This window comes from Rhodnius prolixus, unplaced genomic scaffold (assembly GCF_049639745.1).
Source record: "Rhodnius prolixus isolate KJV_2025 unplaced genomic scaffold, Rpr scaffold_26, whole genome shotgun sequence".
Taxonomy (NCBI): Eukaryota; Metazoa; Arthropoda; class Insecta; order Hemiptera; family Reduviidae; genus Rhodnius; species Rhodnius prolixus.
The window spans coordinates 1,269,110-1,341,198 of NW_027411596.1; the positions used below are offsets into that span (position 1 = coordinate 1,269,110).

A 72,089-nucleotide genomic window follows, 5' to 3' on the forward strand; every position below is an offset into this window, starting at 1 on the left:
TAAATGGTGTTTCACACATTATCAGACTCTAAATGGAGAGTCGGCTGAGGAAAAACTAAATGAACATTCCAGATTCTGCACTGAACACCAGGTTGCAAGAATCGAGATGCCTGTGGAAAAGCCCTACCTTCAATTGGAACATATGGAGCGAGTGCTGCTGGTGCCGTACGTCATTTATGCAGATTTTGAGGCAATATTACAACCTGTGATTGGGTGTGATCCTAATCCTCAAGATACGTATACAAACATTTATAGTAAACATATTCCTATGAGTTTTTGTATTTATGTGAAGGAATCTGCGCAAGTGTGTGACGTACCCTCATCATTACCCAAAAAACCATACATCTATAGAGGTGGAAATGATGCAGCACATTTTGTTGAATGTTTAAAGAGAATAGCTGAAGAGATATTAAGATTCTATTCACTTCCAAATACTGCCATGGTTATAAGTGAAGAAGAGGAATTGTCTTTTCAAAACGCACACACCTGTCACCTATGCAATCAGCAAATAGAGGAAGGGCAAACAAAGGTGAGGGATCATTGTCATATAACTTGTAAATATAGAGGTGCTGCGCATGATTATTGCAATTTAAGGATTAAAAATCCCACTTTTATACCCGTCCTGCTGCATAATTTAAGCGGTTATGATAGTCACTTTATTGTTAAAGAGTTGGGCTTTGACGAGGAGACTATTGACTTGATACCAAGTAGTAGTGAAAAGTATATTTCCTTCTCTAAAAGTATCAACAGTGGTAGAATAAAACTGCGATTTTTGGACACTTTCCGCTTCATGCTATCCAGTCTAGATTCTCTAGTGAGAAATCTCTCAGAGTTGGAAGAAGTGAATAGATTTTTCCCCTCAAAACATGCAGATTTACTGACTAGAAAAGGTATATTTCCCTATGAATACATAACCGATTGGAACAAACTTGAAGAGACCTCACTTCCGCCTGAAGAATATTTCTGTAGCAGGCTTAATCAAAGTGGCATTAGCCAAGAGGATTATGAACATGCAGTTAATGTGTGGAATACATTCCAGTTTAAATTTTTGGGACAATATGCAAATCATTACCTTCTCCTAGACACTCTTCAATTATGTTCTGTGTTTGAAAATTTTCGCACAATTACGTTGAAAAATCACAAACTGGACCCATGTCATTACTATACAGCTCCTGGATTAACATTTGATGCAATGCTAAAATTTACAAACGTTCGTCTACAACTGTTGACCGACTACGATTTGATACTGCTACTTGTGAGAGGGATCAGAGGTGGTATGTGTCAGGTATCACATAGGTACGCTCGCGCCAACAACCATTACATGACTGATTATGATGCGAATAAGGAGAGTACATTTATATCTTACCAAGACTGTACGAATTTGTATGGAAAAGCTATGACAATGTCTCTACCTTACGGAGGATTTCAATGGGCGCCCCCAGAGACTTTCTCCTTAGAGTCTACACACGATGATGATGATGTTTGATATATCCTGGACGTTGATCTGGAATATCCAAGCCAACTACACAAGTTACACAACGATCTACCCTTTCTACCAGAAACTATTACAATTAATAAATACAAGAAGCTAGTTCCACATTTAGGTACGCGTAAAAATTATGTTGTTCATCACGTTACTCTACGACAAGCGTTAGAGCATGGTTTGAAATTGGTGAAAATTAATCGTGTACTAAAGTTTAATCAATCTAAATGGTCAAGTCCGTATGTGGAATTTAATGCCGAGCTTAGAAAGGTGGCTAGAAATGATTTTGAAAGACTTTTTCAAATTGATGAATAATGCAATTTTTGGTAAATCAATGGAGAACATACGTAAACGGGTGAACATTCAATTGGTTTCTAGTGCGAGGAAAATTGAACGTTTAGTAGCTAGACCAGATTTCATTGATCGTACAATAATTGGTGAGAACTTGGCCGCAATTCACATTGCTAAAAAGTGTATTGTATTCAACAAACCAATTTATGTGGGAATGAGCATTTTATACCTATCAAAAACTGTAATGTATAATTATCACTATAACATAATGTTACCTAAATACAGTGTAGAGAAATTAAAACTCTGCTATGTCGATACCGACTCTTTCACATACTTCCTAAAAACCCAGGATTTTTATAAAGATATGTCAAGTTTATTAGATTATATGGATACATCTGATTATCCCGCCAACCATCCCTGTTATTCCATCAAAAATAGAAAAGTTATGGGGACATTTAAAGATGAAGTGGCGGGTAAGATAATTAGAGGTTTTGTAAGGCTTAGAGCCAAAATATATTCCATCGATGTAGAGGGGGGAAAAAATATTAAAAAAGTGAAAGGAATTAAAAGTAGTTCTGTGCAATAGACCATATGTTTCCAAGATTATGTAGACTGTTTGTTCTCTAAAAATGAACATAAAACTTTGATGAGTGTAATACAGTCAAAGAAACATGTAGTGCATACTAGTGAAATAAACAAGGTATCTTTATCACCATTTGATGATAAAAGAGAGATCCTTGCAGACAATGTTCAAACATTAGCCATAGGTTATAAGGCATCTATGTAATAATCACCATAATTATTTGTAAAATAAAAAATATTTTATAAGGCATCTATGTAATCACCATAATTATTTGTAAAATAAAATATTTAAAAAAAAAGTGTGTTTTTCTTTCTCCTCCAAAAAAAAAAAAGACAAGTTTTCAAATAATCATTTTTTATTTTTAAAAATATATTTACATATTAAAAAAATATTGACATAAAAAAAAAAATATTATAAACAGGTCTTCTTCCACTCGCAGTCTTGCGAATGGCTGCAGCAGAGGCACATCCTCCTTCTCCCCCTCTTGATGTTGACTTCACTGCCACAAAAGAAGCATGTAACTGTTTTCCTATAGTGATAATATCCGTGGATGGCGAGTAGATTTCCATCCAGTTCACCATCATAATTACTGAAGGTTTTAATTCTTGCATCCATTTGCTCCATGTTCACCTTGTCCAGATTTGCATTTATCCAAAAAGCCAACTGTTTTGCTCGCTTTAGCGAGCAATACTGCGTTCTATAGGAATGAGTATCCTCGCATATTTCAAACAATGTAGTCCCTGGCAGTTTCTGTAAGGACGGACATCCAAATTCGCCCAAGTCTAGAACATCTCTTCCCAGGATATTCCCTAAGTGTTTACACTTGTCGTAGCCTTTTGCGAATATTGCTCTGAAATCTTGGATAACTTGTTGGAGTAATGTAGTAAATTCTTCATATCTCACGTCCCCTTTGGTCCATTCTATGGCATGGAGATTGCTCTCCAGCCATTTGTTTGGGTAGCTTCTGCCCTCTTCCAACTTCTCCTCTGGCGATTTGAGTAGACAATGCGCAATAACTGCGTAATTAAGGAGATCGATAAGGATGATCTCCTTAACTATAAACTTTTTCTTGAAAAGAAAAGCTTGGATATCTATCACAACACCGTTCATTGCTGTAACTGATGAACTGACTGACTGACTCTCTCTGAAAGCAGCCGCATTATATATCCAGCAATACCCCACAAAAAAAAAACTGGTTTTAGATACGTCTGACTAGTCCTTGTAGAGGGGAGTATTCGACCAATGTGTCGTGCAAAATTAATGCGTATGCTGTGGTGTTGGCCTAGAAGGCTTCACTACATTCCATCTCAATTCTTATATCAACAGAGGATGAGCGAATAGCTTCAGATTGACGTGAACAATCAATCACAATAATGGGTGCAAGATCCTTAAACATACATTTGCACAATAGAGGATTGTTTTCTCTTCCATAGTAACTATTTTGGAAATCCTGGTACATGTAATATATGGAACTGTAGTAGTTTTTGTTATAGTTTACATTTAGGTCGTGATAGGGATATGCTTGTGAATTTAAAAATAGTTTCACATTTGTAATGTTGCACTGATCAAAGATTGTAGGATCTGCAGTGAAATTATGTTTCCTGTTTGTTTGAAATCCTACAATAACATAGCGTGGGTTTTCCAAATTTGTGCTAGTTTTCAAAGCCCATGTATGTTTAGTAGATGCAGGTAGGGTTGGATATTCAATAAGGTCCCAAGATATAAATGCCATGGGAATGGTCTTTCCCCTATTGACAACGTTTAGAAACTTTAATTTCTGTTGATCAGACACTTTCACATACGGTACCCTCCACTGGATAGACTTGATCTCTATATTAGCCTTTGTAGTGTTACGATGTAACAGCTTTTCCAAACGGAACCAATTTTGAGGGTATGATTGTAATTATTTCTAGATTTTGTTCAGGTCAGTTAGTTAGAATTAGGTAAAATCGGGGATTAAGAAAATAAATCTAGGAAATTTAATTAAGAGAAATGAAGAAAGTGGATAAAATTATACTTGAAGAGCACATGGCTGTGTGAAGAGGGCAGCGGGGGAAAAAAAAGACAAACGAGGCGAGCAACATATGGGATAGGGACTGATGGGATTTTTTCAAAAAAAAGAATTAATTACGAGTGAAAAATTGGTTGTTGTACGGAGCTGGTTGGAGCCAAAACAAATTGGAGTGAAAAGAAATCACCTTGGCGGGATTTGCCTCTGGGAGAGAAGGATTCATTGAGCGGAGGACCTCTACTTCCCAAAGGGCAGCAGGAAGGAATAGTACCTGACTGGTGGCGAGCTTCCCATAAGAAGACCAGGAAAGAAGGGTAGATTGGAGCAAAACCAGGCCTGGGATTGACTGTAAGTGCAGGCAATGTAATAAGAGTGACCAGTTTTCTGGTTCTATTGAGGACAATTATTTCATTACCTAGTAATCAAGTTTTGTATTTTTCAGTATTAAGCAGGGTTCATGATACTGTATTTTGCTGTAAAAAGACTTTTTTTGTTGTGATCAATAATAATATTTTCATAACCCTGAATCTTTATTTAAACCCCTAGCAACATCTCACATGGACAATAAATTTAATTATTTAATGAAGTAGTGATCTGGTTAGAGTAACGGCCAGCAGGGGCGCACTACACAGATTTGCTAACGGAGAAGCTGTTGCTAGGTAACTAGTTTGTATTCTAAATTTATTTTTATTTTATTTTTTTCCCCTTATTATCCGAGTATTGTTTTAACTTTAATTCTAATCACTAGTATTGTTATTTGTTTATTATTATTCAGCATATTGCCTCTTCCTTGTTTTCTCATTTCTCCTTACCCCCCCGTCTCCACTGAGCTTACCTTCTCCAGCGGTGTTTGTGGTTGTAGTTGTAACAATTTGGCGCCCAACGTGGGGCTCGAGTAAATCAAATAATAAAACAAATTAAGGGATCATTTTGACATTTTTATCTCGGACCGGAAGGGGCTGGAAGATCAAATTGCGGAAATAGTGGAATCTATACAAGAGTTGAGAATTCAGCTGGAGAAGTCAACTGTGGGTACATCAGCAACGGAGCGCTTAGCAGGGTCAGCTTATCCAGAGATAAGGCAAAGGAAGCACGCTAGTATCGTAGCCGATCTGGATCAACTAGCATTAGAAAAGGATTTCCAACCGACTCGAACAGAGGTCAGATGGAGTGTACCACAGAGGGCGTTAACACCAAATACCCTCCCCGAGATGCAAGCTACCGCCTCCACCTCTACTAAGAATGACGTACTTCATGTTTCGAGACGGGACCCGAAATTATACAAGTGGGGCCTGACTTTCTCAGGTGAAGAGACAGGATGCACTTTGGCCAACTTCCTGGAAGATGTCGAAGTACGGATGGTCTCAAGAAACGTATCGCAGGAAGAAGTTTTTCGAGGATTCGACGATTTGTTAGCTGGTACGGCAAAAATATGGTATAGAGCTAAGAGACAAGAATTCTCTTCGTGGCAAGAATTGGTGCGAGGATTGAAAAAAACTTTCCAGGATACTGACTATGACGACCGGCTCATGGATGAAATACGCAGACGAACTCAGGGGTCTGACAAGATGCCATCATTGTTCATAGCCAAGATGATAAGCCTATTTAACCGGCTGAGCATTCCACTGACAGAAGAGCAAAAGCTAAGAATACTAGAGAAGAATATTAAGAGCGACCATCTACCTCACCTCGCACAGGCTACCTATTCATCAGTGGAGGAATTGGAATCAGTTCTTTGCAACCTTGAGATATGGACCCAAAGAGCGGCAAGATATAGAGAGCCGCCAGCTAGAGGTCTACTTGAACCTGCATTGGGTCATCGAACCAGGAAACTGCTACCACCGGTGTCAGCCATTCGCGAATCCGGAACTCAGCTGGAACCGGAAAGAAGAGCAACGACGTATAGGGGTCCGGTCTGTTGGAACTGCGGGCAGACAGGACACTTGGCCAGAGCGTGCCGCTGTCCGAAGACACAATTTTGTGGGAGGTGTGGGCTTCGAAAACTTAGCACACAGGCCTGTACTCGCTGTGGGCCAAACCGGAAGAAAGCGGGAAACGGACCAGAGGGGTCGGCGCAGACCACCGCACCGGCTCCTCAGAACACCGCCCAAGATTAACCAGAGAAGATCCAGAATGGTTGGAGTGGGTGGTGGTGGTCAAGGATATGTTCTGTTACGGGATGTCACATAGATTAAGCCAGCCAAGCCTTGAAGATCGAAGACCTTTTCTTCAAGTGAGATTGTTGGGTATCTCAGTTAGTGGATTACTTGACTCGGGCTCAACGAGGACAGTAATCAACGACAGGTTGTGGAAAAGGTTATCCCCCTTAGGAATCAACCTTCAGCCATCGGATAACCAACAGATAACCCTGGCAAATGGAAGGACTTGCGCTGTAGAAGGCTTTGCAGTGGTGCCTTTCGAACTGAATGGGGCGGTTAAGATTTTGAATGTTTTAGTTGTACCATCTCTGAGTGTGGAATTGATACTTGGAATTGACTTCTGGAGGGAAATGTCACTTGTGGTGGACCTAGCTAAGGCTACCTATAAGTCAGGGGATCCGGCCCTAGCCTGTGTATCTGCAGATACTGGAGTCATCAGCCACGAGAGACTAACGAACAAGCAGAGAGAAGAACTGCAAGCAGTCACCAAGAAGTTCCGAGAAGCGTCACCACCTCATCTGGGCTGTACGGATCGAGTGGAACACATCATCGACACGGGAGATCAACCCACACTGAAACAGCGATACTACCCAGTGTCTCCCTTTATACAAGAGGCCATAAATAAGGAACTTGACGCGATGCTGAAGGATGGGATAGTGGAACCATCAAGTAGCGGTTGGTAATCACCAGTTGTCATGGTAATAAGAAGAAGGATGGGAAGTACCGCTTTTGTGTGGATTATCGGGCAGTGAACAAAGTCACCAAACGAGACGCGTACCCGTTACCGTATGTGTCGGCCATATTGGATCGTTTACGAAACGGGAGGTATCTCTCCTCCTTGGACATCAAGAGCGCATATTGGCAGATCCCTGTGGAGAAGAACAGTAGAGAGCGCACGGCCTTCACCGTACCGCATAGAGGGTTGTTCCAATTTCGCCGCATGCCGTTTGGTCTACATAATGCCCCTGCCACATGGCAAAGACTAATAGATAACGTACTGGGACCCACGCTAGAACCGTACGTCTTCGCCTATTTGGATGACATCATTATCGTCACACCTACTTTTCAGAAGCATCGAGAAGTATTAGCAGATGTTCTCGAGCGTTTAAGAGCGGCTGGCCTGACATTATCATGGGAAAAGTGTCAGTTTTGTAGGAGCGAACTTCGCTACCTAGGATATATTGTAATCGAGGATGGCCTTGGGGTTGACCCAGAGAAGGTGTCCGCTATTTTGAACTTCCCTAGACCTACAACCGCAAAACAGGTAAGGCGGTTTATAGGGTTAGCAAGTTGGTACAGAAGATTTGTGCCCAACTTTTCAACTTTAGTCTCTCCGTTGACGGATTTGCTAAAGAAAAACAAGAAGTTTGTGTGGGAAGACCGACAGGAAAGAGCTCTACAGGAACTTCAAAATCGACTGGTTTCAGCACCGATACTCACCTGCCCCGACTTCGAACGCCCATTTGTCCTTCAGACAGACGCTTCCACTACAGGTCTTGGTGCCATCCTGAGTCAAAATTTCGAAGATGGGGAGAAGGCCATTGCTTATGCCAGCCGAACACTCACAAATGCAGAGAAGAAGTTTTCAGCAACGGAGCTGGAGTGTTAAGCGTGTTGTGGGCAATTAAGAAATTTAGGCCTTATCTGGAGGGCATGAAGTTCACGGTCATCACCGATCACAGTTCCCTGAAGTGGTTAATGACGCTGAAAGATCCCAGTGGCAGGCTAGGAAGGTGGGCCCTGCAATTACAAGAACACGAATTTGAAATCGTTCATTGTGCCGGGAAGCTAAATAAGGCGGCTGATGCACTCTCTAGAGTGAACGAGGGGTTACTCAGTGCCATTACAGACTCTTCTAGGTGTGATGCTTGGTACGAAAAGATGAAAGCCGAAGTAGAAGCATGCCCGGAAAAGTACCCCTTATGGAATCTAGACAGTGGAGTTCTTCGGAAATACGTCAAGGATGCTAAGGATTTGTTAGAATCAGAGGACCCCTGGAAGTTGGTTATCCCAAAATATCAGCGGATGGAGGTCTTAAAGGAATGCCATGATAATCCGACGGCAGGGCACCTAGGGATTTTTAAGACTAAGGAGAGGATAGCGCTGAGATACTATTGGCCAGGCATGACGAGCGATGTGGCACGGTACGTTAGGCGTTGTTCAACCTGCATGGCGAATAAGCCAGAGCAGCAGAAACCTGCTGGGTATTGTGGGGAACAACGCAAAGTGTCGCAGCCATGGGAAGTCGTTACCATGGATATAATGGGTCCACTGCCTAGGAGTTCTCAGCAACATAGGTACATTCTAGTGGTCTGTGACTATTTCACTAAATATGTGCTACTGCACCCACTAAGACAGGCCACCTCTAAGTCTATTACTAAATTTGTGGAGGACCAAGTATTTTTAGTGTTTGGATCGCCTAAGGTCGCTCTAACCGATAATGGGTCCCAGTTCCTGAGTAAGGAATTTACAACCTTATTAGAGAACTACGGGGTAAAGGCAGTTCGGACACCATACTACCATCCGCAAAGCAACCCCACCGAGAGAGTAAACCGTGTCGTTAAGACAGCCATCAGGGCATACGTCAATGATAATCAGAAGCACTGGGATAAGCTGCTGCAGAAAATAGCATTCGCTCTAAGGACTGCGAAACATGAAAGTACGGGGTATACACCCGTGTATTTGAATTTTGGGCGAGAGCCTCTGGGAGAGAAGAATTCATTGAGCGGAGGACCTCTACTTCCCAAAGGGCAGCAGGAAGGAATAGTACCTGACTGGTGGCGAGCTTCCCATAAGAAGACCAGGAAAGAAGGGTAGATTGGAGCAAAACCAGGCCTGGGATTGACTGTAAGTGTAGGCAATGTAATAAGAGTGACCAGTTTTCTGGTTCTATTGAGGACAATTATTTCATTACCTAGTAATCAAGTTTTGTATTTTTCAGTATTAAGCAGGGTTTATGATACTGTATTTTGCTGTAAAAAGACTTTTTTTGTTGTGATCAATAATAATATTTTCATAACCCTGAATCTTTATTTAAACCCCTAGCAACATCTCACATGGACAATAAATTTAATTATTTAATGAAGTAGTGATCTGGTTAGAGTAACGGCCAGCAGGGGCGCACTACACAGATTTGCTAACGGAGAAGCTGTTGCTAGGTAACTAGTTTGTATTCTAAATTTATTTTTATTTTATTTTTTTTCCCCTTATTATCCGAGTATTGTTTTAACTTTAATTCTAATCACTAGTATTGTTATTTGTTTATTATTATTCAGCATATTGCCTCTTCCTTGTTTTCTCATTTCTCCTTACCCCCCGTCTCCACTGAGCTTACCTTCTCCAGCGGTGTTTGTGGTTGTAGAGGGTGGCGTAACAGTAGTCGCATGAGCGGCAAGCATTGAGTCATTATCACTTTTACTTCTATGCAGAATAAGTTCATGTCTACCCTGTAGAATTATTCTATTGTAATCTTCAAAGAAGCCCATGACGGTATCCAGTGGAATGCAACAATCGAAATTTCCCTCTTCGTCAGTTAGATTTACATCTATACTTGGAGGTTTCCATCCTGCAATCTCCAATGTTTCCACCTTGTCTCTGGTAAAAGATACATAACCTTTAAGAGTGGTGGTAATTCCAGGGTTACGGACATGGTCAATCAAAACTCCATTCAACTGATATTTGATTTCATCAAAGAGAAACAAGAAGGCATTTCTCACTAATTTAACATCTTGATCAGCTTCTTTTTTCACCTACCCTTGAATGTAGAGAAAACTCTTTGAAGGAACGGTGAATATGTCCTGTTGTTGAATGGAGATGATGATCTCGTCAGAATTGTTCATTGAACTATTAATGGGCATATGATTATGCCATTGGTAGTCGGTGATGCGATCGTCGAAAACTACTTCATCATTCACGTTTAATATCTCTTCCATTGCGCCGCCACCGCTTTAGATTAGATTAGATTAAATTAGGGTGGCCTCAAGGCCTGCGCCACCGCGACCATTATGGATCTATTGTGGCTCCCCGGCTTTAGAGCTCACCCTCCAGACCGGTCCGTTTAATCAGATTCTTAATTCTGGAGAGTGGCTCCTGGGTAAAGCTCTCAGGCCTTGGTTTTTCCTCCCCGAGAAGTAACATCCTTAGCCATACGAGCCCCTCACACTGACACAACACGTGCAGTGCCGTTTCTTCCTCTTCCTGACAGAACCTACAAAGGCTATCATCTGCCAGGCCCATGCGATGCATGTGCTTTCTGAGCCTGCAGTGGCCCGTTAATAGGCCTACAATTATCCTTATAGCCCCACGGCCTTGACGGATTAATTCTGCGGTCAGCCTCGGCGAATAGCCTCTGATGAACTCCTTCGCCTGTCGTAGCCCAGTGGTGGCAAGCCACCACTCCTGAGCCTTACTCTGCACCCATGCATTGATGGCCGCAGACTTAACACTTTTCGAAACCCCAAAGCAGGGCTCCGGGCCAACGAAGTGTCCCGCAGAGCCTTCCCGGGCCAATAAATCCGCCACTTCGTTCCCCTTGTGTCCTGAATGACCAGGTACCCAAACTAGAAAGACCATATTCTGGTCACTAATTTCCTTCAGGGCACCCAGACAGTCCCAAACCAGCCTTGAATTGACCTGGTCAATATACTAATTGCCCGTAGAGCAGCCTGACTATCCGAGAAAATTATGACCTTAGAGTTAATAATTCTTCGCCCTTTAATCTCGGTAGCACAGAACCTAATTGCAGCTAGCTCAGCCTGAAAAACTGTAGCTAGTTTTCCTAGGCTAACCGAAAAGCTACATTTCGGTTTCGCCCCGTACACTCCCGCTCCTACTCCCTCCTCCAACTTGGAGCCATCTGTGTACCACATTGAATCTCCCACAACTGGGTGTCCACTTTTCCAAGCCTCCCGGTCCCCAATACAGACTTTGAAAGGTTTGTTGAAGTTATATTTGGAAGTCATAAAGTCCGAGGGCAGGCCCAGAATTGGGTCGGCCTCCAGCTCCTCATATAACTCTTGATACGCTCCTCCATGCCTAACGGTAATGGGGGCTTGTCCTGTCATAAGCCTAATAACAACGGCCTTTGCAACGCCTTGAATACATATGTGCAATGGGGGCAAATTTAATAAAACCTCCAAGGCCGCAGTAGGGGAAGTCCTCATGGCCCCAGTGACACTCAGGCAAACCAGCCTTTGAATACCACTGAGTGCTCGGACTCCCCCCACCTGCAAGGTTTTCGCCCACCACGCCACCGCCCCATGTGACACCATGGGTCTAACCACACTTTTATAGATCCAGAGCGTCATCCTAGGGCTTAATCCCCAACTTTTCCCACACAGCCTTTTGCAGCATCCTAAGGAAACCTTAGCCTTGTGGGAAATCATATTTAAGTGTGAATTCCATGTAAGCCTTTTATCGAAGATAACCCCAAGATATTTGGCCTCCATGGACAGGGGGATAGTAACTCCCCTTAGAGTTGGTTGCTCCAATCCACCCAGATTCCTCCTCCTCGTGAAGGGAACAACCCTAGTTTTATGAGGATTGATGGAGAGACCTTCCGCTCTACTCCATCTATCCACAATATTAAGCGCTCTTTGCATGCGCCCTGAGACGTATGAGCGAATCGTCCTTTAACCACTACTGCCAGGTCATCCGCAAAACCTAGACAATAGAAACTCTCCGCCGTCATTTTCGCTAAGAGATCACCCACCAGAATCGTCCACAGAAGGGATGTCAAAACTCCCCCCTGCGGGCAACCCCGCACCACTCTGACCTCTAACGAACAGTTATCCAACGTGGCCATAACAATGCGGCCTAATAGGTTAGACTTAATCCACTGACAGATAGTTGGCGCCAAGCCTCTCCTTGACAGAGCATCAATCAGCGACATAGCCGAGACATTATTAAAAGCCCCTTGTATGTCTAAAAATGCGGCCATCGCAAATTCTTTGTCCTCTTGGGACTTTTGAAGTAGCCTATTAAAATCATCTAATGCAAGATCCACAGACTTGCCTGCCTGATAGGCATATTGACGATCACTAAGGAGTTGAATTCTTAGGATTTCGTCCCGAATATATCTGTCTAAAAGCCTTTCCAATGTTTTAAGCAGAAAGGACGACAGACTAATCGGTCTGAATGACTGCGGTGTTTGGTCCCCTAATCTCCCAAACTTAGGAAGGAACACGACCTTCACCCTTTGCCATACTTCAGGGATGAACCTCCAAGCCAAACAGCCTCTGAGGTTTCTACAAAGGAAGGGCATTAGCACCACCCCTGCCTTTTGTAGAAAGGCTGGGTAAATTCTATCCGGCCCCGGGGATTTAAAGGGCTGGAACCTTGCGATCGCCCACCGCAGCCTATTTGGTTGAACGATGTGCGTCGCAATCTTCCAATCCGCTCTTGAAGGCCTTTTCGGAACCTCCGAGCTGACCTCTTCATAACCCGAGGCTGATAGTCGAGTGGACCCCGGAAAATGAGCACTCAAGAGTAATTCCAGGGTTTCCACCATCGACTTAGTGTAGGTTCCATCATCTTTAGCCATGAAACCTACTCTGCCCGCAGTACCTTCATTCGCCAAGACTCTATGTATTCTGGCGCATTCAGGGGTTTCTTTAATGTCCTCGCAGAATGACCGCCAGGCGCTTCGCTTGGCCTTCCTTATCTCCTTGTTGTACTGCGTCAGAGCTTGTCTATATGAATCCCAGTCCTGGTTATGTTTGGCCTTATTAAACAGCCTTCTCACCTCTTTCCTCCTCTTTTCGAGGTGACTATTCCACCAGACTGTTTTCGACCTTTGTGGTCTGATCTTTTCCGGGCAGTTATCCTGATAGGCCTCTAATATCGCCTCGTTAATATGGACCACTGCCTGTTCGATGCTCTCCGTCCTTCTAACATCAACCTTAAAGCTTGTGAGGGACTCTGTGAGCGCTTGAGTAAATCCCGCCCAGTGGGTTTCTCTAGGGCTTCGCAGCCTCTTGATAGCCAGGGGCGGGACGCATATATCGAATCTGATATGCGTATGATCGGAACAAGACGGCTCGTTCGATACGTGCCAATTAACTACGGTATTTGACATGCAACGCGTGGCTAGAGTTAAATCCAACACCTCCCTCCTAGTTGCAGTCACAAAAGTCAGGACTGATCCTATATTAGACACATGCAGCCCCTCACCAGAAATGAATTCTAAAAGTAATTTACCTCTGGCGTTGTAGTCGGTGCTCCCCCATGCAGTATTGTGTGCGTTGGCGTCACACCCCAGTATCAGCTGCAATCTCTCTTTCCGGCAGTGGGCAACAATGTCGCCTAACAGAGATGGAAGGCAGTCCTCATCACCGGGAAAATAGGCCGAGCAAACCACAAGTTTTCTTGGTCCTCCCTCGGTGATGATATTTAGAAGAGCTGTAACAAAATCTCCAGAGCATAGCTCCGGTATAAGTGTACATCCAATTCCATACTTAAGCACTATACAGGCTCTGGGTCTACTAGCAGACTTGCTGTATAGTGTCTTCCCCAATTTGGGATTAAGAACCCGGACAAACCCCCCATGGTACCATGACTCCTGCAGTAGGGCTAAATCTAAATCAAACCTCCTACACACCACGGCCGAAGCAGCCTTGGCGTGGTGAAGGTTTGCCTGCACCACTTTCAGCACCATGTTAAGCGTCCAAGATGGGCGGGGCGACGTCTCGAGTTCCCGCGGCTCCCCCCGTGTTTCTGGGGCAAGGATCCGCTTCCACTCGGGAGTTCGCCCACGGAAACCTCCATCGCCTCCACCCTCTCTCCTTTGGGATATCCTACTCCCGCCAGTAATTCGGACAGAGCGGCACGGAGGGCCTCCATTTCCCCCTCCAACCCACTCTGCCCCCCCCGGAGTAGATTCTATTACAGGGTCTGTGGCTTCCAACATCAACCCCTCCTCCTCCGTTGATGTTTTGGCCTCTTCCGGGCCCTGATATTTTGAGGACTTCACCCTAAACTTCACCTGTCCCCAGCCGAAGAAAGGAGACATATTCAGCCTCCTCAATTCGTCTAATGAGGCCCTGTCCATGGAGAAGGTCCACACCTGACCGCCCTCCACAGGCTTACAACCCCATACTTTCCAGTTGTCGGTGCATAACTTTTGATTGCCTACCTCCAACCGTTTCAGCACTATATCGGCCTCTACTCTGCTGCCATGCTCATCGGGGATAAATACTACTGCTGTTTCAGGCCTTGGAATATCATCCCCTAGCAACGGCAGCAGCCTGGCTCCATCCCAGGGTCTAAGCTTGTGGACAATGTCCCTAAGCCACTCTGCACTGAACTGGTCAGCACAGATGGCCAAGACAAACCCTGGCCTATACATGCATTTGGCTAATCTAACCAGCATGCACCTCCACCCCCCTGGCCTATTACAGTCCTTTCAGTCAGTTGGTCCCGTTGTTTCCGTCTACTTTGTTTTCTTTGTTGTCGTGTCTGTTGTTGTCGTTGTGTCTGTTGTTGTTGTGTCTGTTGTTGTTGTTGATGTTGTTATTGTGACTGTTGTTGTTGTACCTGTAGTGTCTGTTGTTGTTCTTGTACTGCCCCTCCCGTGTCTTTGTTTTTTGTTTTAATGCCCATTTTGGTCCCACGAGTAGCTAGGGAATTAAAAAGTCCGCCCGGCCAGAGCCCCGCATGGTCGGGTAAGGCTACTTACTACCGGGGGGTCGCCTGGTACCCCGGAGGATCCGTTACTGGCACAAAAACCCCTGTGCCATCCATCCCTCAGCACGGAATCCCTCACCTTGGATTAGGGGGTGTTTTCCAGAGCTGCCCCCGGGGACACCACTCTGGTGGCGAGTGACTTCCACCCTAAGCCACCCGGGATTTTTATCGACATCCATGTCTAGATCCGCCGAGTTTAGTTATCCAGCAGGGCCACCTCTTGCAGGATGTAGTATAACTTAATGCTACGCTCGGACGGTCTTGGTGAACAGAATGTGAAGCCTTAACTATTCACCCTGGCGGAATGGAGGCCCAAAGGCTCCCCCCCTTGGCCCCTCGCCACCGCTTTACCTCCAATCCTATTCTCTGTAGAAATTTGATATTTGCAGGTGTTAACCTCGTCCTGCGAGTAGCAGTACTGTATGGTTTACTCCTAACGCTACCGAGTTCGGTTCAGGCACTGGTAGCGTCAACTTCTCTTAAAGTGTTTGCTTAAAGTGATTTTTATAGATTAAAGTGGTTTCTAGTGTGAGTTTTTATTTGGTTTTTGGTTTATATGTAGCTCACGTAATAAGGTTCAAATGTGGAAAATTTGGAAAAAATTTACCGAGTAGTTTTTAAAATATTAGTGAAAAATCTTTATGTATGATCTAGTTAGTTATAGAATTTAAGTCAAGTGATGTAGTTGGGAGTATATGTTTGTTATTGGAACTTGTTGATATTTTGTTTCTTCAGAATTCAAATAATTATAACAAAGTGTCTGTTTACTTTCAATACTCTTGTAATTTGCGCCCTAGCAACTGGTTTGTATTTGGTACGTTTATTTTTTGCTGCATTACATTTTTATTTTTATTTTTTTTATTTTTTATTTATTTTTTTTTCTTTTCATTAATTAAAAAATAAAAGTAGGAAAATGAGTGAAAGTGAAAAAATTTTGAGTGCTATCTATTCTTTAAAAGATAGCATTAATGATAATAGTAAGAAAATAGATGAAATGAAAAATTTAGTTTCCGAGACAAATAGTAAACTTCATGTAATGGAAAAGGAATTAGAATTTGTTAAAAGAGAAAATGAGCAACTCAAGTTGATTAATCAACAACAAAATGTAAAGATTACGTTATTGGAAAGGGAGGTTAGATGCAAAAATCTTATAATTTATGGTTTTAATTTTCAGTCTGAGAGTAGATTAGAGCGCTTACAGGAATTAGCTAATTTTATAACTGAAAAATTAGTGATATAGAGTGTAATACTGGTGACATTGTGTATTTCCGTACATTAGGTAGAAATACTTCAAACTGTCCCATCTTGATGAAATTTGAGTCAGAAAATAAAAAAAGGGTAATACTACTAAAAAGAATGCTGCTTAATGGTACAAACTGTTACTTAAATGAAGATTTTCCAAAAGAAGTAAGGGACGAAAGAAAAATTTTGTATCAGTGGGTGAAAGAAGACGTTGAAAGAAGTAATACTGCCAAGTTGAGATACAATTATGTCCTTTTAAATGGTAATAAAATTTTTGTCAAAGACATAATAAAGCAAACGTCAACCAGTTCAAGAAAAAATATAAGGAGGCGAGAAAGTGATTCTGACCAGAAAGTGTCTACTGAGGTGGAGGCCTCTCAGACGTCAGCTGTAAGATCTACACAATTGGAACAGTGGCTCAATACACCGGACAGAAAGAAAACTCAACAGATTTTAAAGAAGTCTAAGTTTATTGGTTCCTCTTCTTCTTGTCCGTCCTAGCAATTAAGTAAACATCTAACTACGAATTCTTTTTCTGGTAAGCGTCTACGGCTCGTTTTCTGGAATATGAAAGGTTTTATTAATTTAAGCGATTTGAACTTCCTCGCTAATTCTGAGATTATTTGTTTAGTTGAAACACACTTAATAAGTGATGTCTTATTATCACAGTTTGATGATTACACCTTGATTAACGTATGTGCTGTAAAGGAGAAGCGTTTTGGTCGTGCCTCTGGTGGACTGATGTTGCTAGTGACGAGAAATATGAAGGTTTCAATTTTGGATAAGTGCAATCACTGGATTTTTGTGAACATATCTTCTGGAAGGTTCTCCTTTATTTTAGGAATAGTTTATTTCAGACCCTCACTCGATATAAATGTAGCTCTGGACTTATTAGAATTGACCATCAACAATATCCGTTTTAACTATGCGTCACTCCCAGTATTTATAGCTGGAGATTTTAACAGTAGAGTGGCAGATCTTAATCAAGGTGATGAAAATGTGTTTCATGGAACTTCACTCAGTCATATACGAAGAAATAAGGATGGAATCGGCAATATCAGAGGAGAAACTCGTAACTGATTTCATGGAATTAAATTCAATGGTTTTGATAAATGGTCGTTCTCAGAGTGATAATGAAGGACACTACCTATGTCGCATCAACTGGCACAAGCACAATTGATCTTTTCTGGTGTGATGTATTTCATTTGGATATGATAAGTGATTTAAAAGTACAAAATATTGTTACTAAATCAGATCATTTTCCTATACAGGTGATACTGAATTCATTAGTGTTTGATTCTACCACTGAAAATAGATCAGAAACAGTCCCTAAATTGAACTGGGATTATGATAAGGCAGTATTGTATTGTAATATGATGCAGATGTCGAGTAGAACTTCGATTAATTTTGATGTGTATTCAATTGATTGTATTTATGATAACCTAGTTTCTGCTATATATGAGACTTCATCTGCCTTGTCACTTTATAAGTATAGTTTTGTTGGTTCTTCAAGTAAAAGATTTTTGAATAAACCATGGTATGACGAAGATTGTACTAAACAAAAAAAACGTGTAAAAAGTCTTTTGAAAGAATTCAAAGCATCTAATTATGGTTCCCAATCGAAGGTAAATTATATTAGTGAAAAAAATAGATATGTGCAATTATTAAAGAATAAAAAGAAAATGTATAATAATTCTTTAATAGAAAAGCTAGGTGACTGTAAAAATAGTAAAATATTTTGGAATACTATTAATCAGTATCGGAAAAATAATGTTCAGTCTGTAAGTCTGATTTCTTGTGCAGAATGGGAAGATTTTTATATGAATATTTATCCCCCCAAAATTATATCAAATGTATTGTTTGTTGATGTCAGACATCCTATTTTGGATACAGAAATAAAGAGTGCAGAGTTGTGTAATGTTCTGGCTAATTGTAAGTCTGGTAAAGCACCTGGTAGTGATGGCATTTGTTATGAATTTTATCAATCTTTACCTCAAAATTGGCATCTCTATATTGTTTCAATGTTTAATTCTATTTTTTTCAAAGAGCAGATACCTCGGTCATGGGCTAGTATTATTGGTTTTAATTTGTTCAAAAAAGGAGATAAAACACTATTAACTAACTACCGTTTAATTGCATTAGTAAATTCACTACTAAAAATTTTTACTCAGATAATTTTGAACAGGCTGATTACATGGTCGGATGCTTCTGGCACCATACCTGAGTCGCAGAACGGTTTTCGTCCGAATAGAGGCTGTATAGATAATATTTTTATATTATCGTCAGTAATTCAGTTCAAACTTTCTCGTCCTCGGGGGGAACTGTATTGCGCTTTTATAGATTTTAAAAGAGCATTCGACAGTTTAAATCATGATCTTTTATGGCTTAAATTGTATAACATTGGGATCAGTGGCAAAGTAATCAGAATCATTAAATGTCTATATGAGAATGCTAATCTGCAAATTAGATGCGGTAATAAACTGTCAAATCCTGTGGTGATAACGGAAGGGGTTCTTCAAGGGGAAACCCTCTCCCCCATCCTATTTAATTTTTTTATCAGTGATGTTGAAATGTTTTTTCAAATAAGAGGGCAGTCCGGTATTCCAATAGGTAACAGCTCTGATATCCTAATGTTATTTTATGCAGATGATGCAGTGTTATTTGGTGACTCCTATACAGATATACGTGCAAAACTTGTTTAGAGACATATTGTAAGGAGAATCATCTTAGCGTCAATACTGCCAAGACAAAGATTATTAGATGTGCGAAATCCCATAGTAAAAAACCCAGATGTTTGACTTTTAATGATGTCAGATTGGAGTACGTTTCTTCTTATAACTATTTGGGAACGGTGTTTTCTAACTCTGGAGTGTTTTTGAAAGCTTCCGAAAACGCTCTAGCAAAAGCAAGAACAGCTATTAGTGCAAAAATAGTTAATTGGGAAGCTAGGATTAAACTTCTGGATGCCGTCATTATGGGGACGCTTCTTTATGCAGCTAGTGTCTGGGGACTCAGGTATTCTGTCAGCCTAGAAACTTGTCATCTAAGTTTCTTTAAAAGTTTGCTGGGTCTTCCGCGTGGTATTCCCAATTTTGCGGTCCGTTTAGAAGTAGGAGTTGTACATATTAAGTTCAAACTGTTAAAGTTAGCCCTTAATTGGCTCTATAAATTGAAAGCTATGCCATCCACCAGATACCCTTTTTGTTGCTTCATCAAACTTGTCCAGCAGTATAGTTCTAACAATGTAAGATATAACTGGATTTCACAATTATGTCATATATTTGATTGTATAGATTTTTCGGAACTACTGCAGACGCAGGATCTTAGCCTGTTTAGAAATAAGAAAAAACAAATTTTGAACTTTTATGCCAACTACCTGAAAGAAAAGGACATAGAATGTGTAAATAAATCAAATTTTAGTTTGATATATTCAGCCTTATTCTTTGAGGAGCAACGGCCGCTATTTTATTTTTTATTAAATCTTCCTTTTAAGTTTGTAAAGTTCCTTGCGCAACTTAGATTGAGCTCCAAATTTATAATGAAAATAACAATAGACCACATCAAATATGTTATAAAACCCAGTGAACTGTGTCCTGTTTGTAATAAGCAGCAGCAAGAAGACTTATATCATATTTTGTTTTCTTGTCCAATGTACACTTCTTTTAGAAACCACTATTTACAATTTATGCTAATTGATGCTGGCTCTATGTACTTTGATTATCCTATAACATTTCGTAATTCGGGTGCCTCAGAGATAAAAAACTTGTTCTTCTTTTTTACAGAAGTATTGAAGCTCAGAGCATTTCTGTTAAATAAGTAAAGTAAAGAAAAGATTTATTTCTGTTGTTTAAAAAATTAATTTTTGTTTTTATGTTTGAAATGTTTACTATTTGAATGTATTAGTATTAGTACCCACAGTGCAATGATATTTTTGTTTTATATTCATTTTGAACTTGTATAATTTAAAGTATTTGTAAACCGAACCCTTTATATAGGGCTTCTGCCCTCCTAACAAATAAATTATTATTATTACTCCTAACGCTACCGCTTTTTATACTTTTTCTCCTTTGGTAATCAAAGCCCATTCTGTTTTAAATGTAAACGTATGGTAATCACTTCTTTACGAAAATCCACTATATTGTTATCTTGATCCGTGAGAGTTAGCGTAATATTATCAATTCTCTCTCCAGTGACTGGGAAATAAATGACCGGACTGGGCTCTTGTACTAGCTTATAACCTGGAGGAACTGTAGGAGAAAATTCATATATTGTATGTCCAGGTTCTCCATTTCTATAGGAACCTATGGCCAAATTACAATTAACTGCCACCGTATTTACATTATGTATTCTCACTAGTTCATCAGACTGATGAACCACCATCTTCTCCAACACTCTATGTTTGGTGAATCCGAGTAGCGGACCAATGGAATGTTCCTTGTTGAAATGGATCGGTTGCGAGCACATTAGTTCAACCTTTAACGTGTTCACATTACCTCTGATTTTGATAAAATCTGGAGATTTAATGTTTCTCTTTAGGTAGTCCGCAATAGCGTCAATCTCGTACGCGCCAGTAGGAATTTCAATCACTCTACCACCATCATCCCCATAATGAAATTTATTGTTTACATCTTGAATTATATTCGGTATAGAGTTGTAGGATTGTAGGCTGAGGAGACCGATGCTGTAACCTTCTGATGATAGATCAATGGGAGGAAATATGTCATTACTAAGCACACTGGATGTACCAGTCAGCGTGAAGGTGAACGACATGACTAACCTCTCTACACCAGATTAGGCATTATTATAGAGAAAGTTTAAACATAAATGTCCACAATAAGGCGTATTCCACTCCTGATACCTCTGACGATTGTAGGTAATTTTACAGTTTTTGAAATAGCGTAAAAGCTCTAATGGAGGTCTAAAATTTCCAAATGGATCAAAATAGGTGATTTCATTACCTTTTTTACTATACGCAACCCAATGAGTACCGCTGTTTCTAATTGAATCTAAATTCACAATGGCGCATTCATCCGCTTTAATATCCTTTGGTAGGGTGTCGCGAATATATACACCTCTAAAATGAGGAATGTCTTTGGCAAATTTTAACAAATCTGTATTTGTGAGTGCTCTGTCAGGAGGAGGAAGTAGTCATTCTGCTTTCTTGACTAAACCATAACCAATTTTATAGGGTTTGAGAAAAAATCCACTGCCAACATGCTGCTCTTCCATTTTTCTATTATGTCTTCTCATTTCCTCCAAACGATCTCTCGCCTCTTGAGTATTCTTGACTGCTTCATCTATTGCCGCAGCGCCTCCAGCTAAACTTCCTAGCGCAGAAAGTCCTGCAAATAAAGGCACTAAAAATGGTAGAATACCACCGGTTCTAGGCACTGGTAACACTCTTGGAATTTTCCTTATTTTAGTTTTATTTTTAATGTAACGTTTAGCCTATCTCAGCGCTTTCTTTGAACCATCACTAATGGACGGTGAAGTTATACGAGCTGCATTTATCACATCTTTAACGGAAACACCTTTACGACGTTTCCCACCACCACCGCCCAATTTCACATTAGCTTTCATAACGTTTGTAACAGCCCAGGCTGCTGCTTTCTCGCCCAAAGATGCTTCACTAGCACTTGTTCTTTGCCAAGCCTTTTCCGCAAGTATACGATCAGCCGTATGTCTTACCTCTAGATCCTTATTTTCAGAATACGCAATATCGTGTTCTCTGCAAGCTTCGTCTAAAGGATTGATTCCTCTATCACCTCGTGATAATCTCTTTTTAAGTTTAGTTCCGGGAACACAATAATTATAGCCGGGAATGTGTGCTTCAAATGGTAGTTTGTCAATCACTGAGTTTATAAGTCCTCTCCCGACGGTTTTCTTTCTCATTATGATTAGAGTGTTTGCTACGTGAGCGTTTATATAAGTAGAGCTAGTCATGCGTCTAGAGAAACAAAGTGAACGATTACCAATTTATAATCTACTACCTGATGTTGAGAACTTGGCCAGTCGTCATGGTGTCCTCTTGCCGAATAGTATAAGAGCATTGATCTGTGGAACATCTGGTTCGGGTAAAACCAACCTAATCACCTGTTTAATTCTACATCCAAATGGATTGAAATTTGAAAATATTTACGTATGTAGCAGATCGTTACAACAGGAAAAGTATTTATACTTGGAAGAGGTTTGTAAACGGGTGCCGGAAGTGGGGGTTTCCACAGTAAACGATACTAACCAGGTGCCCACGCCTGAAGAGGCTAAAACAAACTCCATTATTATTTTCGACGACATTGCTATGGATCAGCAGGATGTTATTAGACAGTATTTCAGTATGAGTCGGCACAGATCCATTGATTGTTTCTACTTGACACAGAGTTATGCTCGAATACCAAAACATCTTATACGTGATAATGCCAATTTTATTATGCTATTCAAACAGGATGATTTAAATTTGAGACATGTCTATAGCGATCATATAAGTTCGCCGGATATTTCCTTTGAAAAATTCAAACAAATATGTCATGCCTGTTGGGATGAGCCTCACGGGTTTGTAGCCATTGATAAGACAAGAGATGTAAACAAAGGGTGATTTCGGAAAGGATTAGATACATTTATCTATGTATAGAGTGATTGCAACAACCTCTTCATTAGTACCAGTCATGGACCCTAAACTTACTAAACAACTTATTCAAACTTCTCAAATATTGCGTAATAAATTTAAAAGTATGAAACGTGGTTTGCAGTTAACTCAGGAGAAGTTGGAAACCAGTTTTCGACCTATTACTGCACCGCTTCAGGAATTAGTTAAAAAGAAGAGGAAGAAGGAGGCAATGGTTAAAGTGGAACCTGTTAAGAAAGAGGAGGAGGAGGAAACGCCTCTAAAACATGATTCTCTATTGCTGCAAGAGTTGAAAGCAGAGGAAAGCATTCGTCCTCTACTTAAACCATACCTATATAAATCCATCACTTCTGCTCATACGGCGGCGACGGATTTAGATGATAGGTACGGTATTCGTATATTACCAACCGGTGGAATGGTCATTGGAAATGTAAATGTTACCTTAAATGGAAATGATCTTGTGATAAAAAATAAATTGTTTGAGGGGACACCAGGTTTATATCAGTTATTATTCCTTAAAAAAACCCACATCATATACGGAAAACGATTTACAAGTTTATAAAAATATTCTAGGATTGAGTAATGCTCATAAACAACAGTTTAGTGAGGAAAAACAGATGAGTGGTAGTAAAGGATGGAAGTATAAAAATATAGTTAGACCTCTTTTCCACCCAGGAGGAGGTGCTGAACATAGGTTGTTACCACAGGCTTCGACGCCGCCACCACCATCCAAGCCATATCAATTTAGATCGGTGAAGAAAAAGACAGGTATGGGAATGTGGGAAGTTCAAAGTATCTACAAATATTGGGACGATCCAAACGAGTTAGTCGCAAGATTACAGATTCTGTTTGCCTCTAAACTGGCAGGTCATAGCGGACATGAAAATGAAATAGAATCTATTGTAGAGGAGTTGAGAGAAGCTAATATAATCTACTAAAACTATGGAAATGTCATTAGTTTTGCCTGCACAGGTCACATGTCTACAATAGATAAATTTGGCAGACCGTGGTCGCAGAGTCCATTACACGTTGATAGGAAGGAGGAGGAGGAGTACGTTGACTTTAAACATTAGATTAGATTAGATTAAATTAGAGTGCTCTCAAGGCCTGCGCCACCGCGACCCCTATGGATCTATTGTGGCTCCCCGGCTTTAGAGCTCACCCTCCAGACCCGTCCGTTTAATCAGACTCTTAATTCTGGAGAGTGGCTCCTGGGTAAAGCTCTCAGGCCTTGGTTTTTCCTCCCCGAGAAGTAACATCCTTAGCCATACGAACCCCTCACACTGACACAACACGTGCAGTGCCGTTTCTTCCTCTTTCTGACAGAACCTACAAAGGCTATCATCTGCCAGGCCCATGCGATGCATGTGCTTTCTGAGCCTGCAGTGGCCCGTTAATAGGCCTACAATTATCCTTATAGCCCCAAGGCCTTGACGGATTAATTCTGCGGTCAGCCTCGGCGAATAGCCTCTGATGAACTGGAAAAACGTATGTTATATATGATAGTTTTTTTGTAAATGAAATAAACGAATGTGATGATTTGAAGGGTGATTATGTGGGAGATATATCAAATGTTTTTCCCGGAATACCACGTAACGTTTCCACCGCTTTTAAGGGTATAGATGGTTGTTTATATTTTAAAGCAAACGATCTTTTCTATATATACAATGAATTTCTAGAATCGTCCGTTGGCACTCTAAACAATCCATTATCATTATTCGATATTGAATGTAATGAACGAGATAATATCATAAATGATATACATGGACTTGTCAAGAAATTATGGTATAAGCAGAGTACACAAGTTACCACTGCCACTACCACCACCACTTCTGTGGACGAAATTTATGACAGCCTAAACATTTAATATATATATGTAGGGGTTAAATAATTCCAGTTCAGTTTTGCCACAACATCCACACCATGAGCCACCTAAACTGTAAGAATTTTTTTTCGAGTATTTTTTCGGTTTTATTATATTAATTGTACTTCTCTTTTAGTATCTAGATGCCCAATTATTTACACACACATTGTCAGGACTGGTTCGTTGGCAGACCATATTAGGGAATGTTCAAAGATGAACCCAGAGATTAAGCATTGTCAAGGATGTAAAGTATTTTGGGCACGATCGCAAATACTTTCATTTCATAAATCCAAATGTGTAAAGTATTTATTGTTGAAGAAAATTATAAAAAACAGATGTAAAAGATTAAGAATATAATTTTTTTTTCAATATCTTTTTTTTTTTATTTCCTTGTCCTTGACGGGGTTAGGTAAGAAAAAAAAAAACACATGAATTTCTAATTCTCTTTATTATCCTCTGGATTGTATTCTAGCGTACAAGGCTTATAGATTCTACTTAAATAATTAAACTGATCTTGTAAACAATTATACATTGCCAACAGTTGAAAATATTCATTTCTTAATAGAGATATTTTAGGAGGCTCTAAATTCAAAAATGTATCCATCCATGTAGGTTTGGCCGTAAATGTAATCACCTTATGCACACCCTTCTTCTCCAAAGTCATTGTTGAATATTGCAATCTAATTTCCTCCTCCTCTACCTTTTTTTTCTTGAAAAAATCTTCACATAATCCACGCTTGTCGTAGAAAACACGCCAATCCTCCTGGCTAATATAAATCACCTCAGCCTTATGTCCTTTCAACGCAGCAATAGGAATATCATCTTCAGATAGACCGGAAATGATTCTCTTACTATTACTATTGTTGATGGCAAAACTGGTGCACAATTGAAGTCCATACTCTTTATTAGACATGTTGGTAACTAAAGGTAGATATAATAAAAACTTGAATATATAATCCCCCACCACCACCACCACCGATTTCTTATCTAACTACCGCCGCACCACATTTAAGGTAGGTAGTAAAACTGTAGCCAATACTCTTTGCATAATGTTGTACAATACAGCTGTCCAGTTGGTAAAGGAGTGGGGGTCGCTGAAATCGCTTCGCCAAATAGCATAGCAAGGTGTTTTCTTACCTATATGAATATATAATCCACCGATTTCTTATCTAACTACCGCCACACCTCACGGTCGTAAGATTCAATCTTTAAGATAAAATAAATATATATCCGATATATACACCCCGGTAAAGGAATTAAGAGTAAACAAAACTATAACCGGTGCAATAACCCTACCAACAGCCACTGTCGCCTACATAACCTTGACATTTAAAAACCTGATCTCAATACCACCCGTGCATTAACCCTGCTATGCACGAGCATGTTCCAGCAGTGCGCACACCTGCCGCGACATGTAACTACCAGGACAACCCCCCCTCAAAAGGAATTCACCAGTGCAATAACCCTGAGCCAACAGACACTGTCGCAAAAACCGGATCTCAACACCGGCCCAGTATCCCCCACCACAGAAGACCGCAGCCAGCCTTGACAAAAACCCCGGGCACAAAACTGGAATCCCCTACTGAGAACCGCGCCGACCGCGAAAGATAAGATTCACATCTTTCATAACCTTACACAAGACTACCACTATGGTCAAGGATGGTAAAGCGTCGGCTTTTGGTGCACAGAGTCGTCGGATCGAATACACCAAGAAAAATAATTTTTTATTTCTCACTAGCTCATTTGCCCTGTCGGGGTGGGTGGGGGTGGGGGTAGAGGGTAACTACTTGCACAATGTTGAGGGAGAGGGGTAAGGATAACGTAAACCAGAGGCGGCTGGGGGGCCTGGCTCATTTGCCACTGCGCCAGGATCCCCATTTTATATCTACTCTGCGACGGAGGAGTTGGGGGTTGGGGGTGGGGGTAGAGGGGGACTACCTGCACAATGTTGAGGGAGAGGGGTAAGGATAACGTAAACCAGAGGCGGCTGGGGGGCCTGGCTCATTTGCCACTGCGCCAGGATCCCCACTTTATATCTACGCTGCGATGGAGGAGTTAAGGGTTGGGGGTGAGGGTGGGGGTAGAGGGGGACTACCTGCACAATGTTGTGGGAGAAGGGTAAGGATAACGTAAACCAGAGGCGGCTGGGGGGCCTGGCTCATTTGCCACTGCGCCAGGATCCCCACTTTATATCTACTATAATACCTTAGTGTTACATAAGTTTGTATGTAATGTAATAAAAACATCAATTTCTATTTTAAACCGTTTTGTTTTATCATCCACCAATAACTATTTTGTGTGTGTGTGTTTTTTTTTTTAGAAAATTCCTTTATTTCCATCATGCTCCGCTCATTTGAGCACTACATGAAATTAACAAATAACAGTACAAATTCCAATATGACAACTAACGTTTATATAAACACAAAACCACGGGGATAACATAATATAATTAAAACATGGCTATTGTAGAAAATTAATTTATAAGTAAGATTCGATAAATTAAGCAAACAAAATCATGGCGGACATTCAATACAGTGGCGAAGATAGCTTACTATCTGATTGGCAAATACAATAGGAAATTGTTTTCAATAGTAATTATTATTATTATTATTATTATTATTATTATTTTTTTACCATTATCTACACACTATTGACCCCTATACAAAAACTCGAGCATACTCCTGACATAAAAGTTGAAATGCTGGAAGAATTGCGGCTGAAGCAAAACAGCCTTGTTGGGTGGCCAATTCTCGCCCTGCGTTAAGACATTCTGCATGAGCAGCCGTCTCGCTGACAGGAGGCATTCGCAATCCCATAGCAGGTGATCAACTGTCTGGGCTGAAAAAGAATCGCATCCACAAGACGAATTTTGCAAAATACCGAATCTCAATAAATAATGTGCCATTTTCCCATGCCCAGTAAGAACCTGAGTTAATCCATAACTTATGGCGAAGTGGTCCATTCGAAGTCGAGCCCTCACAGAGGGAATGAAATCTCTTGTGAGTGCACCCGTGGTTGATTCGTTCCAGAATTGCTCCCAGGCTTCTACACTGCGTTGATACGCCCACTGCTTTAGTGCTGTTTTAGGGAACTTATTGTAGGCTATGGTCAGATCGCTATCTTTTGAAGCTGCTTTTGCCATCAGATCAGCAGTCTCGTTACCTATGATACCCACGTGGGCTCTAACCCAAGAAAAAGAAATAGTGCATTTATTCCGCAGCCTACACAGCCTTGTCCTTATCATTTCAACTAGAGGGTTGTGGTTTTTCCTATTCCGCAAAGAGTCCAAGGTGATACGACTGTCGGTAGCAATTCTTACCTTTTCTCCGAAGAAGAAATGGCCCTCAACCCAGTCCAGAGCCAACTGCTCAGCCTGGTTATTTGAACAAAACGCTGCCAGACGAAACCCCTCTTGAACCACCACCTGTCTCAACCTCATCACAATAAACGCGCACCCAACAAAGTCACCATCCTTACTTCCATCTGTAAAGATGTCTGTATCGTATGTCACCTCCAAGTCCATATGAATAGTTGGTATCTCAGCGGGATGCAGCCAATCCTTAAAGCCAACAGGTGCATCCATAACTGCTCCACCCCAGTCCCTGACTGTTCCACCCGATTGAATAGTATCAATAGTTGATAGTTGCTCTATTTGAAAACAAATCGGCATGACTCCAGCAATCACTCCAGCAGCGCTAAATGAAATAGTACGATAGCCCTTAATCAAACGCAGAAGAAACAATCTCTGAACCCTTTTGAGTTTCTGCCTATTTTTCCTAAGTCCTAAGGCAGACCTCCAACTAGGAGCCGCATAGGTAATTAGAGGGAGAAACGCACCCTTGTAGATGACACTCAATGCACGACTACCAAGTCCCCAATGCACCTTAGCCGCTCTTTATAATATATTAAAAAACTGCCAGCTTTTCTCACAAATGAACTGTAAGTGCCGGTCCCAGCATAGCTTTCTATCAAAAATCACTCCCAGGTACTTCAACTGGTCCACCATTTCTAACTGCACGCCATCAAGATACACTGCTATATTTTCAGAATTTATTCTGTCTCTCCTAGACATATGCAGCACCTTAGATTTGTTTTTGTTGAAGGTAATTTTATTGGCTAAAGCCCAATTTTCTATTGTAGTAAGTATTCTGTTGGCATCAACATTGAGTTCCAAGCCAGATTTTCCAGCAACTAGTATTAACAAGTTATCGGCGAATGCTATAACATCACAACGATCAGGAAGCTGAAGACGGAGGAGATCGTCGTACATAATAACCCAGAATCCTGGGCCGCAACATGATCCTTGTGGACATCCTCTGCTTACTACGGCCTCTTTTGATACTGAATTAAGATTTATACTCGCAGATCTTTCAGTAAAATAACTTTTTGAGAGCTGAAACAAATTCTTGGGACATTTCCTCTCTTTCAAACCTTTCAAAATAACTGGCCACCAAGCTGCATCAAACGCTCCCTGAACGTCAAGCGAAATAAGAAGCACTTCCCACTTTATATCGAAATAACCAATTATATATTCATTGACTGCTTTCAGAGCACTAATTGTTGACATTTGTGGCCTGAATCCGTGCTGTTTACTTGAAAGAAAATGATTTGAATTCATATAATGCATGATTCTATCCATCAACAATTTTTCCCGCCACGGGCAGCAAACTAATGGGCCGAAACTTTGATGGTTCTTTTGATTCGCACTTACCAGATTTAGTCAGGATCACTATTCGGGATTTCTTCCAGCACACCGGGAACATTCCGCGCACGAGGCATTCAGTATAAATGCTAGTCATGGCTGTAGGGTATTGGTTATAAACATTAATTAATATTTCGCTTGTTAAGCCATCCCATCCAGGTGCTGCATTCGATCGCATGCTCTCAATAGCCCCCCTCACCTCAGCTCTCGTAAATAAGACATCATCATCTGTCTTAATTCCCTCCTCCACAGTCCGCCTCGTCTCTTTATGAATCGGCAATTCCTGATGAAGGTCGTCCTCGGGTACAAATTTCTTCATAATCACCTCCAAGGATTCATACAAATCAGACGTGAATTCACCATCTGCTTTACGAACTGTTGCTATACAGGTACTTGGATATAATTTACCAGCTGCCGCCTTGTATATAAAATTCCATGGATTATTCACAGAAGTAGCATCACAAAACGCCTTCCAGGAATCAAGTTTTGCATCCTTTATCTTCATCTGATACTGTTTCTTGAGATCATAGTATAACTTTTTCCTTGTCTGTCGAAAAGTTTCATTATTATAAGTACGCTGATAAAGGCGCCTGGAAGCATTAACTCTTTTACGCAAAATGCTGAGTTCATCACTCCACCAACTCACGGTTCTCTTAACAGGTCGGATTCTTTTGCAAATACTCGGGATTGATTTTGTGCAAGAAGTGATAATATTTATAAAAAACAGTTCGACATCCCTTTCAAAATCCTGCGAATGTTTGAAAAACTTTTCCAAGGATTTATCCAGTTGAATCGGGTCTAACACATTACTCTCTACACCCAAGAAATTACAAAATTGTTCGTAAATTTGATTATAAAATTCACTCCAATTAGCTTTTTTTGTATTAAATTTATAATTTGATGGATGAGGCACTGTGGTGTAGGAGTTAGTTAAATTTACTTGAAAAGTCAAGTAGCAGTGATCCGAGCAACTTTCCTCTCGCGGCTGGCACCATTCAGAGACATAAGAGACAAAGTTGATTGTAGAAACAGTCAAATCAATACAACTCGAACCTCTAATGGTTTCAAAAGTTGGTATATCGCTGGGCTCATTCAATATTATTAAAGACCTTGAAGCTAAATATTCTTCTAAGATTTGGCCTCTTTCATTTGTGTTGGTATCAAACCAGGAAGTTGAGCGCGCATTGCTATCCATACCTATCAATAAACGACCACAAGAAGCTCTCAACAGGCCGTCTATTTCCAAAACATCACTACCAATTGGACCATCATATGGTAAGTAAACACTGGCCATCCAAAAATGAAAATTTCCAACAACCAGCTCAACCAAAACCTTATCTTCATTTGAATTTTGTGTATGTAAAATAGCATCAATATTATTATTAATTATTATAACTGCAGCTCTTATTCTGTTATTACCTTTATAATAAATTTTATAATTTAAGGGAAAAGATGAAATTTTATTTGCTACGGTATAAGGCTCTTGTATTATGGAGACATCTATTCTACGGGAACTAATAAAGTTATTAAGCACGTGGTGCGCTCTAATGGATCTTCTTAGATTTATTTGAACAACAGAAATATTAGTTTGTGACATAACGTCGAAAAATAGGCTAATCAGTCAAAAATGGTCACAATAATAATAAATTTAATAATAATGATAATAAGAGTGTTAATAATAATAATAATAACAAAGAAGAGCAAGAAGAGCTTCAAACAAGTGCAGTGGTGGGAATGTGGTAGTGGCGAGAGGGGTAATGCAGTTGGAGAGGGGTGTGGAGCAGTCTGGAGTACGTCAGTGCTGGAGGGAGAGTGAGACAGAGAGCGTCTTAGCTGCGGAAAAGAGCAGAACTAATTGAGCTAATCGGCCGACCCGCTTCTTCTAAACGTTCCACTCTACACCGAGAGACAGAAACCGCTGGCTCGAGCCACGAATTACCAGGAACCATCGGCAGAACTAGGTGACCGTGCCGCCCCCAACAGGTACTGAGTGTGGTGTGGTTCCTCCCTCCTCGTCAAGCCACCAGGACTGGCAGGGCAAATTAATCGCCAAACCCGAACAATTATTAACCTAACCCCCCCCCCCGTGCACTAGATTATTTTGTGTTTCGTATATTACATATAAAGAATAAATATTTTATTTCAGTTATTAACAAAACAGATCAATGTATATATATTTTAGGTAAATTAGGTGAAGGATCCTTTTATTTTTGTTTAATATTATTCTAATCTTTGTCTTGTAAAGTAAAAATAAGGTTGTACACATCCTAGACTTGTTATTTATTCCCCTTATTGTAATTATTGTTATTGTGATTATTCGGTGTTCTCGGAAGTTCCTTGCCCTAATCTGACCACATCAGCGGAACCGCGTCTACTAGACGACCCTACCATTGGTAGTGTCACAAATTGGCGCCCAACGTGGGGCAGACACTGCTCTTCATTAAAACTTGAAACATTAATAAATAAACAAAAATCGGTTTCTTCCTCATAATGATGTCATGATGTCATGGTATTTAATGACTAATTTTAATGTAAATGAGGAATTGAAATCAGCAGAAGGTAAATGTAATGAGTTTGTAAGAGCATTGTCGGTCCGAATAGTTAGTTACAACTTCATAGTATACGCTGGTTGATGTTGGTGGGATGTACTTTGGTCACATGAAACTCGGGCGTATTGAAACTCTAAATAAAGAAATATATAGGAACAATTATTATTGTTGTTGTCAATAACCCGACGATTGTTTATGTGGATATTTGTTTTGCTGTCCGTACTTATTCACAATACTTTATCCATTCCTTGTGAATGAAATAGATTATTTTATTCAGTGATTTACACTCAGCAATTTGTTTTTATTCATGACCTGTTGCTTAGTGCTAAGCTAGCTCTACTTGGCCTCGTAATTAAAAATAAGGAAATAAATAAGATAAAAAAATAAATAAATAAAAAATAAAATAAATAAGTAAAGAAGAATAAATAGAGTTAAATAAATACAAATAAATATTAAGAAATAAAACAAAAAACAAAAGGAAAGAAAGAAACAAAATTAGATAAGAGAACAGATTGCTTCGGTGCTGAATTTGAATTAGCCGCTAGTTGCCAACACACTACTGGAGATACGAAATTCCCTTACCTTCCTCTTAACATATATTTTTTTCCCCTAAGTTGTATTTTTCTTAATTGGTATTTTCCTTAATATATATTTTTCTTTTCCCTTAATATATCTTTTCCCCCTTCCCTTCCTCTTCAAAAAAAAATTAAAAATAAAGATAATAGAAAAAATTTTCCCTTATACTTCAGTAAGTAAATTAGAGCAGGTATGGAGCTTGACGGTGGTGAAGCTGAGGCGGGAGACCAGGCAGGCACTAAAGGTAAGAATGTGGGATGGATCTATGAATTAAAAAAGGAATCCTTGCAAAGCGCGTGTCGTAAGTTTGGGATTAGTGCGGAAGGAACGGTTCAGGAAATGAGAGCGCGTTTAAGCGAGTGTTTAAGTGAAGATCGTTTCCGAACGGGGTGGAACCCAGCCTCTGGACCTGAAGATCGAGGGTCTGAGATATTACCACCCAAGGTGGAACCCCCTACAACAGTATTAGTAGGACCTGCCCCCATGCAGATCGTAAGAAAATGGGATCTCCTTTACGATAATTCCCCTCGCCTAAGCGCGGATGAGTTTTTGTTAAGGCTTGAAGAAAATTGCATCGCGTATAATCTTTCTCGCGGCCAATTGCTTAGTTGTTTACCGGGACTGTTAGGGGGACTTCCTCTACAATGGTATCGTCTCAATCGTCCGTTGTGGAGTTCTTGGGACTCTTTTGTGAGGAATTTTCGAGAGATGTATATTTCGGCCGATTACCAGGATCAACTGGAAGAAGAAATTCGGAAAAGAACACAGGGGATAAACGAAAGACTAGGGGATTTTGTGGTGGCCCTGTGCACCCTACTTAGTAAATTAGACCCACCTCCAGATGAAAGAACTCAGCTTAAGTGGATATTTAGAAATATCCATCCGGATTACATGACATATATTAGAAAAGGTGATGCCTACAGCATCCCTCGGTTGCTAGAACTGAGGCAGGAGTATGAACTTCTCCAAGACAGGCGCCGGAATTACCGACCTCCACCCCCCAAAAGTAAGTCCCTAATTCCCGAGTTAGCATGTACCACTGCCACTCTCGATACTGTGGAGGCGACACCTAAGCGGGATGAACCACCTATCAGGCGGGCTCCCTTCTCTAGGGAAGAGAAAACAGAGCCTACGCCCCTCACACTGCGGCGCTGCTGGAACTGCAGAGAAATGGGTCACTACTTTGAACATTGTCCTAAATCTAATAGACGCTTCTGCCGGAATTGTGGCAATCAGAAAGCGTCCACAGAAGATTGTTCCAGATGCAAGTCGGGAAACGGAAGCGGGAGGCGATGAAGAGGGTCCGTAACCGCCCCCCTATCTGATAATGGACCACTTGCTTGCCCTATTACTAGCAAAAGCGAACGGTGGCATTTAAGGGTACAAGTGGGTAATGTCTGGGTGCTAGGGTTGGTAGATACTGGTTCAAGTATGTCCTTTATATCCCCGTCCGAGGTACCTTCCAGTATGAACATCCAGCACGTTACCACTACTCAAGTTCGTCTAGCCAACGGTTGTCAAGAGTTAGTGAATAAATCCGTAGGCTGTTCACTGACCATTGGGAAGAGCACTAAACTGACCACTCTCTATCTATTACCAGGTTTATCAAGCCAAATTATCATTGGAATAGATCTTATAAAAGAGTTTGACTTGATCATATTTGCCAGCCAGGATAAATATTCCTTTGGAAGTAATCCCAAGGTGATCTTTAAGTTTGACCAACCCCCGACCGAAGACGTTGCAGGCTTAGGAGGTATACAGGCCCTAAGTAGATCCCAAGAACAAACCCTCGAAGCCGTAGTAGGGAAAGCCCTGAACCAAGACTGCGGCAAACGAGCAGTGCAAATTGCACATAAAATCGAAATTTTAAGTTCTGAGCCTATTAGGCAGCGCCCTTATCCGGTATCGCCCAAAATATTGACTGCTATTAACGCCGAAGTCGATCGTCTCCTAGAAGCCGGAGTCATAGAACGGTCAAGGAGCCCTTGGAGTTCGCCCGTAGTTATGGTCAAAAAGCCAGACGGGTCACTTAGATTTTGTATTGACTTCCGGAAAGTGAATGCCATTACGCAGAAGGACGCATATCCGTTACCCAATAAGACTAGCTTACTTGATGGGCTACAGAGAACTCAGTACTTATCTAAAATAGACCTTAAGGAGGCATTTCTCCAGATACCACTAGCCAAGGAAAGTAAAGAGCTCACAGCATTTAGTGTCCCTGGCAAGGGCCACTACCAGTTCACCCGGATGCCGTTTGGGCTGACTAATGCTCCAGCTACTTTCCAAAGACTAATGGATAACATCATTGACCCGAGTATGGCCCCTTATTGCTTTGCTTACCTCGATGATATCCTGGTAGCTACCCCGGACTTCCCTCTCCATGTCCAGTACCTGACCCAGGTATTAACCCGTTTACGAGAAGCTGGCCTTCAAGTAAATCAAGAAAAATGTGAATTCGGGTGTCGAGAGTTGCGGTACCTTGGATTCTTGGTGGACGAAAATGGTATGCGTACGGACCCGGAGAAGACCTCTTGCCTCCGAGACCTTTCACCACCTAGAGATTCTTGGGCATATGCTCTTGGTATCGTCGGTTTGTACCAGACACGGCCACAGTGGCAGATCCTCTAAATAAACTATTACGGAAGAATCGTAAATGGTCTTGTGGGGCAGAGCAAGAGAGGGCGTTCCAGGAGCTCAAAACCAAACTTACAACTGCACCACTGTTAGCTCGGCCACAGTTCGATCATCCGTTCCAGCTACAAACGGACGCAAGCAGTACGGGGTTGGGAGCGGTGCTATCCCAAGTCATTGAAGGCCGCGAATACGTCATTGCCTACGCTAGTCGCACGCTAACTTCCGCGGAGAGGAAATTCTCCGTAACTGAGCAAGAGTGCCTTGCTGTAGTCTGGGCGGTCCGTAAATTTCGCCCTTATTTAGAGGGGCATTGCTTTACCGTGATTACGGACCATAGTAGCCTTCGATGGCTCCATAACCTGCGAAAACCCACAGGGCGCCTGGCTAGATGGGCATTAGAGTGGAATCTACAACATTATACAACGTTGGAAGGGCGCCAACGGCTCGCAACGTCGGTCGATGGCCACGCCTGGGTCGAGTCTTGTACAAATACGAATTATGCCGTACCAACAAGCCAAAACGATGGATCCAACACAACGCTACAAATGTACGAAGAAATATGCTCAGGTAGTTCTAAATCCTCTCCAGCATACTCCTCAAATCCGTTTACTACGTCAGTTGTTTCGAGAAATGGAAAAAGTAACCGACACGGGATCTGGTCTCGAAAGCAATATGCCATTGAGGCGATTTTCCGGTGGTTACAAACCCATGTAATCGTTCCTGATCATGACGTAACCTCCTCTGCTATTTGGTTAGACAGCGAATATCGGTTTATTACAGAGCGTGATCCTGTATTTCAAAACGCTTTAAAGATTCATCGCACCACATTATCTACCAAGACCTTAATAGATCTAATGGAATATATTGACTCTGTTCAATATATTCAGTATTACTCACACCCACATACATTATTATCCATTACAGACTCCGCTACATTCATATATACCATTCTAACACTTCAAATGTCTACTCATGATACTGCTATATTTCTTTCCTTTTTATTTTCTTTATTAAAACATGAATCCCAGAAATGCAATTGCTTATTAATTAGTGGACCTCCCAGTGTTGGTAAAACCTGGTTTGCCAACATTGTAGGAAAACTAATGATTAATACAGGATATATAGGCAATAGCAATCGGTTTTCTCAATTTCCTTTTCAGGATTGTCCACGTCGTAATTTACTGATATTTGATGAACCGAATGTTGAACCAATGGCATTAGAAAACTTTAAATTATTATTTGCTGGTACACCAACACCAGCAAATATTAAATATGAATCCCAAAATCTCATTAATCGTACTCCTGTCATTGTTACCTGTAACCGAGATCCATTTCCTAAGACTTCTGAATTTCAAACGCGCATTCGTAGGTTTTATTGGACCCATCGTATTGATAACAATATTAAACAATTAACAGCTGAAATACATCCATTAGGTTTATTTCAGCTGTTAACAAATACATCAACTGCCACTACACCACCTAATGCAGATGATGATATTATTGATTATGACTTTGGCTCTGATTATACATATATGCATGCCAATTTAGAGGAAGACCATACACAAACAGCGACAGATGTTATTAATAATTTTAATTTAGATTTATTATAAATTATATAAATACATATTGTATCATAATGATCAAAATAAATGGATATGTGTATATATATGACTTTAATTTAAACTTGGTGCAAACCCTAAAATACTATTATTATACATCATACCAATACCAAATGGTTTACTACCAAATGGAGTCTTATTAGGACCATATAAGGAATTATGAATATAATCCTGATTATAATCGGTAAGTAACTCAATTCTGGTTTTTACCTCCCATGTAGCACAAGCAGTAACATATTCCTGTAGTTCCTTATCTGGAGCATTACTTTGAATTGGTAAAATACCAATATGTAATGATGGTTGAGCATGACCTGAATTTGGAGGTGTATGATCTAATATAGTTACAGAATGACATTGCTCAACACATTCTTTTATATAATTATCATAACTATTCTCTGTACGTTTAATACTATTCAGTTTATTTATTCTTGTAATAGTAAATGCCTCTTTATCCACCTTTCCTTTATATAATGAAATATCCTCACCACCCATAATACATTCATGATGCGCAGCATCATCAATATTTATCTGCGTTTGCTTAGCCTTCAATACATTTGTTTTAATATCATAATGATAATGAACAACAGGAATATCTATATGATCTAAATAATTATACATTTTTAAATGCTTATTTAATTCAGGCCATCCAGCAGATACTTGGTTATTTTTATCAGAATCTTTATATGGTTGTAAAATACCAGCATATAATTTTAATGCGCGTGAAATACCCATACATGTTGGAATAGACACATCGTAATTATCATCATACATATGATGTCCCCATAACCGTTCACTGATATCATGTGTTTTAGGAACATTAAAATTATCAATGACCATAGGCGCGGTTGCATTACGCTCAATTTCATAGTTGCGTATCATTAATTTATTATTCAAACCAACGGCACATTGACCAAATACACCTTGTGTATTATTAGCAGACGATGTAATAGATGTACCTGTATCAAAACTAGTTTTAAACCCTTTAGGTGTAACAATACATTCTACACGTACAATACGTGTACCATCCGGTAAATTCTTATATTCTGCATAAGACATCCAAAAACAAACTGCAGATACTGGTAAACATGCTAAACTAGTTAACATAACTTTTGTTTTAACCTCTGTTCCTGGAGTAGCCACTTTATAGGCATTTCCCCATGTATTAATTAAATGCACATGTTCAAATGCAAAATGCGCCATACCTGCCTTAGCAGCAGAAATATAACGAATGTCATTATTTATACCACCTGTCGCAGATGATCCACTTATAGCAGTTGTCTGATTGCCTGCAGCTGTTTCCCGACGTATACGTGATACAGGTAATTCCTCATGAGATTGATTCACTGTCATTTCTTCAATTTCTTGATCACTTGGTTGTTGCGCCGATAGGAATTCTTCAAAATGTGATTCTCCTGTTGCTGGTTTACGTGACGATCCCGCTTCCGGTTCTTCTTCCCTACTTTCTTGAATACGTTCAAATCGTCTTTGCCTTCTACGTCTTTGCGTTTCTTGTGCACGTCTTTGTGCTTGTCTGTAGTAGACTTTATAACCCCACCGATAATTGCCTTCGTTGAATGGTTTACCGACTTTTCTGAGTTTATTTTCCGCTGTAAATTAGGATATATATTTTTATGTAATATGCCTTCAACTACATATTTACTACCAATCCCAGCGAAACCAACCAACGAATGCCAATTACCAGTTGTTATAAAATCTTTACCAAATTCTTTTACTGCCTTCGCATCACTTACATGAATATCATCAAATGAACGTGCCCGTTCATATAATAAATCATGTTCCATAGCAATACGATCATCAGCATCAATTGGCCGTTGTGTGTAATCGCTAGGACCAGGACCGAAAAAATTATGACGTGTCCACATTACCTTGTATGCGCGCTTTATATGAGGAATAATCTTCTACAGGTATACCCTCTCCTTCAGAATCAGAACTTGACATCCTGTAAGTATACACTGCATGAGTACATAGTCTAATAATACAATATAGCATTGTCAATACGTATATAAACATAAAGTGTGTACTTACCACGGGATGACCCGTGGTACCGCAATAAATTAAAGGGGGTGTCAGACAGACCGGATGACCACCCGGATTGGCGCATTGTGGGTGGTGAGCTATATATTCACCGGCATAATCCTAAGTATGAGCAACTCGAAACAGAGGGCAGATGGAAACTGGTGGTGCCAAAAGGTAGGCGGGAAGAAATACTGATGGAAAATCATGACCGACCGGAGTGTGGCCATCTGGGGACGCACAAAACCTACCATCGTATTTCAGGTGCTTACTTCTGGCCGGGGATGTTTCGTGATGTCTACAATTACGTTAAGCGCTGTCAGGACTGCCAACGTAATAAGTATGACCAGCAGGCTCCAGCAGGGTTTATGGGCCCCCGAAAGATAGTGGGACCATGGGAAGTAATCGCCACTGACTTGATGGGCCCTTACCCTCGAACTAGCGCGGGCCATCAGTACATTCTCGTTTTCCAGGATCAGTTTACGAAATGGGTGGAAATAATACCTCTTAGATCAGCCACAGCTAAGGTCATCGCAGACCAGGTCCGAAAAGTAGTCTACCGTTGGGGAGCACCACACGCGATGTTGTCAGATCGGGGCACGCCGTTCCTCAATAAAACATTACAGGAGCTATCGGGGACTTACGGCTTCCGGTCGGATAGCACCTGTCCGTACCACCCACAGGCGAACTTCGTGGAGCGCACGAACCGTACCATTAAGCCCATGCTTACGACATTCGTGAGTGAGAATCACAAGGATTGGGATAAGTACCTGCCTGAATTCATGTACGCCCTAAATTCAGCCACTCAAGAGTCTACGGGGTTTACCCCGGCTCTATTGAATTTAGGGCGGGAGCTGCCTCAACCTGATTCCTGGAGGGAGAGAGTTTCTCAAACGCTCCCGAAAAGGACGGAGACCCCCCAAGAATGGGCGCAGAGGTTCGAGATACTGGACCAAGTGCGTGCCAAAGCGGAGGAAAATTTACTAAAGGCTAGCCAACGCCAAAGCAACCGGTATAACCTCAGGCGGAGGGCAGTCACCTTCCAGGTAGGAGAACTGGTCCTAAAGAAAACTCATACCCTATCATCCGCAGCTAAACATTATAGCGCGAAGTTGGCCCCGCGTTACGAGGGTCCGTTACGGGTGACCGGGGTGCACTCGCCAACTGTCTACCAGCTGTCAACGTTAAAAGGGAAAGATACCGGCTCTTGGCACGTCTCAGAATTGAAAAAATACAATGAACGCAAGGGGGTTCCGACTCCGTAATACTGTATTAATGTAAGGGAACCAGTTGAAGGGCCGGACCAACTAAGTTGTCCCGGTCTTAGGCGGGAGGTGTGACGTAACGTCGAAAAATAGGCTAATCAGTCAAAAATGGTCACAATAATAATAAATACACAATACACAATACACAATAATAAGAGGGCTGTCTGTTTGGTCTAGGCAACAGCGTTGGCGCACCATTGTCCAGGATATAAAGATCCTCTGTATGTAATGCGTCTAATAGTTGTGTTCCTTCATAGTCTATAAATGAACAGCCATAGCTATTATGGTGAGCATTCATGTCCCCGCATATCATAATAGGGTGTTTTACTGATTTAAAGAGGGCTACCCAACTGTTATCTGTAATTTTGTGTTTGGGTGAACAATAAATTGATAGAATGGTAACTTCTAATTTATTTGTTTCTAAGGAGACGGCACAAGTCTGTACTATTTCGCTGTTGAATGTTTGTGGCACATTTACAGTTTTGTATTTGTGTTGGTGTTTTATTATTATACAGGAGCCGCCGTATCCATCGTTTCTGTCAGCTCTTATGATATCGTATCCCGTTAAGCTAAATTTTTTTTCTTTTTTCAGCCAGGTTTCAGCTATAATAGCTACGTCTATTTTATTTATTTTTAAAAATGTTTCTAAATAATCCTTGTTGTTTTCAATAGATCGTATATTTATTTGTAAAAGTTTTAACATCAAAGTTTAATTTATGATATTATATATATAATTTAAAATATCTCTATAAAATATATATAGTTTTGTTTTCTTTCCTAAAAAAGGAGAAAGTAGCAAAATGCAAATAGATTTTAAGATTAATGCGATATAATGTAATGTTTTCTATATATTGTTCTATTTAATGTTTGTTTATTAATAAAGTAAAGTTATTTAACGTAAATTATGACGGGGAAAGGGGTTGCTTTATAGTGTTAATAGCACTTAAGTTTGTCTGAATTCTTGTATACTGTTTCCGTTGCTATTGTGGATAGGATGAGCATTGAAACTTAATGTATTTGATTGACTATTTCTGTCAACTACGTCTTTTTCTGGATGACACACTTTTTCTAAATCAGAAATAAGCGATTTAATTATCCTATTTTTGTCTAGACGATCGTTTTTAACTTTCTGTATTAGTTGAATTAAATACTCAACATGTTTTTCATTAATTTCTTCATGTGTTTTGACTTCCTGTCTGTTTGTCTGTTCACTCACCCGTTGTGTTTCGGATTTTCTATCATTGTATTCTGGTTTAGATTTCTGTTTCATCGAATCACGGTATTCTTTTGATGTAGATGGTTTGTTTACAGGTTTTTGGTAGGTACTGTGGTGTGGTAAAAACTGTTTTTTATAATTATTTGATTTCTTTGGCATTACTTTTGTTATGATGGGCGCGGGTAATTCTGGAAACTCTTTTTGGACTGATAATAAATCGAACTTATTTTTTACAACGGTGGCGAATGTATTTTCGTTTAAAGTTTTATCTTTGATTTGCTTTTGGTGAATTATTTTAACCGGGCACTCTCTGTATGTCGATCTGTGTTCCCCGTTACAGTTGGCACAGGTCGGCATCACAGCCTCGATCATGGTACACTCACTTAATCTATGGTTGTCTAAGCAGTGGTCACATCTCGTTTTGGCACGGCATTGATCCTCCGAGAGACGGAATCTGAGACAGTTCCTACATTGTCTTAAAGGGGGGATGTATGCTTCCACACGACATCTTACCCCATACAATGATACAAACTGCGGAAGGGACTGGCTGTCGAAAGTAACTATGCAGACTGGAATTTTTTTTATTATTTCCTTACCCCCATTCAGAATTTTGCGCGTAAGGCGTCTAATATTGATTGGTTTAACCGGTGCTACTAATTCCGACAATATTTCTCCTTCCTCTAAGTCTATATCGACATCTCTAATAACCCCTGTACAATGAATTCTGAAGTTAGGAATATAAGCTGAAATTTCCCTTTCTTTAAGGATCTCCAACTTAAGTAATTCGTTGGCTGCTTGGGCACTATTAGTTTCTATTTTCATTCTGTTTTTACCAGTCACTTCTATGTTCAATATATCGTCTTTACAGGTCATAGATGACTTTAGCAGCCACTTTCCTATTGCCATACGATGAACCTTGCCCAGATTACCCTTATTGCCTTCTAAATTCACAATATAGGGACCTTTATCGCCTACTTTGTATCTATTTTTTAGTGCATTTTTCACGTAGTCATTTTTATATTTTAGGGTACCTGAGTTAGCCTCTTGTACATGGACTTTTGACTTACTGTATGCAATATTTTCCTCATTCGGGCGTTTATTTGCCTTTAGAGTACTTTTATTAGTATTATTGTCGCTATCAGTATTGGTACTTATTACTTCCATCATGTTAGTAAGTAAGTTAGTATTATTATTATGATTGATTATTGTGTTAGAAACATTTGGGTTAATATTAGCATTACTAAAAGATGACTTATCTGAAATTTTGCTAGTATTTTCGGGGGGCCCTTGGCCCCCGCTGTCTGCCGACATTTCCCTCTAATGCAACTTCTTACGGTTTACGGGGGAGACTGGCAATTCTCGGAAAATATCCTTACACAAACACAAAACCCACAGCGCACTGACACTGTCACTCACAACCGAGTTTTGACTTTGCTTCGCAGCACTCAATCGCAGATACGCACAGTCTAAGAAATATGTGTGGATAATAAATATTTAAAGCTCCAAATTATCACAAGTCGATTAAAATGACCTGAATTAATTATTAAATACTGAGACAAAATTTTCTGTGAATTTACTTGTTGTAGCAAACCATAGAAACTGCGAATAAGAGTGTTAATATTAATAATAATAACAAAGAAGAGCAAGAAGAGCTTCAAACAAGTGCAGTGGTGGGAATGTGGTAGCGGCGAGAGGGGTAATGCAGTCGGAGAGGGGTGTGGAGCAGTCTGGTGTACGTCAGTGCTGGAGGGAGAGTGAGACAGAGAGCGTCTTAGCTGCGGAAAAGAGCAGAACTAATTGAGCTAATCGGCCGACCCGCTTCTTCTAAACGTTCCACTCTACACCGAGAGACAGAAACCGCTGGCTCGAGCCACGAATTACCAGGAACCATCGGCAGAACTAGGTGACCGTGCCGCCCCCAACAGGTACTGAGTGTGGTGTGGTTCCTCCCTCCTCGTCAAGCCACCAGGACTGGCAGGGCAAATTAATCGCCAAACCCGAACAATTATTAACCTAACCCCCCCCGTGCACTAGATTATTTTGTGTTTCGTATATTACATATAAAGAATAAATATTTTATTTCAGTTATTAACAAAACAGATCAATGTATATATATTTTAGGTAAATTAGGTGAAGGATCCTTTTATTTTTGTTTAATATTATTCTAATCTTTGTCTTGTAAAGTAAAAATAAGGTTGTACACATCCTAGACTTGTTATTTATTCCCCTCATTGTAATTATTGTTATTGTGATTATTCGGTGTTCTCGGAAGTTCCTTGCCCTAATCTGACCACATCAGCGGAACCGCGTCTACTAGACGACCCTACCATTGGTAGTGTCACAAGTTAAAGAATTGCAAGTTTGTTTGTTTACTTTAAAGGCCATAGTCAATATTGCTCTTTTTAATGTTTGTTTTGTGAATGTAACAAGGGCAGGCTTTACTGAGCGCAGCGTGATTAGTATCTACTTGTTTATTGGCCGGTGAGTACTTGTATTGAATGCAATTTACACAGGAATATTCTGTTTCCCGGACAGTGCACTCTTTAAGTGAATGTTTCGCGGTGCATAGTGGACAAGTGGTAGTTCCTTTACACTGTGAAGTGTGGTGACCAAATTTGTTGCAGTTGTAACAACGGCTAATTGTCAAATGATCTACTACTGGGCAAACATTCCAGCCCATTTTAATTCTTTTTTCTAAAAACAATTTACGTAAGTTAGCATTTACCTCAATTATTAGAAACCTACTTCTTCTTTTATTCTTAAACAAGCTTTTTACCTGAATTGTATCAGCATCATTAATTATTTCTTCATTTTGAGATTTTATTACATCTAATGCATTATCCACAGTGATTTCTTCAGGAATATTGTTTAATTTTAGCCTGGGTAACATTTTATTTAACTTAACAGCATGTAAATTATCATTACAAACCCTGTTAATATTTTCGCACAAAGTTTTAACTTCATTTTTAGTTGAGCATTCTACCATTACGCCGCCATTAGAGATCCCTCTCATGTTTTCAATACCTAATTTTAATTTACACGGATCAAGATTATCTTTCAACATTTTTTTGGTTTCACTACTTGTTTGTTCTCTACTTGGTTTTATTATTGCCTTAAATGTAACTTTCTTGACTTTATCTACTGACCTGTTTGCTGATGTTGTTAATACTTTGTCCGCATAAGTTACTTTCTGCAGCTGGGGATTACTCATTGCCAAAAGTTTTCGATTTAGTTCACTTATTTGAGCTTTGTAACTATTATGCACTTCACTCAAAGTTTTAATAGCTGACAAAATGTCTTTTTTCAATTCGTTTTTTAGATTACCACTAACGTTAGTAACATTTTTTAATGAATTTATCGCGCAATTAAAAGTTTGCTCACAATCGCCCGCCATCTTTTCTGTGTGTGTGTGTGTGTGTGTGTGGGTGTGTGTGTGTGTGTGTGTGGGTCGATGATTAGTACGTCATGGTGATTTCTGTTAATGCATGTAATGTTCTCTATGATGGAAAACCCTACAGAAATGGCACGGTCGAAATAAATTGACTCTTTATGTAGATGAACAGCAACTACGTTATCATTAAATATTGTTCTATCCTTAAAGTTGGGTCGGGTGGTTGGCTTTAGCAATGCTTTTTCACACGTAACAATCTTAATGGTTAAGCGTTTCAGGAGAATTATATCCGTTGTTAGATATAATTCTGTATATTCCTGAAGTGTGTTTATGTGGAATGTGGACCAGACGTGTTGTGCATGTTGATAATCACTATTAAATATGGGTTCCTCAGTTAAATCGTTTAAGAAGTAGTGTTTAGATGGTAAAGCTCGTTCCGTCAGTTTGTCCATGCTAGAGAGATAGACGTATGGGAAAACACCCTTTCTAAGTAGTAATTTTCTCTGCTCATTGGCTGGAAATTGATAGATTTAAGTGAAACACTCAAATATTAAATATGCAATGTATATTCTTTTTTTTTTTTTTTGTAAGTAAATGTTACTGTCTATGTATGTATAAGATAAGATAAGATAAATATTCTGTATTTATGAAAACATATTACAGTGAGTGGTACAAAATAAACGAAAAAAATAATTCACTGGTGCATAACTGAATACAATTTTCTTCTACTTACCAATCAAAACAAGTAAACACAAATTTTCTGAATTTTAAAACAGATAAAAAATAATTATAAACGTTATTAAGTTGTTGACAGTTTGCAACATCTAATATATCTGCTACATCACTATTTATTACATTTATATTTTTAAACAAAGATTTTCTATAATTGTTATAAGAAGGGCAATATTTTAAGATATGAGCGAGCGTTTCCTTTGCATTTAGATTACAAGTTTGACAATTAATTGTTGTATCTATGACATACTGTTCTCCATTTAAATATATTCTAATTAGATTTATATTACTTAGCCTAAGCTGAATTAATAATCTTTGCTGTTTTATGTTTGAATTACCAATAAAATAAAAAGGAACACAGTCTGTTTGTACAAAAAATCTAAAATCTGGGTTATATTTTGAATTATACACTCTCTCCAGATCCAGGGATTTTAAGTGGTTCGACCATTTCTCTAAAATGTCTTTTTTACACTGTCGGAGCAGATCCGAACTACTAAATCTTACGTCATAATAACCAATTGTATGCAATACTTTGGCAAGATAAGAAAACCAGTGTTTTTGTATTGTATTGTCTTGCTTATATACTTCGAAAAGGCAAATCTTTGGTAGCTCGGAAGAAGACATAGCGAGTACTTTAATCCACCAGTTAAGAGTACGCTCCAGTATTACCACGCGAATATCTTTGCACCCAGTTTCACTTCTAATAAAATGATTAGGGGTGTTTAATGGTAGATGAAATAGACCTTTAAAAAACGAAACTTGAAGTTTCTCCGGTACTTTCAAATAGTTGATGGACCAAAGTTCAGAAGCATACAGAAGTGTAGCAGCTGAGATTGACTCAAATAATCTAATTTTAGACTCCCATGTGTTTGATTTGGCCTTAATTAAAATTTCCCGAACCTTCGCTAGAGCTTTATTACCCTTAGTAAAGAAGTACTTGGAAGCACACTTAAATGCTCCTGTACATGTAAAAGGAACTCCAAGATAATTATATGTATTAGTGTATTCAATAATTCTATTGTCATAAAAAAGTGGAGGATAAAACTTTGCTTTCGGGGAAGCACGAAAAATAACGATTTGTGTTTTGTCGGTATTTAGCTGCAGCTGATTAAGAGCACAATAATCATGAAGGGTAGTTAATTTAATTTGAGCATCCTCATGGGAATCTGCAAACAGAACAAGGTCATCTGCAAACATAAGACAGAGTATACTCGATTCATCACCGACTTTAGATCCAGATAACCTTCTTTCTTCGAAGAATTTTACAAAATCTGACAGAAATAAGGAAAATAAAGAGGGGGATAGGGATTCACCCTGCAACACTCCCCTACTTATCCTACAAGATGCACTGTTCAATCTATTATTTACTCTCAGTTGAAAATTTGATTCGGCATAGAAATTTTTAATCAACCTAATAAATTTACCGCTAACACCGATTGCATTCAATTTATTCCAGAGGAGATCATGATTAATGCTATCAAAAGCTTTATGAAGGTCAATGAAGATTGCAAAAAGGGGTTTCTTATAAACTCGGGTATGAAGCGATATTAAGACGGACAAAGAAAACAAGTTATACATCGTGGAGCGACCCTTTCTGAATCCAGATTGCTCTTTAGGTATTATACTATTGAGTTCGCACCAGGTAGTAAGCCTTGTAAGCAAAATTGATGTAAAGAGTTTAGCAATTGTATTAACAAGAGCAATGGACCGATAGTTATTAGGATCACAAATGTCGCCTTTTTTAAATAAAAGAACAAGAATAATACTAGCCCACTGTTGCGGAATTTTTTCAGCTAAAAATATTAAGTTAAACAAATTTAAAACATAGTGTTCCCATTCAGGGCTAAGGTTTTTAAAGACTTCATAAACTAGACCATCATTACCAGGACTTTTATTATTACTACTAGAGGCAATAGCAAATTGGAGTTCTTCTAAGGTTATTGCTGAATCAAGCAACTGGCAGCCAACATTACAATAATCAGTATGTACATAGTCAATGCTTGGGTATAACACTTGAAAATAATTTAACCAATCTTTAATTGCAATAGGAATAGCAGGTGCTCGTCTAGGTGAAAGAGTCTTTACTGCTGCCCAAAATTGTTTAGAATTCTTAACCTGGCAAAAGTCCGCAGTTAGCTGTTTGTAGTAGTTTTCTTTTTTATCTTTTATTAATTGAAAATACTGTCTTTTGTGTTTGGAATACAAGAAAAAAGATTCTTCGTTATATTTTGTAGTTCTTAAATTTTTATATAATTGCTTTAGTTTTTTATTATTAAGCTTACAGACAGAATCAAACCAAGGTTTTGGTTTACTATAGTTAACATATGATAACTCTTTACAAACTCTAAACATTTCACAATCCCTAGCCACCTGCTGCAAAGTCAACAAAAAGTTAATATATAAATTATCCGGATCAGAGCTATTATAGTAAATATTATCATAGGCTTGCAAACAATACTTGAAATGATCAACTTTGTTGGGATCCCATTTTATCATTGAATAATCTTTATAATGTACCGAAATTCCTGAAAGTATTACACTAGCAGAAGGTACGTCTAGTTTCAAATATAATGCCTTATGTTGTGAATAATCAAAACAATCAATTACTTCTAAATCATTTATTAATTTTAAGGCCGAATCATTCACCCAGACCATATCAATTAGACTTTTCCCCACTGTGGAAATATAGGTAAAATGAGCCGGTCTATCAGATTTTGTTCTACCATTACATACTTCAAAATTTAGACTATCCATCATTTCTAAAAGCAAAGTACCTCTTTTATTCAGGTTATTATCATAAGAAAATCTGGGCCACTCTAGTTTGGTTTCAAAAAACACTTGCTCGTCCGAGTAATCTAAATTTCCTACCCTTGCATTAAAATCACCCATAATAACAAACAACGTTTCGGAAGGAAGAGTTTCTTTAAGAAAATCAATTTTCTCTCGAAAGATAGTGCTACAAGAGTCCACATTCACAGTGGGTCCCCAATATAAACAACCTAACACCAAAGTATTGCATTCCACAATTAATTTTACTATTAAAAACCACTCATTTGATTCAATAAGTGAAATTTTAGGCTCATATAATTTTTTATAAAATAGCATTAGTCCACCACACGCTCTTCCATATTTCGAGACTTTTGTAGCTTTTACTTTGAAATGAGAAAAATCTTTGAGAAAAACAGGTATATTTAACAGATCAGCATCCGAAAACCAAGTTTCTACAAAACAGAATACTTCGATTTTTGAGAATAATTGTGCAGTTTTATGATTTAGATATAAATTATTTAAATTAGTAAAGCCAGAGATATTACAGAAAATAATACTGAATTCTTTATTTACTTTTATATTTTGCTTACTACTATGATCTCTTTAACAAAAACTTACAGTTTAAAATGTTAAGTATAAGGGTTGATTAAACGCCAAAAGGTACACAAATCAGCAAGCACCCAAAATTTCATTAATTCTTCATTAATATTTAAGTAATTTTACTGCATTAATATTCATTAATATTTTTTAGAATTTATTAGATGTCACAGACCCTTATGCTGGCCATTTTCGTCTACAAAATATTTGTTCAAGTAGCACTGTAGATTGACTGTAATATCAAGTTATTTATAATAATCAAACTATTAAATACAGGTTAAAAAGAAAAACGTTATAAAAAATAAAAAAAAATTATGAGGCTAAAAAATTCAAAACTTTTTTTTATAAAAAAAAATGTAATATGTAAAATAAAGTAAATAAGATATGTTATTTTTAGGACAGCTAATTATTCCAGTATTTTACTATAAGTAAAATTAAATTTAAATAGAGAAATCAATAATTGTTGTTGAATAATCTACTTGTTATAACTGTGTGTTATTTGTGCTCTCGAATATTTCGGTAAGACGAATTCAAGACAGTAGCCTACTCTAACTTTGTCTTTTTCTACTTTAACATGCATGTACATATGTGTGATTTATCATAATTATAACAAAAAAATATTATAAATGAAGTGGCCAGCATAAGGGTCTGTGACATCTAATAAATTCTAAAAAATATTAATGAATATTAATGCAGTAAAATTACTTAAATATTAATGAAGAATTAATGAAATTTTGGGTGCTTGCTGATTTGTGTACCTTTTGGCGTTTAATCAACCCTTATACTTAACATTTTAAACTGTAAGTTTTTGTTAAAGAGATTTTTGTACCTTTTGGATAGATTTTCCTTTTTGTCTATTTTACAAAGTTACATATCTGCTTTACAGATTTTTTTAAATTTGGAATAAGCAATTCTATCATTATAACCTGATAAGATGGTAAGTCGGAACCGTAACTACCACTAGAGAGATCTTTTTAAAGAATGATTATCGTTAAGGTCCCCCAAACCATCCTCAGTAACAACTTTTCTTGAAAAAGCGTTTTGAATAACATAGGAAGGTATTTGTGCGTGAATAGCAAAATTAAACTGCGATTTCATTACTTCCTTTTAAGAGGAGTAAGAAAAATAAACTGCGATTGCAGAACTTCTAGGCAAAGAGGCAAAGATTTTTTAATCGAACGACAATTCATTGATTTAAATCGGTTCACTCATTGATAATTTAAACGATTGCAGTACTTCCTCTTAGTAGGTGCAAGAGCATCAGCAATGTAGAGGAGCTTTAACCACTTATTCGAGCTGAATTTTATCAAAATCAAACTAAGCGTTATAGAAATATTGGTAATAATAGTTTTAGAAAGGTCCTTATTTGGGTGGGGCAAACTCCCCTCCTTATGAGGCACGGCGTCGAGACTTTTAAAGTGCAAATCTGTACAAAATTTCGATTCGAATGACATTTCATTCATGAAAATCGGTTCACGTGTCGATAATTTGAAACGATTCCTATACTTCCCCTTAACAAGTGTAAGAGCTGATCGCCGCTTTAATGTTACGTAGGGGAGCCCTAACCCTATCATCCTACCAAATTTTATCAAAATCGGGCCAAGATTTACAGAGTAATTAGTAATAATAATTTTGGAGGGGGCCTTACATAAAGGGGGCTAACTCCTCTCCCATACGATGTACAGGGTCGAGACCCCCAAAAGGCACATCTACATAAAATTCCGAATCGAATGACACCTCATTCATGAAAATCGGTTCACGCGTTTAGGCGCTACGTTGTTTACAAAAAAGGTAACAACAAGAACAAGAACAAGAACAAGAACAAGAAGAAGAACAAGAACAAGAACATTTTTTGAAAAAGCGGTTTTTGCTCATTTTCGGCAACTTTTTTCTCGAAACCTATTAGATCTGGGTGGTTGCAAAAAAATTACAGTTATGAAGGAGGGTTTGGAGTAAGATTTAAAGAAAATTTGGGAATTTTATCTTTTATAGAAAAAGAGAAAAAAATTGTCAAAGTTGGGTGTTTTTCAACGTTACGCTTTTTCGTGCAGTTTTTGATGGTCAACCCTTATACAACTGTCCTACCGGACAGTTTTAATTAGATGGAGTTTGTTGATCCAGTTCTTTGGTGGAAACGAAAATTGTCGAGTTTCTTCAAAGTTTCTCGCTTGACTTTCTTGCTGGATTGATTGTCTTCTTTGGAAGACTTAGAAGTTTCGGGATAACATTCCGAAATTAAACGTTCAGCCTCTTCCAGAGAATAGTTTTGTCCTTTTAATTTAATATAGTTACGGCTTATTATACAAGTTGGTTCGTATTTTTTCAAGCTCTGCAAACATTGGTAAAGCTTTCTTCTATACTCCCTCTCCTCACGAGTCCGATCCGGTGCAATTTGTATTTTGTTCCTATTAAATTCAGTCCTTTTTTCCCATAAATCCGACATAAATTTATTGCTTGTCAACGAGAGACATATGGGTCTCGGATTCTTCCCCCTACCAATACGGTAACAGTTATTAATTACTAAATCAGGTAAATCAAATGCAACTTCGTTGCAGACTTTTTTGACTACATTCAAAGTGTCCACAACATGTTCATCTTTTTCCTCCGGAACTCCATAAATTATGACATTATTTTTTTGCTTCCTTTTTCAAGAACTCTATTTCAGCTTGCTGACGCTTTATAATCTTATCCTGTTCAAAAGTTTTAACTTTAAAGTTTCGAATTTCTACATACAAGTCATTGATAGTTGTTTGCAATTTATCAAATTTTTCCACCAGAGATCTATTTTCCTGAGTTCCTTGCTTAATAGCGTCCATAATATCCTCAAGCGATAAAGACATTTTAATATGGAAAAAATTAAATATAAGCAAAACTTTTAACCAATAAGTAGAGCAAGTTAAAAGTTCAATAAACAAACTAGGCAAAACAACCTTTGTTTACTATTCAATACTATATTGATATAAATATAGATTAAGATACCTGAGTAGAATAGTGGGGGACACCAAGTATACGCCTACTTTCCAACAGCACAAAATTTTCTAATAAAATTCTTATTAAATGTATAATCTTCTTTTAATAATAACTCGATAACTATTAATATAATGAAATCAAAACTTCCACAAATATCAGGTTCTAATTATACTTCAGGTGTTTCACAAAAATAAAGTTCATAAAACTTATGCTGACCATAATAAAAACTTGGTTATAAGACAGAGCTCAAAGAAACGATGTTGCCTCTTCGCTTACTCGTACCAAACATTTATATTGATGTCCTAAATGGACGGATCTTTGAAACGTTGGTATTCATTTGTACTTCGTATGAAGCAAAAACTACATAATTCGTAATTATAGTATGTATATTAATGTAATAAAAACATCAATTTATATTTTAAACCGTTTTTTTATCATCCACCAATAACTATTTTGTGTGTGTGTGTGTGTGTGTGTGTGTGGTAAGTAATATGCCGTACATGGTACGGGATAAGGATGTGTGTGTGTGGAGATGCGCACCTATGGGTCTGAACGCTAGTCGTAGGAGTTGAGGACTCCCTGTATCGCCGTGATACAATGATGAAGATGAAACTAGCATCGTTGGAAGCCCTATCATCTTACTCTAAGAGGTTATTCATAACCTATAATCTGTTAAGTATTAAATCACATATTTCCAAAAAAAATGATACGATTATCCTCCAAGTAGCATCAATGGAAGCATAGCAATGTGTGAAACACACAAAAGAGGTTACATTAGGTTATAACCTTACACTAAAAGTCTGTTAAATATTAAAAGAAATGAGAAGGATGACCTTGGCAGCTGAAACATGGGTAGTGTTACCATGTAACAGCTTTTCCATAAGAAAATAATTTTTACAGTATGATTGTAATTATCTCTGGATTTTGTGCGTTTTAGTTAGTGAGGGTCAGGTAAAATTGGGGAGTAAGAAAATAAGCCTAGGAAATTTAAGAGAAATAAAGAATGTGTTAATGGAATTATACTTGAAGAGCACATGGTGGTGTGAAGAGGGCAGCGGAAAAAGACAAGCGACGCGAGCAACATATGGGAGAGACTGAGGCGATCGGGAAAAAACATTACGAGTTGGGAATTGGATGCTGTACCGTTTGGGTTTAGTCCCAACACAAATGGGAAGATAAAGAAATCACCCAGGTGGAATTTGGCTAATCCAGGGTATTCCGCAAGCGAAGAATCTCTACTTCTCGCCAGGGAGCGGGACGGAATAGCGCCTGAGCTGTGGTGACCTTCTAATAAGAAGACTGAAGAGAAGTGCCGACGGATATCAAAACCAGGCCTGGGGTTGATATAGGTGAGACAATTTTGTTAAGAGTGGGACTAGTTCTCGTGTTGTATTAATGACAATTTCTTTTCATAACGTTATCAATCAAGTTCGCTTCTTATTTTGTTTCCCTAAATTTAGCATTAAGTAGGGTTTGTTTTTGTATTTCTTTGTAAAGAGAATTTTTGGTTTTGTGAACAATAATAAGTATTTTCTTAACCCTGAATCTTTTATTTGAACCTCTCCTAGCAACAACAGCACATGTATATGGAATTTAAATATTTAGTAGAATATTAGTGTGGCTGCCTGGTTCGAGTATCGGCCTATAGAGTCGCGCAACGCAGGTTCGCTACCCGAGGAGCTGTTACTAGGTAACAATTTTTTTAATTCCAATTTTACTTATTTATTTTTTTTATTTTTATTTTCCCTTATTATTATTGGGCTTATTATTAGTCATAATATTTGCTCTTCCTTATCTTCCCTTTCGTTTCCTTACCCACCCCGTCTCCACTGAGCTTGCCTTGCCCAGAGGTATTTGCAGAGGGTGACGTAACAGTAGCTGAAAGCAACTCCACACCCCAATTTTACCTATATGAAAGCAACTAACACCCATCTTTTTTACCTACATGAAAGCAACTCAACACCCATATATTTTACCTATATGTTGAGGTTACATTAGGTTATCCATAACCATACAATTCTGCTAAGTATGCATATTCTATGTGTTTTTAATGCTTAAAAGTGATCTCATCCGGGTTAATATTAATCCTCAATTGCATATTCTATGTGGCGTTAAAAGTGATCTCATCCGAGTTAATATTAATCCTCAATTGCATATTCTATGTGGCGTTAAAAGTGACCTCAACCTGGTTAATATTAATTAATTGCATATTCTATGTGGCGTAAAAAGTGATCTCATCCGAGTTAATATTAATCCTCAATTGCATATTCTATGTGGCGTTAAAAGTGATCTCATATTAATCCTATACAAGTCGCTAGGTACACCCAACAGGGGGTCGACCCCCGGGGGCGGGGGACAACCCCTGGAAGCGGGGGTCCTTCTCTGTGGGGCGGGGGACACCCCCGGGGGCTTGTCTCGTTATTTATTAGCCATGTGTGGGGGTGCCATATACGACCCTCCAGTTCGATGATATAGCACAGTAGTGGGGGGGGGGCCCTACACCGCCGACAAGATCGACGGAGTCTCGTTATTTATTAGCCACGTACGCAAAAAAAAGCCCCAGAATCGGCGAATTCATACTACTGATATATCTCATATCTTCCGATTTACCGTACAAATGATTCCCGAGTAACCGATCCACTGTTTCGTACAACCCGATCTGCCTATGTGTTAATTTTTTTAAACCTCAACTCCACAATGCTTTTCTATTCGATTCTTTATATATTTCAGCCCACAAATCTTCTAATTCCGTTTTTTCATTTTCAGATATGTTTAACTGGTTACGTAAATAACTAATCTCAAATCTCCGTCTTTAACAAATCGCACGTCAACGTTAAATCCGCCGGAAGCTGCGGACCTCACTTCTCTGTCTAGGCAAGTTGTAAACACGTTTTGGCACGAAACCTTTAACTCTAGAGCGATTGTAGAAATTATGTCATTAATTATTAATTCGTCAGAAACTTTACGCGGAAATCCAAACCGACATTTTGTATAAATTTTTTGTTTAACGCGATTTTTTCGTAGGCAATACGAGTTACACTTATGCAATTGATCATTGCGGACAATTTGGCGCCCAACGTGGGGCCCGACAAAACAAATAATAAAAGAAATTCCAGACCCAATTACCACCCCGATATGCAAGCTACCGTCTCCATGGCTACTAGGAATGACGTACCACATGCTTCGCGAAGGGACCCGAAGTTATACAAGTGGGGCCTGACTTTCTCAGGTGAAGAGACAGGATGCACCTTGGCCAACTTTTTGGAAGACGTCGATATGCGGATGGTCTCACGAAGTGTATCGCAGGAAGAGGTTTTTCGAGGGTTTGATGATTTGTTAACAGGTATGGCAAAAATATGGTTCAGAGCGAAGGGGCGAGAATTTTCGTCGTGGCAAGAGTTGGTGCACGGATTAAAGAAAACATTTCAGGATCCTGACTATGACGACCGGCTCATGGAAGAAATACGCAGACGAACCCAGGGGTCTGACGAGACGCCGTCGTTGTTCATAGCCAAAATGGCAAGTCTATTTAATCGGTTGAGCACTCCTCTGACAGAAGAACAAAAGCTGAGAATACTGGAGAAAAATATTAAGAGAGATCATCTACCTCACCTCGCGCAGGCTACCTATTCATCGGTGAAGGAATTGGAATCAGTTCTCTGCAATCTTGAGGTATGGACCCAGAGAGCGGCAAGATATAGAGAGCCGCCTGTTAAAGGCCTACTTGAACCCACATTTGGTTATCGAACCAGGAAACCGCTACCCCAGGTGTCAGCTATTCGAGAAACCGGAACTCTGGAGGTACCAGGTAGAAAAACGTCGACATACCGAGGCCCCGTTTGTTGGAATTGTGGGCAGATAGGGCACTTGGCAAGAACATGCAGCCGTCCGAGGACACAATTTTGTGGAAGGTGTGGGCTTCAAAAAGTCAGCACACAAGGATGTACTCGCTGCGGGCCAAAACAGAATGAAGCGGGAAACGGACCAAAGGGGTCGGCACAGACCACCTCAGAACCCAGCCGCCCAAGATTAGCCAGAGAAGATACAGAATGGTTGGAGTGGGTGGAGGTGGTCAGGAATATGTTTTCTTCAAGTGAGATTGTTGGGTATCTCAGTTTGTGGATTACTCGACTCGGGGTCAACGAGAACAGTAATCAACGACAGGTTGTGGTAAAGACTAGCACCCTTAGGAATCAACCTACAGCCGTCGGAGAACCAACTGATAACCCTAGCAAATGGAAGGACTTGCTCTGTAGAAGGCGTTGCAGTAGTGCCTTTCGAACTGAATGAGCAAGTAAAGATTTTGAGTGTTTGGGTTGTACCATCTCTGAATGTAGAATTGATACTTGGAATTGACTTCTGGCGTGAAATGTCACTTGTGGTGGACATAGCTAAGGCTACCTACAAGTCAGGGGATCCGGCCCTAGCCTGTGTATCTGCAGATACTGGAGTCATCAGCCATGAGAGATTAACGAACAAGCAAAAGGAAGATCTGCGAGCAGTCACCAAGAAGTTCCGAGAAGCATCACCACCTCATCTGGGCTGTACAGATCAGGTGGAGCATATCATCGACACGGGGGATCAGCCCCCACTGAAACAGCGATATTACCCAGTGTCTCCCTTTATACAAGAGGCCATAAATAAGGAACTTGATGCGATGCTGGAGGATGGGATAGTGGAACCATCAAGTAGCGGGTGGTCATCACCAGTGGTCATGGTAAAGAAGAAGGATGGGAAGTATCGCTTTTGTGTGGATTATCGGGCAGTGAACAAAGTCACCAAACGAGACGCGTACCCTTTACCGTATGTGTCTGCCATATTGGATCGTTTACGAAACGGTAGGTATCTCTCCTCCTTGGACATCAAGAGCGCATATTGGCAGATCCCTGTGGAGAAGAACAGCAGAGAGCGCACGGCCTTCACCGTACCGCATAGAGGGTTGTTCCAATTTCGCCGCATGCCGTTTGGTCTGCATAATGCTCCTGCCACATGGCAAAGGCTTATAGATAATATATTGGGACCCACGCTAGAACCATACGTCTTCGCATACTTGGACGACATCATTATCGTCACACCGACTTTCCAGAAGCATCGAGAAGTATTAGAAGATGTTCTCGAGCGTCTAAGAGCGGCTGGCCTGACATTATCATGGGAAAAGTGTCAGTTTTGTAGGAGCGAACTTCGCTACTTAGGATATATAGTAAACGAGGATGGCCTCGGGGTAGACCCAGAGAAGGTATCCGCTATTTTGAACTTCCCTAGACCTACGACTGCAAAACAGGTAAGGCGGTTTATAGGGTTAGCAAGTTGGTACAGAAGATTCGTGCCCAACTTTTCAACTTTAGTCTCTCCGTTGACGGATTTGCTAAAGAAAAACAAGAAGTTTGTGTGGGAAGACCGGCAGGAAAGAGCACTACAGGAGCTACAAAATCGACTGGTCTCAGCGCCGATACTTACCTGCCCCGACTTCGAACGCCCATTTGTCCTCCAGACTGACGCATCGACTACAGGTCTGGGAGCTATCCTCAGTCAGAATTTCGAGGATGGTGAGAAAGCCATTGCTTATGCCAGCCGAACACTGACAAATGCGGAGAAGAAGTTTTCAGCAACGGAACTAGAATGTTTAAGCGTGCTGTGGGCAATTAAGAAATTTAGGCCATACCTAGAGGGCATGAAGTTCACGGTTATCACAGATCACAGTTCTCTAAGGTGGTTAATGGCGTTGAAAGATCCCAGTGGCAGGCTAGGAAGGTGGGCTCTGCAGTTACAGGAACACGAGTTTGAAATCGTGCATCGTGCCGGGAAGTTGAATAAGGCGGCTGACGCACTTTCTAGAGTGAACGAGGGGTTACTTAGTGCCATTACAGACTCTTCTAGGCGTGATGCCTGGTATGAAAAGATGAGAGTGGAAGTAGAAGCATGCCCCGAAAAGTACCCCTTATGGAATCTAGACAGTGGAGTTCTTCGGAAATATGTCAAGGATGCCAAGGATTTCTTAGCATCAGAAGACCCCTGGAAGTTGGTTATCCCAAAATATCAGCGGATGGAGGTATTAAAGGAATGCCATGATAATCCGACTGCTGGGCACCTAGGGATTTTCAAGACTAAGGGGAGAATAGCGCAGAGATACTATTGGCCAGGCATGACGAGCGATGTGGCACGGTACGTTAGGCGTTGTTCCACCTGTATGGCGAATAAGCCAGAGCAGCAGAAACCTGCTGGGTATTATGGGGAACAACGCAAAGTGTCGCAGCCATGGGAAGTCGTTACCATGGACATTATGGGTCCACTGCCCAGGAGTTCTCTGCAACATAGATATATTCTAGTGGTCTGTGACTATTTTACCAAATATGTGCTACTGCACCCACTGAGACAGGCCACCTCTAAATCTATAGCTAAATTTGTGGAGGACCAAGTATTTTTAGTGTTTGGAGCGCCTAAGGTCGCTATAACCGATAATGGCTCTCAGTTCGTGAGTAAAGAATTTACATCTCTATTGGGAAACTATGGAGTCAAGTTAGTTCGGACACCTTACTATCATCCGCAAAGCAACCCCACGGAGAGAGTGAACCGCGTTGTTAAAACGGCTATCAGGGCATACATAAATGATAATCAGAAATACTGGGATAAAATGCTGCAGAAAATAGCATTCGCTTTAAGAACGGCCAAACATGAAACTACTGGCTATACACCCGCATACCTCAATTTTGGGCGTGAACTACAGGAAATCAACAGCAACGTCCAGCAGACCAATACCGACCTAGATGGGCTGGACGTCACGTCGAGAGAGGCACTCGCCCACAAATTTAGCAACATAAAAGATGTATATAGTGCAGTAGTGAAGAATCTGACCGAAGCCTATGAGAAGGCCAAGCGGATCTACAACCTGAGGAGAAGAGAAGTGAGTTATACACCGGGACAGGTTGTATGGAAGAGGGAGTTTGTATTGTCTGATGCCTCTAGACTTTTCTAGTAAGTTAGCGCCAAAATATAGGAAGTGCACGGTGGTACAGAAGATATCCAATACAGCTTACGAATTAGAAGATGAAGAGGGCCGGAATTTGGGAATCTGGCACCCAAAAGATATGAAGCCGCAACCAGAAGATTGATTACTTGGAAACCACCATACCCAGCAACCTGCTCAGTCCTTCAGCCCCTGAACTCACCCTTCGAATTACCTTTGTTTTTTTTATCCTTACTTCATTCTATATATGTACATGCTCTATTAAAGTCCTTTATTAGTATATTCCTCCAGTTGTTAATTTATCATTTTGCTTTGGCCTGTTTCTTCATTCCTCAGGAAGGAGAGGGAATGTTACCATGTAACAGCTTTTCCATAAGAAAATAATTTTTACAGTATGATTGTAATTATCTCTGGATTTTGTGCGTTTTAGTTAGTGAGGGTCAGGTAAAATTGGGGAGTAAGAAAATAAGCCTAGGAAATTTAAGAGAAATAAAGAATGTGTTAATGGAATTATACTTGAAGAGCACATGGTGGTGTGAAGAGGGCAGCGGAAAAAGACAAGCGACGCGAGCAACATATGGGAGAGACTGAGGCGATCGGGAAAAAGCATTACGAGTTGGGAATTGGATGCTGTACCGTTTGGGTTTAGTCCCAACACAAATGGGAAGATAAAGAAATCACCCAGGTGGAATTTGGCTAATCCAGGGTATTCCGCAAGCGAAGAATCTCTACTTCTTGCCAGGGAGCGGGACGGAATAGCGCCTGAGCTGTGGTGACCTTCTAATAAGAAGACTGAAGAGAAGTGCCGACGGATATCAAAACCAGGCCTGGGGTTGATATAGGTGAGACAATTTTGTTAAGAGTGGGACTAGTTCTCGTGTTGTATTAATGACAATTTCTTTTCATAACGTTATCAATCAAGTTCGCTTCTTATTTTGTTTCCCTAAATTTAGCATTAAGTAGGGTTTGTTTTTGTATTTCTTTGTAAAGAGAATTTTTGGTTTTGTGAACAATAATAAGTATTTTCTTAACCCTGAATCTTTTATTTGAACCTCTCCTAGCAACAACAGCACATGTATATGGAATTTAAATATTTAGTAGAATATTAGTGTGGCTGCCTGGTTCGAGTATCGGCCTATAGAGTCGCGCAACGCAGGTTCGCTACCCGAGGAGCTGTTACTAGGTAACAATTTTTTTAATTCCAATTTTACTTATTTATTTTTTTTATTTTTATTTTCCCTTATTATTATTGGGCTTATTATTAGTCATAATATTTGCTCTTCCTTATCTTCCCTTTCGTTTCCTTACCCACCCCGTCTCCACTGAGCTTGCCTTGCCCAGAGGTATTTGCAGAGGGTGACGTAACAGTAGCTGAAAGCAACTCCACACCCCAATTTTACCTATATGAAAGCAACTCAACACCCATCTTTTTTACGTACATGAAAGCAACTCAACACCCATATTTTTTACCTATATGTTGAGGTTACATTAGGTTATCCATAACCATACAATTCTGCTAAGTATGCATATTCTATGTGTTTTTAATGCTTAAAAGTGATCTCATCCGGGTTAATATTAATCCTCAATTGCATATTCTATGTGGCGTTAAAAGTGATCTCATCCGGGTTAATATTAATCCTCAATTGCATATTCTATGTGGCGTTAAAAGTGATCACATCCGAGTTAATATTAATCCTCAATTGCATATTCTATGTGGCGTTAAAAGTGACCTCAACCTGGTTAATATTAATCAATTGCATATTCTATGTGGCGTAAAAAGTGATCTCATCCGAGTTAATATTAATCCTCAATTGCATATTCTATGTGGCGTTAAAAGTGATCTCATATTAATCCTATACAAGTCGCTAGGTACACCCAACTGGGGGTCGACCCCCGGGGGCGGGGGACAACCCCTGGAAGCGGGGGTCCTTCTCTGTGGGGCGGGGGACACCCCCGGGGGCTTGTCTCGTTATTTATTAGCCATGTGTGGGGGTGCCATATACGACCCTCCAGTTCGATGATATAGCACAGTAGTGGGGGGGGGCCCTACACCGCCGACAAGATCGACGGAGTCTCGTTATTTATTAGCCACGTACGCAAAAAAAAGCCCCAGAATCGGCGAATTCATACTACTGATATATCTCATATCTTCCGATTTACCGTACAAATGATTCCCGAGTAACCGATCCACTGTTTCGTACAACCCGATCTGCCTATGTGTTAATTTTTTTAAACCTCAACTCCACAATGCTTTTCTATTCGATTCTTTATATATTTCAGCCCACAAATCTTCTAATTCCGTTTTTTCATTTTCAGATATGTTTAACTGGTTACGTAAATAACTAATCTCAAATCTCCGTCTTTAACAAATCGCACGTCAACGTTAAATCCGCCGGAAGCTGCGGACCTCACTTCTCTGTCTAGGCAAGTTGTAAACACGTTTTGGCACGAAACCTTGAACTCTAGAGCGATTGTAGAAATTATGTCATTAATTATTAATTCGTCAGAAACTTTACGCGGAAATCCAAACCGACATTTTGTATAAATTTTTTGTTTAACGCGATTTTTTCGTAGGCAATACGAGTTACACTTATGCAATTGATCATTGCGGACAAACGAGTGTATGACAGGTGACTCTAAAGGATCCGGTAATTGAGCACAAATATAAGTGTTAATAAAATCAGCAACTTTTCTAAAGCAATCGTTATTAATTTCCGGACTATCCCGAATCCACAATAACATGTGGTAATGTGGCGCCCCCCTTTCTTGATATTCTACGCGCCAAAAATAGTGCTCCACGAAACCTAACACCGGGTTTATTTTATCGTTAATTAGGAACTTTAACATATTTCGGATGAGAGGTAATAATATCTGCATACGCTAGTCGGATCTAACGCACATAACTCCCCGGCGGACATTTTCTCCACGTTATTACCCCAAAACTTCGTGGCAATGATTAAAGCCTGACATCGCTCAGTGGAGAAGGGGGTGGGCGGCTTAAATGACCAAAAAAAAAAAAGAATCGAAGAGGAAGCAGTAATATAAGGGAAGAAATGAATTCAAAAACCGGTAACCGTTGAGCGCCACGCTGTTAATGAAGTGGTAACAGCGAACCACAAAAAAAGGATAAAATAATAAAACAATAAACAGAAACAAGAAAAAAATAGAACAATAAAAGTTAATATCAAACACAAAACGCAATATGTATTTATAATAAAGTGAAAAAAACCAAATACAAAAAAATGACAACTACAGTTTATTAAATTAATAATTATCTATTGGCCAATATTACAAAATGATCTTACAGCTTTGTTTTCGCAGTTTTCTAAAGAAGCCTCACTTCCGGTCGTCCACGTAGGTGGTAGGCGTTGCTCTAAATCCCTCAGAGGTGGTCTGCCTGAGAAAACTCCTCCAGACAGGTACGCTGGCAGGGCACCTCTGTTTGCCTATTTTGTCCTTAAGGAAAAGTTCCTTAAAAAATCCGGCATTGACCGTATAATGGACGTCCGTCTCACATGAAGTCTTTCAATACTCTGTCCCCGTCTCACCCCTCTCTCGGCCTCCGCGTCCACCAGTCTCCTATTCCCCCACCGTTCTAAGAGGTTTCCGGCCTATTCCTTTTACGAGTATTAATAAAATAAATTATCTATATTACCCGAATATATTCAGGTAATATTCCCCCCCCTTACCTCCAGGACGGAACGTCCCGCCGAGAGGATCTAAGGGTTTGGAAGGTACAATAGATATTAGGGACTCGAAGGATTCGGTTTCAGATCTTGCACATGCCAAGTCCCTAAGTTTCTTCCGTCCAAGTCCTCCAATTCAGCAATAACATCAGACAGCATTCGTCTCACTTTACATTGCACAAATCTTGATGCAAGTTTGCGGGTGTAATGTTGACTCGCATCGGACTGAGCGAAATTTTTCTTCCAGACGATGTCACCACGTCGATATTTCACCGGCCGTCTCCGAAGGTTGTAGGTCTTTTGGCACTTCTCATACGCTCTCGCAAGTCGATCTCGCACTTCTTCGTATAAAAGAGGAAGTTTTTGTAGCTGTTCCTTGCGGCTTTCTCTCGAAATATCCGGAACTTGATGTTCTCCGTCATTACCAAGGGTGTCTCGGTAATCTTTTCCGTTCCTCTTGAGTTCTCTACCGAAGTTCAAAAAAGCAGGGGTAACTCCAGTAGCTTCGTGAACGGCGGTTTGTAATGCAAACCCGATCTTTGCTAGGTTTTTGTCCCAATGCCTGTGGTTATCGTTTATGTAACAAGAGATCATGGTCTTGATCACTCGATTAGCTCTTTCCGTCGGATTTGCCTGTGGGTGGTAAGCAGCCGTATACCACAAGGTGCATCCGTACATTTCCATTAGATCTTGAAATTCCTTGCTTTTAAATTGCGTTTCATTATCGCAGACATCTAACTGAGGGGCTCCAAACTTCAACAATACGTGCTCTTCTACCAAGTTGCTGACACCTTTAGCTGTAGCTTGTCTCATCGGTAACAATATACTGTATTTAGAAAAGTAGTCAACTACTACTAATAAATATTTATTCTGCTTTGAGGAAGAGGGTAAAGGTCCCATCAGATCTATGGATATCAACTGCCAGGGTTGTGTCACTATCTTCTGGTGTCCCATAAGACCTGCTTTAGCTTGTTGCGATGGTTTATTTTGGAGGCAGATCGAACAACGCGCTACGTATCGAGCTACGTCCGCTGCCATGCCTGGCCAATAATAGTACTCCTTAATGCGGTTGAGTGTCTTGAAACCACCTAGATGTCCTGAGAAGGGACTGTCATGAAATTCTGTTAGAATATCCTTTCTTTGAGGCTTCGGTACCACCAATTTCCATCTGCATTCATCACCCAACCAAGTGTCTCTTGAATCTCTGACCCGTTTATACAATTTCATGCCTTGCTCAACCTTCCAGCTTGGGTAACTTGCAGCGTTCTTTGTTACCTTCCTTACCATCTTCATGTACCAATCATCCACATCAGTGAAGGAAATCTGGATACTGGCTAGCATGTCTTCGTTGGTACGTGACAGTGCATCTGCTGCTGCGTTGTCTTTACCAGGTCGATGTTGTATGTTGAAGCTATATTGTTGCATTTTTAATGCCCATCTGGCAAGACGTCCTTGCGGATCTTTTAAATTCTTCAACCAAATGAGAGAGTGGTGGTCTGTGAGTACTGTAAATTCTGCTCCTTCTAAATAAGGCCTGAACTTCTCTATGGCCCAGAGGACCGCTAGACATTCCTGTTCGGTTGTTGAGAAGTTACGCTCATTCTTTGTGAGACTCCTACTCGCATAGGCGATGGGTTTCTCGCCCTCGTCATAAATTTGAGATAATATTGCCCCAATGCCAGTCGACGAAGCATCGGTTTGAAGCACAAACGGTCGTCTGAAGTCTGGGCACATAAGAATAGGTGCGGACACAAGAACTTCTTTTAATTCCTTGAAGGCCTTATCTTGATCTTCTCCCCAACACCATTTCTTCTTCTTCTTTAGGAGTTCTGATAAGGGAGCACTCACTGAAGCGAAATGAGGAACAAACCTTCTATACCAACTAGCCAAGCCTAGAAAACGTCGCATTTGTTTTACTGTCTTGGGTTGCGGAAACTGCAATATGGATTCCACCTTCTGTGGATCCACATGTAGTCCATCTTCATCAACTATATATCCCAAATAGGATAGTTTTGCTCGGCAAACCTGTGCCTTTTCCCAATTTATGGTAAGTCCCGCATCTCGGATCTTGGTTAAAACTTGTTCCAGTGTTTGAATATGGGTATCAAAATCCTGTGTCACTATAACTACATCGTCTAAGTACACAAATACCTTTGGCTCAAGTTCTGGCCCTAAGATTGTGTCAATGAACCTCTGCCAGGTGGCTGGTGCATTATGTAGGCCGAATGGCATGCGCGCAAATTGATACAATCCTCGTCCAGGCACGGTAAAGGCAGTCTTTTCTCGATCCTTTTCCGCTACTTTAATCTGCCAATAAGCTGATTTTAAATCTAAGGAAGTCAGATACTTAGCATCTCTCAATCTGTCCAGAATCTGGGTTACATATGGTAAAGGGTAAGCGTCTCTTTTTGTCACTGCATTTAATTTTCTATAATCGACGCAAAAACGGTACTTTCCCTCGGGCTTTTTCACCATGACAACTGGCGATGACCAAGGACTAGATGATCTTTCGATAACTCCTTCTTGAATCATTCGCTCCAGCTCTTCATCTATTATCGCTTGCATTGCTGGGGAAACTGGGTAATAACGTTGTTTGATCGGTCGATTGTCACCCGTATCAATGAAATGTTCCACCAGATTAGTTCCTTCTAGCTTCTGTGGAATCACCTCCTTCCAGTAATCTAAAATATTTTCAAGTTGAGCTTTCTGGTCAAGAGAAAGGTTTGATCGTTCAACTAGTGCTGCCGAGATCAATAGTTCATGTGTATTTCCTGACTTAGCTCCAAAAGTCCAAGTATGATTTTGTACATTCGGCACAATGCTCATCTCCTTCCAAAAGTCGATGCCTAAAATGATGTCATTTACTAGGGATGGCACAACTAAGAAATTAATAATCTTCACATTTCCTTCTAAAGTGACTGGAATTTCCACCGATCCTTGAATTTTGCATGGAGCGCCATTCGCAATGGTTACCTTCAGGTGCGGTTCAGGTCTAAGTGGTAACTCTAATTTTTCGAGTTTCCTCCATCCTTGGCTTCCAATCATTGATCTACTGGCTCCTGAGTCTAGTAATCCGGTAAAATTAATTCCCAATAGAGAAACCATAACATGTGGTCTTCCATCAATAGTTTCTGCCGTTTGAAGAAGAGCACGGGCTGGAATCTTGGCCTGCATAAACTGTTGTACTACTTGTAGCCATTCTCTCCACTCTTTATTTCGTGTGGACACTGGTGAGTGGATCGAGCCTTGTCCACTTAAGCTCGACCACCCTGGTCGTTTCCCTGTCTGGGTGTACATCTTGAGCACTTCTCTTTTAAAATGCCTTGCTGTCCACATCCAATGCAAAATGTCTTCTTACTGCTGCGGCACATCCGGTGTACATGGCCATGTTTCTGACAATTCCAACACTTCACCTTAGAAGCGTAATAAGAAGTTGTCTTAGATGTATTAGAATCCAAGCTGGATGAACAAGCTCTTGGATTAGTCTTTAAATTCTTCTGGTGACCTCCTCGATAAGCCAGATCAGGTTCTAGTGCACCTTTCACAGGAGGTTCGCGGTATCTTGAGGCCATTGTTGCTCCTATTTCCAACTTACTAAGAACTGCTTCCAGTTCATCAACTGTTGTGTAGGTAGTTAGTGGTAGTAGACCACGGTACTCTTTCTTGACATTTCTCGCTATAATTGCCAGTTTGTTTTCCTCCGACATCTCTGTCGACAGGCAGGAAAATAATCCTTGCATCTTGGCGATGTAAGTTGTTGGACTTTCTAACGGACCCTGGGTACGGCGATAAATCTCTTCCATTAACTGATGGTCGTAATCCACATCGAGGAATGCCTTCCGGAGGTGCGAAACTAAGTCATCCCATGTCTTGAATGAATTTCTCTTTGTCCGGTACCAGACAAGAGCAGTACCCCTGAAGAGTTCCCTGGCTGATCTAAATAATTCCTCCTTGGTTATTCTTCTCGACATCTGCCTATCTTCTACTTGAGCTAAAAATGAACATAATGATGGAGACTGATCGTCACCAGAGAAGGTAAGATTCCATTTGTACAGTCTTATATCACGTTCTGTAGGTTGGCGAACTTCCGGAGAATTTCCTATATGGTTGCCGACCTCGAGAACGGGTCTGTCTTGTTGACTAACAGCTCCCTCCTCTTTTATGGGTTGTGGAACTGTAGCGGTTGCATTCTCTAATTCCTTTAGCGAATTCTTGACCCTGGACAGAAGCTCCTGACGACGCTTCTCGTTGTCATCTTTCGAGGCAATTCTCCATAAGCGATCTTTTAAGTGGATTAATCGAGTGCGGAAACGTTTTATTTCATTGGTTTCGGTTAACTCAGCTACTTCCAGCTGACTCTGAATTGAATCCCATTTTGTTTCGCAAATATTCAGCTCTTCTTCAACCTCTAAGGCTGCGAAACATCTTTCCAAAACAGGGACCTTATCGCTAAGTGCCTTAGAAAGTCGTCCGCGTAGATCCAGGACGCATCCTTCCGTTGGTTGATCTCTAATGAATAGTTCATAGGAAAGTTCATCCTTCAGTAACCTATAAATATCCATGATGCTGGAAACTGGAAAGAAATTTGACAGAAAGTAGGGAGACCAATAACGCAATAAACTGTTCACAGATTAAAAAGAATTCAGTGTGACATAAATTAAAAATGGGTAATACTTAAACTCGTGTTGACTTCCTAAAGTTAATAAAAGTTTTAAAATATTCCTGTAAATGAGGATAATAATCAAAAAGAATTACACAAACCAAAAAAGAACAGTATGAATACTTTAACCAACTAATTTCTTAAATAGAGATATTAACTTAAGAATTTCGTATTTACAAAATTAAAATAAAGGATAAATATGTATACAATAACAATAGTAAGTGATAAATCTACTTAAAAAGTCACAAGACGGAACACAAACAACGTAATACCCTATAATAACTACTAAGCCTAAGTCTTTAAACAAAACAAAAAAAAATCCCTCAGTAATTTTTTCTACTTCCTGTTTTTGTTTGTTTCCTTTTCTTATTATTAATATTTGTTCTTTATCTATTCGTTTTACTATTCCCTTTTCTGCCTTTCTCTTTTTTTTTCCTTAATAAATTTTCCTCAATTAATTTTCCAAAATTCTAAAATTAAGGTAGAAATATTTCTAAAACCACTGAGAACTTCAGATGAAAGCCAATATGAATAAAAATTAAGTACACGTTCAGTTAAACCAAGCCAAGTTAAGTCGGACCAAGTTAAGTCGCGCCCCACGTTGGGCGCCAAATTAATATTACCCCAAAACTTGGTGGCAATGATTAAAGCCTGACATCGCTCAGTGGAGAAGGGGGTGGGCGGCTTAAATGACCAAAAAAAAAGAATCGAAGAGGAAGCAGAAATATAAGGGAAGAAATGAATTCAAAAACCGGTAACCGTTGAGCGCCACGCTGTTAATGAAGTGGTAACAGCGAACCACAAAAAAAAGATAAAATAATAAAACAATAAACAGAAACAAGAAAAAAATAGAACAGTAAAAGTTAATAATGTAGGCCAGCCGCTGACTCTTCCTTATTCTCACTTACTTGAGCAATGATTCTATGCGCACACACACACACACACACACACATTCACACACACTCACAGAGAGATATGACCAATAAACTATTTGACATAAGCTAAAGTAACGATAGCCAATCTTACCAGTAAGCAGAATAGATTCACAGGATAAATTCTTTAATAGATTATTTAATAACATCAATTACGGCAGGGCCGTAGACGAGAAGACTCGCAGGTCAACAAGAGGTAACACAGGGTTTTCCAAACAGTTTTGTCCTTGTCTTACTTCCAGCAAGTCCCAACTCAGAATGAATCCAAAAATAAATAAAATCCTTTTTTTCCAAATAAAATACACAGCTGTAACCATAAGCATAACAACTAGTTCCAGTGCCCCGTTACATTATCCCCCCCCCTTTGAAGAAAGCGCAAAATGACCCGGTCTCCCACAAAGGAAGCATACGCCTCCAGATCGTTGAGGCTCAACTGCTGTCTTCCCTTCTAGACCCGAAGTTCCTCGCACTGCCCCTATTTCCCGTGGAGAAATTGACGGCACTTTCACTTGCTCAATACGCGAAGCCCGAGCCACCGCTTCCTGAAACGTTTTCGGGGGGTCGTATTGTAGCTGCCGACTTGGCTCCCCTTTTAGCCCTTTTATATAGGCAGCCATAAGGATTCTTTCGAGCTGAGCTCTAGCCCAACCCGCTTCCTCCACTGACGCCTTGACAGGCAATGTTTTTCCACCAACATGCCGACACCTATCTGCAAACTGACGCGCATCTTCCCCCGACAGCTGTTCAAGAGAGTTAAGTTCCAATAGCCTTTGCTCAGGCGTGGCCTCTCTCGCAAAGCGAGTTCTAATCACCTCAACCAGGTCAGTAAACGTCGCCGTGGGCAGCAATAACTCCGGTCGACAAGCCACACAATCCGCTGCAGCCCCTTTTAGTTTAAGGCGACATACCATAAGTTTATCCGCCTCTGACCACCCGCCTCTTTCGGCCACTAATGCAAAATTCTGCAAAAATTGATCAATAGGCCTATCTGATATGTCCCCACCCCAAGGCATGATTAGCGATTGTAGGGAAAGGTCTCGTTTAACCCCCCCTTCATCGGAGGAAAAGCTTGCTGCTTCCTTTTGGGAGCTCATCCTGCGAACTTCCTCTTTCAGCAGGTCTACCTCCTCCTTTAAAGCCTTTACGTCACCCATACTTCAGAGGTACTATTAATAAGAGTACGCGACGCTATTATTGCTACCGCAAACAGCTCGGTACGGGTTTCCAACGATACCCCACACCTGACACCAATGTAGGCCAGCCGCTGACTCTTCCTTATTCTCACTTACTTGAGCAATGATTCTATGCGCACACACACACACACACACACACACATTCACACACACTCACAGAGAGATATGACCAATAAACTATTTGACATAAGCTAAAGTAACGATAGCCAATCTTACCATTAAGCAGAATAGATTCACAGGATAAATTCTTTAATAGATTATTTAATAACATCAATTACGGCAGGGCCGTAGACGAGAAGACTCGCAGGTCAACAAGAGGTAACACAGGGTTTTCCAAACAGTTTTGTCCTTGTCTTACTTCCAGCAAGTCCCAACTCAGAATGAATCCAAAAATAAATAAAATCCTTTTTTTCCAAATAAAATACACAGCTGTAACCATAAGCATAACAACTAGTTCCAGTGCCCCGTTACATTATCCCCCCCTTTGAAGAAAAGTGGACTCCACTTTTCAAGCCTCGGGGAGGTTGTCGACTCTGCCGCTCCTACCGCGTGCTGGTCCACTCCTGATTCCACTCCGCATGGGCAGCCGACCCTTGAATATTCCTGGCCCAAGTCTTCGCAGTGGATGACATGTAGGTGTGTCCCGTTGGTGAGCAAGTTACCCCATCTTGGAACCTTTGGAGAAGCTATCGCTCCACGGCTACTCTTGTTCTACCATTTGAATGGTCCTGCGCGCTCTGTCGCTGCTCTCCCGATTCAATTCTTCACGCCACTCGCCCTTTCGGTTACGTTTTCGGAATTGAGCCTCTGCCTTCCTTTATGGCGCCTACGTCTGTCGACTCCGCGAGGCACTCTTCAGCTCAATAATCTCTTCTGCTCAGAGACACTCCTGTTTTAAATGGCTGGCAGATTAGGAACCTAGGCTGGATTCCTGAGTTGCCAAGACCTCTCTTTGCTGGTATTCCGCTCGAGAAACATTCCCTTTCATCTTGGTTTATGGGTCCTCTCATTTCCGCCACGGCCATTTCTCCGTCCACTCCCCTACCGGCCTCACATGCCTATCCATATCAATACTAATTCTTTGGCTTTTGCTCCATACGCTTATTCAAATAGTTTTGGGGCCAATCAGGGTGATTGATAAGAGAATGGAGTCTAGTAGTTATTCCTCATTCATCTTCATTCATCTATGCGCTCTCGACGACGTCTCGGCCGTAGATTGACTCTAACCTCCCAAGGAATGTTGTGGTTAGATTCCTGTTCGCTCTCTTGACCACGTAACAAATAAGGAGACCTTGGGGGTTCTGTTGGACCCCACTGTCCGGATGTTGGGTGCCACGATGAATCTGCTTCTCCCACCGTGGACTCGGGACTCTCGGAAGCGTCCTCCCCTCCCTCTTCCACCGCCTCCCTCTGTGTGGATGGTGCTAGGGAAACTCTGAGAGGGGTTTCACTCAAGTCTTCTCCCAGCTTTTGCCCATTATCCGCCTGAGGAGTACTGCCTGAGGTGGCCGTCTCCTCCGAAACTCCTGAGGGGTGAACCGCGTCATTTGCTTGCTCCCTACCATAGTCTCCTCTGGCTTCATAGGCAGGCTTGAGCCGGTTGGCATGCACCACATATCGACCCCCTGAACTCAAAACCAATTCATAGTCGCAGGGAGAGATTTTTGCACTTATCTCATGTGGTCCCGACCAAGGTTTATAAAATTTTTTCGCCTGACCTTGTGGTATGGCCGGCTCCAATAAATACACTTTGTCGCCTACGTGAAATACCCGGTCCTTTTTCCCCGAGTCATAAGAACGGGTCCACGACTCTCGGGCTTTAGTCTCAATTTCTTTGGCCTGGGCATACGCCGCGGAGAGCCTCTCCTTTAATTGCGTCACATACTCCTCCACAGATGCCGCCTGTTGCTGCCTCGTATATGGGAAATCAAACGGCATTTCAAAGTCTCGCCCATATAACAGATAATGAGGAGTAAACCCTGTTGATGAATGAACAGTGGAGCGGTACGCCATCACAACAAATGGCACCCATCGATCCCAATTCCGGCCATCTTTTCTAACAAAGTGGGAGAGAGATTCGATGAGTGTCCGATGCATACGCTCCACTATTCCATTGCTCTGGGGATGGTAGGCGGTGGTCTGTAGCTTCTTTATGTGCAGCACGTGGCAGACTGCTTTAAACAAATGGGATAGGAAATTTGTACCTCTATCGGTCAGAACCTGACGAGGAGCCCCATGTCTCAGAATAATATTATGGACAAATGCCCGAGCAGTCTCTTCAGCCGTTTGCGTTCTCATCGGGACCACCTCTGCGTACCGAGTGAAATGATCGACCATAGTAAGAAGGTAGCGGTTTCCCATGCTACTTAGAGGGCACTCCACTACGTCCAGGGAGACCAACTCGAAGGGATAAGTAGCTCCAGCTACTCGGCCCAGTGGTACGGCTAATCCACTTGGTGTCTTACGTTCATTACAAGAGTGGCAACTTTTGACGTATAGCTCAACATCTCTAGCCATCTCGGGCCAAAAAAAATTCTCCTTGATACGAGTTAAAGTCCTCTCTATACCGGGATGGCCGGACCAGGGCGCGTCATGATGGACTTTGATTATATGAATCCGCTGTTTGGCTGGTACCATTATACGCCACTGGGTTCTCTGAGCTT

At 40.3% G+C, this 72,089-nt stretch overlaps 2 protein-coding genes and 1 pseudogene across 2 annotated transcripts; all 3 read right to left on the bottom strand.

The window, feature by feature from the left end:
• Positions 1 to 9,777: 9,777 nt before the first annotated feature.
• Positions 9,778 to 10,459, bottom strand: LOC141451988 (uncharacterized; annotated as a pseudogene).
• Positions 10,460 to 25,373: 14,914 nt separating this feature from the next.
• On the bottom strand, positions 25,374 to 29,564 carry LOC141452018 (uncharacterized). The gene is made up of 3 exons (XM_074123841.1): positions 28,927 to 29,564; positions 27,818 to 28,830; positions 25,374 to 25,858 (listed from the first exon to the last, which is right to left on the bottom strand). The coding sequence occupies exons 1-3, from the start codon at positions 29,562 to 29,564 to the stop codon at positions 25,374 to 25,376; spliced, it is 2,136 nt and encodes a 711-aa protein (XP_073979942.1).
• A 14,342-nt stretch (positions 29,565 to 43,906) lies between these two features.
• On the bottom strand, positions 43,907 to 44,926 carry LOC141452019 (uncharacterized). Its single transcript, XM_074123843.1, has one exon. The coding sequence runs from the start codon at positions 44,924 to 44,926 to the stop codon at positions 43,907 to 43,909; it is 1,020 nt and encodes a 339-aa protein (XP_073979944.1).
• Positions 44,927 to 72,089: the final 27,163 nt, after the last annotated feature.

What these genes read in the sequence shown, in the direction of transcription:
- LOC141452018 (XM_074123841.1), bottom strand. Translation starts at nt 29,564, where the DNA reads ATGCATTATATGAATTCAAATCATTTTCTTTCAAGTAAACAGCACGGA. An exon ending in GAAATGGTGGACCAGTTGAA is followed by an intron (nt 28,831 to 28,926) that starts GTACCTGGGAGT and finishes TATATTATAAAG; the next exon opens with AGCGGCTAAGGTGCATTGGG. An exon ending in ACATTATTTATTGAGATTCG is followed by an intron (nt 25,859 to 27,817) that starts GTATTTTGCAAA and finishes ATCTACCTTTAG; the next exon opens with TTACCAACATGTCTAATAAA.
- LOC141452019 (XM_074123843.1), bottom strand. Translation starts at nt 44,926, where the DNA reads ATGGCGGGCGATTGTGAGCAAACTTTTAATTGCGCGATAAATTCATTA.